This window comes from Corvus cornix, chromosome 6 (genome assembly GCF_000738735.6).
Source record: "Corvus cornix cornix isolate S_Up_H32 chromosome 6, ASM73873v5, whole genome shotgun sequence".
NCBI classification, from domain to species: Eukaryota; Metazoa; Chordata; class Aves; order Passeriformes; family Corvidae; genus Corvus; species Corvus cornix.
The window spans coordinates 23,388,865-23,460,267 of record NC_046336.1 but is presented as its reverse complement, the minus strand read 5'-3'; the positions used below and the strand labels follow the sequence as shown (position 1 = coordinate 23,460,267).

The 71,403-nt window shown below is 38.8% G+C and overlaps 2 protein-coding genes across 8 annotated transcripts; one reads left to right on the top strand and one right to left on the bottom strand.

Annotated features, from left to right (window-relative positions):
* Positions 1 to 20,334: 20,334 nt before the first annotated feature.
* Positions 20,335 to 27,159, bottom strand: RPS24 (ribosomal protein S24). 4 transcript variants are annotated; one of them, XR_005602228.1, is made up of 8 exons: positions 27,112 to 27,159; positions 25,669 to 25,734; positions 24,888 to 25,097; positions 24,358 to 24,468; positions 24,234 to 24,236; positions 23,498 to 23,514; positions 21,389 to 21,429; positions 20,335 to 20,534 (listed from the first exon to the last, which is right to left on the bottom strand). XR_005602228.1 is itself a non-coding variant. In XM_039554417.1 (7 exons), the coding sequence occupies exons 1-6, from the start codon at positions 27,112 to 27,114 to the stop codon at positions 21,427 to 21,429; spliced, it is 396 nt and encodes a 131-aa protein (XP_039410351.1). In that variant the 5' UTR covers positions 27,115 to 27,159; the 3' UTR covers positions 20,335 to 20,534; positions 21,389 to 21,426. The 4 variants fall into 4 exon arrangements, 2 of the variants coding, with proteins under 2 accessions (XP_039410351.1, XP_039410352.1); XR_005602229.1 differs by lacking the exon at positions 24,234 to 24,236; XM_039554417.1 differs by lacking the exon at positions 23,498 to 23,514.
* A 665-nt stretch (positions 27,160 to 27,824) lies between these two features.
* Positions 27,825 to 70,187, top strand: POLR3A (RNA polymerase III subunit A). 4 transcript variants are annotated; one of them, XM_039554414.1, is made up of 32 exons: positions 27,825 to 27,928; positions 28,835 to 28,970; positions 29,494 to 29,631; positions 30,161 to 30,332; positions 31,557 to 31,711; positions 32,648 to 32,887; positions 33,807 to 33,969; positions 34,169 to 34,305; positions 34,793 to 34,896; positions 35,621 to 35,762; positions 36,264 to 36,404; positions 37,596 to 37,665; positions 38,349 to 38,476; positions 38,958 to 39,096; positions 40,294 to 40,458; positions 40,730 to 40,902; positions 41,522 to 41,633; positions 42,879 to 42,997; positions 44,320 to 44,457; positions 45,966 to 46,136; positions 46,929 to 47,042; positions 50,843 to 50,929; positions 51,015 to 51,097; positions 52,502 to 52,672; positions 53,249 to 53,342; positions 53,426 to 53,518; positions 53,956 to 54,120; positions 54,796 to 54,960; positions 55,301 to 55,432; positions 56,665 to 56,797; positions 59,531 to 59,716; positions 65,907 to 70,187. In XM_039554414.1, the coding sequence occupies exons 1-31, from the start codon at positions 27,885 to 27,887 to the stop codon at positions 59,677 to 59,679; spliced, it is 4,173 nt and encodes a 1,390-aa protein (XP_039410348.1). In that variant the 5' UTR covers positions 27,825 to 27,884; the 3' UTR covers positions 59,680 to 59,716; positions 65,907 to 70,187. The 4 variants fall into 4 exon arrangements, with proteins under 4 accessions (XP_039410348.1, XP_039410349.1, XP_039410347.1 ...); XM_039554415.1 differs by lacking the exon at positions 65,907 to 70,187 and adding an exon at positions 60,264 to 61,131; XM_039554413.1 differs by lacking the exon at positions 65,907 to 70,187 and having other exon boundaries at positions 59,531 to 61,131.
* The last annotated feature ends 1,216 nt before the right edge of the window (positions 70,188 to 71,403 follow it).

Genomic DNA, 71,403 nt, shown 5'->3' with positions numbered 1-71,403 from the left:
TCACAGCAAACCTGTGAGCAGCAGCTGAGCAAGGCAGAGCCAAGGGACAGGAGAGGAGCCCCAAACAGCTGGTTAATGCACCATCTTCTCCATCCCAGGAGAGCAAAGGACACAGCAGCAAAAGCATCATGATGATAATTTACTGCCACAGCTTCAGGCACTGGTGTGTTCTGCTCCCACTACTTCAACACCAGCCTGCAGCTGGGAGGTACGAGCCAGCTGGAATGGGGCCTGGGGCAAGGTGAAGGGGCCCCACACGATCTATAGCATCTCTCTCATCAAAAAGAAAGCATGCATGAAATTTCTAAGTTATGGCCTTTCTTCTGCAACCCAGACAGGGTTGTAGAAGGAAGTCTGGGATATCAGCTCCCACTGAACAATGGCTCATGGGCAAACTCCACTATCTCAGAGTCTTGCACATGTGAAGTGAGCACATGGCTCACACTATGGGCACCAGTTGTTCCAACTCCCTCAGCACAGGGGCACACACACACACAGATCAACACCTGCAACAAATGCCTCCTTACACAAATCTAAGTACAGACTTGGTGCTGGGGCACAAACAGGAATCACAACCTTAAAAAAAGGAAGAAATACGGCCTGATAACTCAGTTCTTTGACACGCAAAAGACCCCGTGAAGGTCTGCTAACACATAGCAAAGCTCATGGGGAACGAAGGTAAAGACAAAACAAATGAGCATCAAACATCAGCAGACAAAAAGCAGTAACCAATCTTCAACACTTGCTTCCAAAAAGGTAAGGCTTGATTAATCAGGCTCTTCTAAGAAGCGAGGCTGGCTGGTCTGAATCTTTCATTTGTATTATTAACAAGGATTAAAACTCATTATTCCATGTGTTCCCCATCCTGGCAACTAGAGCAATGTTTGCCAAGAGTGATATCAGCCAGCTCATCGTGCATCTTAATCCACAGATAATACCTTCAAGGCCAGCCAAGGCTTGCAGAGTCATGGTCCCTTACCCCGCTACACCTGAGTGGAAATGTAAACCAAATAAAAATGAAGTTATTCACAAATGAAGAATCCAACCAATCACTCGGGCTCTACTTAGAAGTCCAAGAATCTTCATTTCATATTTTGCTTCCTAGTAAAAGTATTGGAAAGTCCTTGGTAAGAGAATATTTCAGTTCAGCTCACCAAGAAAAAAAATATGATTCATTCAAATACAAAGTGACTGTAGTAAATAATTGTAAGAGTAAATTAAGTCCACAGTATTCACAATTGCATTTGTATACAATTTCCTTCCATTTTTATTTCCAGCAGGTAAGGATCCTTTTTTGATACTCAATATAAAATCTATAAAAATGACTCAATTTGAGTAACAAAAAAGAAAACCAACAACAATTACAAAGACATTACCAAGAACTGTGAGAACAAACATCAGTGTTTATGATGGGGACCTTTAGAGAAGACAGCTCTTACCAGACTCTCCCATGAACGTAATGCCATGGAACAGAGCTACACTGATCAAATCCTCTGCTCCTGAATGCTACTGTTGGAATGGACGTAGACATCTAAAAAGCTAAAACAAAAAGAAATTCACTGTTCCCCCACATTCAAACATTCATTAGATGGTTTTAAAATGCATTTTATGAATCTCTACCAACTTCTGTTATTCTCTGTAGGAATATGTAGTGGTTTGGTCCAAAATACTCATTACTGTTTATCTGCTGTGAGATAAGAATTAGGAGAAATGCAAAGCAGGCACCAAACTTGAAAGAATATAAAGAAGTTTATTAACAGACCTAAAAGAAGAAAAAAAAAAAATTATACCACCTTCAGAACTCTCCTCCTCCTCCCACCTTCCTCCCTTCTCCCACTGACAATGTACAAAGACAACCCTTAAGATGTTCAGTCTGTTTACCACTTCCATAATAACCTTGTTCAGTCCATTTAGAAAGAGAAGTCTCTTCTTGCTCATGCTATGAAAACATTATCACAACAAGACAGCCGCCCACTTCCAAATATTGTTCAGTCCGTTTAGGAAGAGGAGTCTCTCTGCCTGCGTGTGAGTCCTTTCCCCCGACTTGCAGCTTTTCCTGCAACTGCTTTCAAGGGTCCACTCTTGAAGTTTTTTGGGGTACAATTTTAGGGTTGAGCCATTCAGAAACAATGGGAGCAAAGGGTCTTCCTCATCTTCATCTTTAGGACTATCTCTGGGAGCATCTCTAGGAACTGAGGTTTCTCCTTTCCCATTTGGAGCAAAAGTCCTCATCTGGTTCATCTCTCCCTGTCCAAACTTCTCATGAAATTACAGCTGCGTCAGCATCTGCCTATCTCCACGCAGGTGCTTTTGCTTACGAGTTGAACACTCCACCCCCCATATCTCCATGAAATTACAACAGGATACTCTGATATATCATAGCTTCACAACAGAATTTCAGCTTTAAGCATCTCCTCTCTCTCTTCCCTCAGGTTTACAGCTCTTCACAGCAATAAAAGAGTTAATCTCACCTCGGCCTTGCAGCTTTGCAGCTGGAATGTTGAATGTTTCTTATCGCAGTGGAGAGGGGGGAGAGCCGAGCCGCTCCGGCTGCCCACGGCAAGGCAGTGGGGGGGTTCCACGGCTGGAACAGGTCCATGGCTTCAGGATGGCCGTGGCCCGGCCCGGCCTGGCCCAAGCAGGGCCTGGCCGGGCCCGCTGGCCCCCACACGGGGCCCGCAGCCACCTGTGCCAGCGCCGGAAACGAGAGAGAGCTTGGAGGGGGAGTTTGCCTATTCTTAAATGTGGATAACAGAGGTGATCACAACTTTAAGTGGCTTAGAGAATTGTCCATATTCAAACTGGCCAGCTGATAGGTTCTGTCAGTTCCCAGAGGAAACTGTAAGCACCCCTTAGCAAGGGGACTATGCTTGCTAACCTATGACAGAATATAACAGAAATACCTCATATCAGATAATTAGAAAACAGTGCACACAAAAATACGGTATGTGCAAGCTTCAGTAATTGGAGAGAAAGAAGGTGGGAGAAGGAATTACTATTAACAATTTAGAAATAGCATGGTATGAAACAAGGTACCTTCCCCCCCCAAATTACTTGAAAATGTACAACATTACTGTGTTTGTGTGGTGAGGCTTTGGTGACACAGGGACTCCAGAGGTGGCTTCTGTGAGAAGCTGAGAGAAGGTTCCTGTGTCTGACAGAGCCAAGGCCAGCCAGCTCCAAGACAGCACCTGGTAGCACCTCTGAGGTAACATATCCAAAAAGGGGGAAAGGAGAAGGGAAATGGACAATGCAGCTGGAAAGGGGAGTGAGAATATGTGAGAAAAACAATTCACTTTAGATGCAGAGAAAAATCAGGAGTAATGCTGGGTCCAGGAAGATGACACAGGTAAGGGAAGGCATTTGAATATTTTGTTGTTATTTTCTCATTACCCTACTGTGGTTTGACTAGCAATAAATCAGTTTTCCCCTAGCTGGGGAAAACTCGTTTCCTCCATGGCAGTAATCCGTGAGTGATTACCTCAACCCATGAACTTTTTTATATTTTCTCTTCTGTCCAGCTGAGTATGGGGAGAGAAAGCAGCTTTGGAGGGCACCTGGCATTCAGCCAGGGTCAACCCACTACAGTACAAAACAAAGTACTGTTAGAAACCAGAACCTGGTTGGCACAGAAGTAATTCTACCATATATATGACACCCAAAAGGTAGTTTCCATTCCTAACAGCAGATTCTTTGGTACACCTTTTCAAGCTGCTAGTTTTTCCCCAAAAAGCACCTCTGTTATATATGAGCCTATTTTCATAATTCTTAAATCTTTTTAGAGTTGGACAGCATTAATAAGGGTTTTTCAGTGAGTGCACAGTGGCATGATTTTCAGTTAAAAAAACCACCAATTTTAAATCCTACACCTTTACTCTGGGCTCTGTTCAAGTGCTGGTCCTGAAAAGAAGTCAAACCAACAAGTTCCTGCCCACTTTCTTGATATGCATCACTAACAAGACTTTTTCACCTGACAGTGAGGGACTGGTAAGCCCAGTAGCCAGACTAATTTCTTTCTCCTTTGAGATTCAAACTGTTGAAGGGACAGAGTTCCCCAAGGCCCTGACATTTGGGGGCTGGGAAGGAGGTTCAGAAGGAGGCACAGCTTCGGAAACAGGGCAGGGCTCACCAAGAACTTGTGATCTGCTCTCAGCTGACATGGAGCTACCTGCAGAAAGCCATTTTACCTCTTTTTACACCTGTATTTCTGCTCCACATGTACTGACAAACACAAGAATCAGAACTATGAGCTTGGACAAGGATAATTCACGTGTCATCCAGATAAAGGCAATTCAGCAGGTTTTGGTCTTTCAGCATCATTCCTGTCAGAGAGAATATGGCAGATAACCCAATAAAGTGAGACAACAGGGATGCTGGCTATCCAAATCACAGCCAGAAGCAGCTATCAAGACAGGGCTGAACACCAGGCTTATCCTCTTTTCTGAGGGGAACTTTTACTGCAACTCAATCCTGGAACCTCAGTGCTCCCACGATACAAGTTCCTACAGCATATTTATTTATTCATTTGCTTTCACTGACTGGGTCTTTCCAGAAGAAAAAAAAAAATTATCTTTCCAGACTCCCTTGTCACAATTTTTTTCCAGCTTCTATTTTTTTAAACACACATGAGTTCCAGTGGGTTTACCATTGCAAGCTCACAGTCAATAACTCAGGAAGAAGGCAGAAGTTGATGAAAGGAAGCACATCTTGAAGCAGAAAGAACAGGATCTAAATGAAAACACTGGATCAGGCACTAGCTTTTCCTGTGGGCCTTCATAAGCCACAATCTCTTTCTGTCTCTGCTCCCTATCAGCAAGACCATTAGCTGAATAAATGATAGTTAAAAACCCATTAACAAAAGTCAGATTTGCTAGGCTTGATCAATTAGGTTTCCAAGTGTAAAAGGATCCTAACTCACAAGCCTTATGGAGGAAGTTACCTCTGCCAAACATATTATGCATTTTCTGATCACTGCTGCCCTTTGCCAATCCCTTCTCCATCACTTCTTTAAAAGCAGAGGTTTAGGGCAGGTAAAGAGAATAGGTTATACTTCCTGATAGTCACATCAAAGATTCTCTTTGTTTTCAAGTTTAATTAATTTAATCTTTTTTCTTTCCTCATCTCCAAGTCTGAGCAGGGAATGAAATCAAGATGGATGCTGCTAGATAAACACATCTTGGTTCTCATTCCCAGGGTTCATACCAAGACTGCAGTGGTACTGCTGGCTGTAACCATTCAAGCTCAACAGCCCAGAGGGACCAATTACTGCATTTACAGTAAAACATGCAAGGAAATCTATCTCCCTATCTCAATATAACCAGGTTTACTGAAGGATAACCTACTACCTTACACAGATTAATACTTCAGTGAGTAAATTAATCCTTAGAATTTCACTCACTACTTGTGGTTTATAAATTTTAATTGGTTCTAAACTGCCACATAAATTTATGTGAATGTATAATGATGAAGTAGAAGGAATCAGAAATTACTCTATTAACACACAGAGACAACAGGAAATGTTGGGGCCAATTTATAAACATCCATAAATGTTTACAAAGCAGGATTCAAACGTGGTTTAGAAGTGTATCATCATAGCTGACATAGAACTCCAGGAGGAAAGCAGAAGCAGCATTAACTGAGAATGAAAGGCAGTTAAAGTGAAAATTTCAGAAAGGGAAATGTTCCCATTTTGCCAAAGTCAGATGCAAAGCTGAAGGGTAAGCAGTGCTTGTACTGTATTTGATTGTACTATTATTGATCCCAGTCAGTCAATACTACCAGTACAGCAATCAGAACAGCTTCCCAACACATTGACATCCTGGCACACCATACAAACAAATCATTCTACAAGAATGAAACACAGCACCAGAATTTCAAGTATATCAAAAGTGCCTAACAATGTAGACTGTCCTCTTTAGGACATCATACAACTTCACAAAGTTTTATCATCAAAATAAAACTTTCCCTCATATCCATTTATTTACAAAGATTCTGTTCACTGGTTGAACTTTCCACCTGTGAATCATGATAGAATTAGTTCCCTGCCATACAAAAAGAAAAGTTTAAGGAGTGGTTTATTGGTTTTTTTAACCACTTACTATGATACATTAATCCTGAAACAGCAATGGTTATTTGAACACCAGTAACAGTATCATACTACTACTCCTAACGACAGAAGCATTCACCACATATTATCCATTTTTGTGAAATACAAGAGCAGTTAACAAGTTAGAGAATCAGAGAGCTATCTTATAGTTCATGTCAAGACTTCTCAGACTCGGTAATATGAAAGGCCAGGTCTATCTCCAGTCTCCTGCCCAAATATAAATAGCTTCCCAAAAGCCAGGAGGCAAAACTGTTACCCAAGGACTATCTCCCATCTTTACATTTCAGTTATGCATTTTTTCATTTAATGAATGTGGCACAAACAAGTAATTATGACACCACACTAATCAATTTTCTATACTATGAATGTAAATAATACATGAAACAGTAAGAGTCTGCCTTTTTTGTCATATGTATTTCCCCATCTACCCAAGGCTTCCACTAACATTTCTGAGAAACTACAAATTGCTTTACCTTCCAGTAGCTAGTTATTTGGGATGGCCCATTCAGTGTCAGCAGTGCTACTGTAGAGAAGAACAAGGCCCAAGGCTAAAAGAGCCCATTGTGCCCATTTCCTTTTATGGGTGGATCACTGAATTGCTCCAGCAAATATTTCAACAGGAAAATACGCAGTGCATCCCTTGCTCAGAGCACCTTTCAGACTACGCTTTCAAGCTCTGTGAGCAATATCTTGTACTTGTTATAGGGCCTAACCATAACTTTGGCCCCTATGACAACAATATCACACTAACAAGAGTATGCAATGTCTATCTTCAGGAGGCTTGATATCTTTTATTGTTTCAGTAAACAGGGACAAGAAGGCAACATAAATTTTCTCCAAAGCAAACTCATTAAACCATAAGCACTGGTATCTCATAGTAAACCCTGAGATTTTCTTGGGATTCACAACACTCCTTGTAACAGTAAGGAAAAAAAAAGGGAAGCAACCAGTAATTTCACAGTCACATGTGCAGTAAACTATCAATTCTTACATGCCTTTAATGTGCACCCTACAGCTGTGCAGGGCACCACAAGTAAAACAACTTGAAAGAAGAAAAGCTACACAGCCTCCAAATTATGAGATATGCTATACTAAGTAAATAAAAGCTGACTAAAGAGATTTTTCTAGCTCCAATTTTAGTTTTCAATACTGACTGAACTAGAGAACACCTTTCTGTAACACCACCTTTTGGGTCAAAAACTAAGGGGTGAATAACTGAAAACAATGGCAAAAAGCAACCTTACTTATAAGTATTTCTTTCTTATGTATTTATTTCAGCCATTTAACATCATGCCCTTTTTACTTTACTCCCTTCTCTTTTGCTTTCTTTTGATATTGCAAAGGACAGCTTCAAGTTTAGAGGCAAGGCAAACTACCTTTTTTGACTTAAAAAGACAGACACTATTACATTCATACATTTAACTTCTTGCTCTTTCTTTTAAGTATTTTCAACTTCTGAATAAAAGCAACAAAGCTCCTGCAGTCTTAAACAGAAATCCCAGAATTTTCCTACCTTTATCTGCACTCAGGACTTCTTAGGGCTGCTCTGCTTGAATTTCAGGATAAGTGAACAATCTCTAGAGCATTCAGAAACATCTTAGTTAAGCAACCACTCTTCCAACTGCTTATCCAGAAGAAGTGAGCCAGTGAACATTCAGCCACCCACTCTTCCCTTCTCTGGGCCTGCAGGCTCTGAGCAGCCTTCAGGGTAGGAAAGCCAGAGCCTCCCACTGGCACCAAGAAAAGCTCCCTGCCTCACCTGGCTCTGACGAAAAGCAGCTGAGCTGCATCACCACCCTGCTAACACTGGGACAACAGGGAATTGGCATCAGCTGGGCCTGGTGCAGAATCAGCACCTGCCTGGAGTTCTCTCTCTTCTTGTCAGGGCTAATGCTGGCCGACCTGGGAGGCTCTTCAGCCTGCTGGGAGGAGGAGGCTTTTGATAAAATATCTTTTTTTTCCATAGAACAAATAGGGAGGAAACAAAAAGGTGTGATTGAATTTGTTGTTCTTCTTGCTAAGAAATGGTATGAGGTCCTGCAGTTTCATATCACACTTTTTCTAATTGTTTCCATACACAGTTCATGTGTCTCGATATGAGCTCCTCTTGGTAAGATCTCAGCACTTTCAAGTAGATTAATAAGTAATACAAGCAACATCTGTTAAACATTTATTCTTTTATTCTATTTGGAGAGAGAAGAGCATATAGTAAAGCATTTTATGATCTTTGGTATATATTCTACAGTGTTGTTGTCCATTTCTGTTGTTGCATGCTACATATCAGCTGGAAGTTAAAAGATGGCTCTTGAGTTTAGTGTCTCTCTCAAGTGTTATCCAATACATGCAGATTGCCCCACATGGAAGGGTTTTGGAGTTGTCTGGTTGAGAGTTTAGAAGGGCAAGGAGTATCATCTTTTCTAGGGGAATTTATTGCTTGGACAACCTTTAGGAAAATAGATACAGAATGTAGCCCATTCTTTATTTTCCAAAAACTGCTGAGCCAAAATAGAAAAGTTCATCAGAAGAGACTTGGCTAGACACATTGCACAGATAGACTAGCATGTTACATCTAGGCCAATAAACTAATTAGACAGTAAATATTAGAAGACCTACTTGTTCATTAGACTAATTGAGCTAATACTGTCCAGACATTAAAATATGAGGAATGAAAGCTATATGCAAACAAAACAGCTGTAATGACTTTCTGATAAATACTGCTTGGCTGCATAAGGCTGGAGGATATTACTCAAGGGCAGTAAAAAGGTTCCCTTTGCACAGCAGCAATAATCTGTATATCCAGAGAGAATTTAAACACATGATTGAGATCTACAGCACACTATGTTCACTGCAGAGGTAGAAGTAATGTTGCAGCTAAGCTTGTATTAGAAACCAGCATCCCTGAATTTAAATCTCCTCTTCAGGAAGACATTTTATACTAAAGTTTTTGAGAACTAGACAAAGGATGTTTGGACTAAAGGGTTGGCAAGAATAAGAGAAAGAAGCAGTCATTGGAATTGTCTAATTTAACTGTTACTGCCTCAACAAAACAATCAAAAGAAATGAGAGAAAATTGAGCTTCTAGGTCTGATATATTTAGGAGATTAGTGTAACACTTCATTTTAAAGTTCAGATTTTAGAATCATCATAGACTATTTTGGGTTGGAAGGAACCTTAAACATCATCTTGTTCCAGCATGGGCAAGGACAGACACCTTCCACTAGACCAGGTTGCTTAAACCCCCACCCAGCCTGGCCTTGAACACTTCTGTGATGGGGCATCCACAGCTCCTCCAAGCAACTTGTTCCAGTGAGATTATGTGACTGCCACATAAAAATTTGGTTCGGCTCTCTCAAATTAATATTAAGAATCCATGTCCTGCCTGAAATAACTCAAATGCAATCCATATATCACAGTGCTTCTTCTTTTGGATAGTTAGAGAAAACAGTATTTATATAAATGCCTTCAAACACCTCAATGGCAGTAACAGCTTTGGGCTGAAAGGAAACAGGAAACTATTCCAAGGATCATTTTCAAATGGACTGTCCTGAAGCTGAGGGTTTCTTACGGCGCTGGTTGTTTGTACTCCTTCACCTGTATCCAAGTGACAGAAATTCAATCACCTGTTTATGAGATACCCTCTAATTTGATATGAAACTGTAAAAATGTTTTGAGAAATAGATCTCAGCAGAACTTACTGCAGATGTCCTACAAGTCTCTTAGAGCAAAATCATTTATCAAATAAGTGAGAACCTGTCAGGACTGAGGATTTCGGAACCTTGTCCTAGATTGCTTTTTATATATGGATTAATGAATGAATAAATCAAGAAAGAATGCTGTGCTCTGATTATTCTCAGTTCCTTGTATACAGCTTCTTTTAATGTCCTACCTGCAAGGCAATAGGGAGAAAGAGCACAGAGAAAGACAGGACTGAAGAGAATCAGCTTTTCTTTTCGTAGTGGTTCTGCCTAGTGCTGCTTACCCTTTTTTGATTGTATTTGCACTGTGACGCCTGAAAGCTGGGTGGGAAACAGAATTCTTCCCTCTGTAAAAACACCCCTGTGATCTGAGGGAAGGGGTTTCTTCATGCATAGAATAATTAGTGACAGCATTTCAGAAAACAGTATAGGTTCTACAGCATATTTGTTCTTGTCTACAGTAAAGCATGGAAATACATGTAACAAATTTAGGCATTCTTACATCTTTTAGTCCTCCAAAGCAGTCAACTGCAGCCTTACTGCTAATGTCAGTTATAGTCCTAAAGGTCACAGTTACTACAGAAAACAATGTTGATTTAACCATCTAACCTAGCTAAGATAAGTTGTTAGAAGTTGAACTGAAAGCAATTGAGAGCAACTACATGAAGCTGTTACACCCCTCTACCAATTTATTAATTTTTTTTATTGTGTGAATTTGCCATGTATACAAACCCAAAATGCCTTGGAAATTCATAAACTTTCATAGCCTACATCAGACAGTTCCTGGCAGGTAGCACACAACAGGGTCCAAGAGTATTTTCTAAAATTTTTAAAAGCAAATCTTCCTTCTGTAGCTTGTGGAATCTGTCTAGATTTATTTTCTTTCGGGCATTAGAAAGTCTTTGGGAAGGAGTGTAAATGGGGAAGAGACATTTCTGGCTCCCAACAGTGGAGGGCTATATGACTTGTAATCACAAGTGCTCTGACAGTGTCTGCTATTCTGTGGCTGGAAAATCCCCCTTGCCTATCCCGAAGCTTTTATTTTCTTCTTATCCCTCATTTGCATTCTCTCTTTCATCCAAACAACACCACAAGTTCAGCATTTTGACAGGTTGTCATCAGTATCATTCCTATCCTGAGGGCTAGATCCACGATGTACAATTGTTCTCCACGGCCTGTTTCATCTTTCCTACGGAGTGCGAAGGAGGATGCAGAAATATTTCAATGTTTTAACATGCAGACTCCTGTAGAAAAGGGGGATGACACATTTTAGCATTCAAAAGGGTGGGTGCCAGATTAATATGACAAACCTGGGAGAAGCTGGATAGATAGCCAGGAAGAGATGACATAAGGTGCAGGAGAATGGGTTTTAAATTGATGCTGAAACAAGCCATGTTAGTACTGATGTCATGAAGTCATGGAGTGTTTGCATACCACAGCAAGTGTTTGTTTTCTCCTTAGGGACAGTTTGTGTTTGCTATAGCTGACAAAAAGAAAGGTGAGGAAGAAAGCTAGTGTGTTTTAAAGCATGATAAAAGAAGAAAAAAAAGCAAGTCTTTCATATTTTCGTGGTGTTTGGAGATTATTTTGCTCTGCAATTTAAACAGATTGTAACTGGTGAAGGACAGGAGTCCTTCAAAAGAAGGAACATAGGAAAACAAAATGGGAATTGCCAGTTAAATCCTGAATCTGAACTCACCAGGGTGCCATAGGATAGAGGGGTCTAGAAACTTGAAGTCAAACAGACACAGGCAACTTGGAAAGCCATTTACTTGTGATTTCAGGCCATGTGTACTTCATGATCCTATCAATATAATAAAAAATGGCCCAGACTGTGTTTATCTTACAGCCAAAAGGAGCTGATTATCTGAAATTTCAGCATACAAACATATACTCACCTGCAGTGCAGTTTGACTCAAAAAATGTCCCAACATTTTAGGGATTTTTGGCTACCCCTTTGCACATGGAGGGTTTAGAAAATAGTAGCCGATGGCAACCACAGAACAGTCCCAGTGATGACAAACTCAGGACAGTTCACTTCCCTCTGTGGTCCTGGGTTAGCTCCAAAGACATAACAACTGCTAAAATCAAAAAGAACTGTTTCACTACAGTGACTCGATATACTCACTGAATATACATGGAAAGACTGTATAAGAAATAAATTTTACATAGAGATACATTTTAAAAATAAGTACATATCCTACTAAGTCTTTCCCTACCATATCAAGTTTTTAAAAGGAAAATATATTTTCCTATGTATTTCAAGCTTTAGGAGTTCAGAATTGAGATGCAAAATAAAATCAGTATTTCAAGGTAGAACTGTCTCACTGCTTACCGTGCAGTAGCCAGAACAGAGAAATTTCCTGTTGAAATTAGAAATTAAATAGAAATTAAAGTATGGTTCATCTCAGGAATTCACATTGCAGACAAGTGATGGTATTGTTAACTCCATTTTTCTTAATCTATGTAGAGATTTCTTTTTCTAATTGGAGATCCCTAAGAAATACTCTAAAAGAGACAGGTAAATGGTGAATTTTTGTATACAGACATGCCCAGAACAGGTTAACTATCTTCAGGTGACACCTCCTTGGGCACGCAATTTCTTGTTCTGTTTTGCACTAATGGATGCTTAACAACCCAGCTCAGAAGAGAGGTGGAATTCCTTAGGCCAGGGAAGCTGTAGCAAATAACAGAATTTTAAAGAATTTGAGAGTTTGCATATTTGTTTTTCTCACGTAACAGTCTCAGCCTTCATTTAGATTTACAGCATTAGGGAATGTTTTTAAGTATTTTATCCATGTATCAATTATTCTCTGAAGAGGGCTCCACTGTATATCTACAATATTGCACTTGTGAAGTAAAAACAAGCGTCTGAAGAACCCTCATGAAAATACATAAAAGCCAATTATTGTGATTTGTGTTTACATTCCAGCTGTCTTCTAATGGGATTTTTTCCATGCCATTAAAAAAAGAGGATAGTGCTGTCAATTTCTGGAGTCAGAGATAAAGTTCATGAAAACATTTAAGCATCTATTTCAGGTTTTGTCTTATTGAGAGATTTTCCTGAAAAGACATGAATTTAAACATATGTAGGAGTGCCTTCATGAATTAAAAAATTGATTAAATAGAAGGAAGTAAATGCACAATGAGAGTGAATTCAGCCACCCATTTGTAGCCGTCATTCCTTCCCAACTCAAAGTAACTGCTCACCTTTGATGATGAATGCCCAGGGTATTTCAGGGCAGTCAAAATGACAGAACTCGTTTCAAGAGGAATTCTTCCAGACTACTATTATTTCTACTCGACTTTGAGCAGGGGACAGATGATAAAAGGCAAGACCTTGTTATTGCCAGTATGGGAACTCCAGCTTTTATGGAGTAGCTCTAGTCAATCTGCCCACCCCAGGTGCAGAGATCTAGAGCCCTAAAGCCCCACACAGACACAAACGTCCCTGGAAAGCAGTTTGCTGAGGCATCCCAGCACAGCTCAGGCATCTGCCCACACACACAGGAAAAGTTGAATGAACTCCTGTAGGAAGTGGGAGTGAATATGCCACTATAACATACCCAAACTGCAGCTGCTGTAATAGCACAGTGAATGTTCTCGTTTCTTAGAGGTTGCCATGCATATCAAACTTTTCCCAGTCTTAATTACAAAACAAAAAATAATATGATCCTCTTACTTTATGTCTTTCTTTACCCTCTCATCTGCTCTGGTGTTTTTAATATCCAAGTTTTAGTTCGAAACAGATGCCTCAGCTTTAGCACCCTCTTGTAATGGCTTAATACTCTAGGTAAGACCAAAGACAGAGGAAAAAGATGCTACACTGAGCACAGCTTCTGAGCAAATGGACTTGAATATTCATTAAACAACATTTAATTTAAACACCCAAACCCTAAAAGCAGCAACATATGGGCCTGTTTTATTTTACATAAGCTGAATGGGAGGTTGTGCCATTAGTTTCTGCAGACATAATGTTCATTACAAATGAAGTATGTTTTCCTTTAGGGAATGCACCACCATTTCTGTAGTGTTGTCATTCCCCCAAAAGGTTCAGTATACTTACCATATGAAGTACTATTCTTGGCAATGTGCTTCAAAATGTAAACAAAATTCCCATAGATTTTCATCGACAAGGGGAACCTGAGGCAAACTAAATTCCTTAATGAGAAGCAAACAATGCAAAGAGCCCTCCCTTCTCAGTATTTTACCGTATTTAAGAGACTATCTCGACTTCACAGTTTGGTACGTGAGTTTTTCCCCTACTCTTTGTGATGGAACATTTTTGCATAACTGCGTGATATGTGGTTCTACAGTCCTCTGCTGGCTGAAGGATTACTTTGCACCACCTCTTACAGAATCTGTTTTCTTGTATGTGCCTTTACTGAAAAGCAAGATATTTGCTCTTGAAGTTTGTGCAGATTAAAAATGGCTAGAAAAAACATTTTGATTACTCAGCAAGCCCCATGAAAACAACTTTAGACATGCTCCTGCACTTGATATCCCAAGATAGCTACTTAAGTGATAAAACAATTGAAAAAAAGGAAAAGAAAAAAAGTCTGAGAGAACTAAGCTGAACTAAGCAAGAAAAGCTTCACCTCATCAGAACTCATCTTGTATCTTTACTAAATAGTACAGCTAATGTAGGACTGAAGAAGCATAGTATCCTGATACACCTGGGAAGTCTATCTCCTTTCATCCACACAACAGCAATACAAAATGCTTTACAAACTTCCCTCGACCCTGCAGACAGCAACCTCAGGTTTCTGCCAGGCTTTTTGGCACTTCTACCCACAAAGGTTCCAGTGGAGCACTGATGAACCACTAGGAAAGAGACTGATAAATAAATTGCTTTATATGAGCTTTGTGATTATTACCATTCTTATCTGGTCTATGGGAACGTAAAGATAGAAAAAGCATCTGCAAGCAGAACAAATAAAAGAAACAAAAAGCCATTAGGATGAAAAGGGAGAGGATGCAAAGTAGAAACACAAGATGTAGGGAGATACATCACTAAGGATACATGCCTTGAGACATGCATCAGTACAACAGCCATACACAGAGAGCATTTCCCAAAATGAGTGGAAAGCACTGACACAGGGTTCAGAAAGAAGCATGGTCCATATGCAACAGGCAACTTGAACAAAGACAAGATATTCTCTCGGCTAAGCAGGCTTGTGGGTTAAAGAAACCTCAAGAGTCTTTAAGGGGACAGCAAAAGATCAAAGATGAATTACCTACCTTCCCCCACTTCTAAAACATTAAAATCAGTAGTGATCACACAAAGTACTTACTTTAAAGGACAAGATGTTTATGGTATGGGCCAATGAACTTTGCTAATGAACATGGGGATACAAGTTATAAACCTCAAAGAATGCTCCTAGTTAGGCAGCCTGTTACGGAAACAGCTGAGTTGTGAGACTAAAAGGGTACAAAATTATGTGGATCTAGCATCACTGACAAAAGGTGTTCCTCAGTCTGGAATGTTCCAGTGCTACCACTTCACCCACAAAGCACAGAAGAATAAAGTATGAGGATATTTTTCTAAGTACCTCAGTATTTTAAAGGCATAAGTACAAATATACTTCTGTACAAATACATAGAATAGGCTATTTCAGGTGGAAGGGAATTACAACGATCATCTTGTCCAATGACCTGACTGAGTCAGGGCTGACCAGGTTAAAGCGGGTATTAAGGGCATTGTCCTGGGAATTGTAAGGTTGTCTGATGACATCCTGCCAGGACCACAGTCTTCAGCAGCATAGGTTTTTCTAAGGAGGCTCCCCAAGGTCTATCTGTGCAGCACACCACGTGAAAACTTCTGTAAAAGTATTTTTTAGTCCTACACTGAGGCTTTCACCCAGGTCATCAGACACTTCATACCAACAAAGTATTGCCAGGAGACAAAACACTGTTGAACCAAAATCAAGTGTTTAAAAGCAATCATTTACCACGTTGAGAGATTTATTGTTTTCAAAAGCACAAGTTGGAGTCACAAAAGGCAACTAACAGACATTAAGACACATGAAGATTTTCATGCTTAATAAAAATGAAAAAAAAAAGCATATTGCGCTTAGGATTTAATGACAGATGTTTACTTTTCAGCATTTCTTTGACTCTGGATAACTCAAATTCACCCTGTTTTCTGTGGTTTATGCATGAGTAAAATCCTTCGGTACCTGTTTTTACAAGCACTATGCAGTTCAGTGCTAGGAATAATATATTTGCAATTTAATTAACTCCTCGAAAAACATACAAGTTTAATATTAGTGTGGGAATAGGAAGCAGTTTCTCCCAATCCTAGGTGCTTACATTATTCTTTCCTTTTGTAAAGCCCTAAAGTAGGGCCTAAATCAACCTCTCTAGAATAACCAGAATTGATCAATTAAAATAAATACTTAAAACATGAAATCTCTCAGTTCTCATGTTTTCTAATACCCTTCTGCTTGTCTTAAAAAAAAAAAAACCAACACCAAAAAAATAAAACAGCTTAATTTGACCTCTTAGACCTCTTGTCTGTAGCAGGATCCATCCCACTACAAAGAAAACAGGGAAACAAACTAACAGGAACTATTGATCAACATTTTAGAATTCAACTTTTTTCACTCTTTTAATTTAAAATTATTAAGCTGGTTTTTTATTGTTGTTATTATTACATTAGCTGTTAAATCAGACAGAAAGCATTGAAAAAGCAAAGTGTCAGTCCCAATTTTCTACTTGCGGCCAACACTGTACAGGAGATATGGATCTGAGGTCATCTGTCACAGAAAAGTTTTATTATCAGTGATTGAAACCTGTTATCAAATCAACACAAATGATGCCTGGCTTAACAAACAGGCTAGCAAAAATTGACAGAAAATGATAGCAGGGTAGCAGCTCCAGTACAATCAAATCAGATCATCATGAAAGGCAGTGAAGCATGTTTCTCCTAATGGGGGTCACTGTGCAGCCTGGCCAGCTTCATTAAATAACAGCTGTATTTTAACCCAATGAACACAAGTACAAACTCTTATCATCCACCCCAGTGAAGCATTGCACTCATCATTTTTGCTGGTTGTGCAACATCTACTATGTTAAGAGAAGGCACAGGTGCTCTGAATCCTCTGCCCCAGCACACTACTTGACCTTATCTAAGATCTCTGTGCACAAACAGCAGCTACAGAAAGAAGATGGAGCTTTGTCAGAAGTACTGGCTGCCAATGGCCAGCTCCTGGAAAACACCTTCTAGCACACAGGATGTCTTTTAGCTACTTCTGCATCAGTTTCATTAGCCACAGCCTTTACAGAGAGGAATAAATTTAGAGGAAACGTATGGAATTTGAGATGTGGACAAAATTCCACAGAGAATAAAGACGCAACTAGAGTTCAAAAACGTTAGCAACAAACCCAAGTTTCCATTTAATCCCTTTATAATGACGGTGTCCAAAGACATGAATGTACTTGGGTGTGCCTGCTCCTGACACTTGATTTGTAAAAGTTTACTTAAACTTCTCCCTTTTACATCTTAGATGCATTACAACAAATACGTTCATAGAAATAGTATAATCTCATTGCTATTCTGTCAGGGACATTGATGAACAAAAGAAATTTCTGCCACCTATATTGGAAAATTCACCTGCTCAGATGTCATAGGAAAAATAATGAACTACTCTCATCTTGTCTCTTGCAGTATCAAAATACCCATCCAAAAAAAGGCTCACTAGATCTTGTTTTGCTCAAATAGAAGCACATGACCAGGAAGCATTCACAACGGGAATTTCAAACTTACTGTGTGAATCTAGTATCATCAACAGCTGCTACTGGTTCTATTTCCTCTGTGTAAGAAACCAGTGCCATTAAAATTCATTTTTTATAGGAACTGACCAGAATAATATGGACAAGTTAATTTCTCTGGCTGTTGCAAACAGATTTGATAGTGACCTACATACTTTAGTCCTTAAACGACACACTTTCTATCATTAGAAAGAAACCACATTGCCCATTCAGCTGACTGTTGGCACTGCAGTCTTCTCAAAGCATACTCTGCCTCATTTATTTCAAGCCACTGCTGGTATCAGCTTCATTTCTTCCCCTTAACACTTGTTCTCAAACTTGTTACAAGCTGGCCCCTAGACAAAACCACCTCATTGTCCCCAGCTGCTGCCAAATTTTACCATCTTTCATCCTCATCAACATTCTCTTTTTCTGTGCAGCCAGGACACTAATCCCTGCTCTTACTAGGCCTGCTATACAACTTTGAGTCCTTCCTACAGAAAAATACCAACATTTTCTGTGCATGCAACTCCAATAAGCCCTAGCCATTGTAAACAACAACTAAGAAAATTCTTTCCACATAAATAAATTTGAGATTGTTCACCACCAGATTAATTTAGAAGTTGTTCTCCAAAATTCCTTCATCTTCTAATCTAGATTCCAGACGGTCATTAAATAGATAAAATTCTTGAGATATTGAAATACGAGAGCCAGGCCAAGCAGGCAACAGGGACAAAACTACTACCTCTAAATGATGGCATGTGCAAGATCAGCATGAAATAAAAGGGTTCCTTCAGCACACAGTAAAGAAAAAAGTGAAGATTCCTGTTCCACTTAATTGTTTTATCTCCCACAGGAAAGGGGATTAGCCTATAGTGTTCACAGCGTGACGTGTACATTAAACCTCTGAATTACAGAACACCTGCTATACCTTGCTTAAACTGGAGTGCAGAGACAAAACACTGGCAGAACAAACTTCATATGAAGACCTGCATAAAACTCCCAACTGCTGAAGTGCAAAGATCCCAGTGACAGCTCTTCAGTTGTTTGCCATTTTCCAGGTAGAATGACAGGAGAAAAGGACAGATATACCAACACAGAATGTTGCAGAATAGTGGGAAAACTCCAACAGCCTGATCTGATTTGATCAGTTAATTCTAGGTTGATGTCATTTTCACCCCTTCCCTATTTTTTGTGCTTATTCCCTCCCATTGCTAGACCAGAGTATATCCTATGGATATGAAGTTGTAACTTAACCCTGCAAGGAATTGTTCTATGGATTCACTACATGTTTTTTGCTGTCACTCTTCAATCAAGATGGGGCATGAAATACCAAATTATAGCACCAAGATGTAACTATTTCAATCCATCTGCTTTGCAGAATTACTGTACTACCCACATAAACAAATCTGAAATGAATAAAATGTACGACATTATAAAACTGAGAAGGAAACCTTCAGTACTCCAATTCCAGAACTAATTTCTGCTTCTAGAGGCAGACTGCCCAGAACAGTACTGTTTACTATGTAAAGTCAAAACATCAATCCTACACAAGGCATGCACCTTACCGCCAGCACTTATTTATAGATCCTTCCTTGATTGCATAAAACTAAGGTAAGGAGGCTTCTGAAAAGAGCAACTAGAATTTGTGCCAGCACTCTACAGCTTTCAAGCAGTAAACACTTGGAAAACACAAACTCCTATGGTCTTCACTGAAACAGATGGTTTCCATCAAATTCAAACCAAGAGTGAAACAAGCATATCACTTCAAGTCTCAGTTCTTTAACACAACTATTTTTAACGCATGTTTTCAAAGAAATTGACCTCTTTGGCCAGGAACAATTTGGCTTCCTTCCAACCTATTCTATGAAGAATTGCTGCACGCCTTCCTTGCATTTGTAGTGCTCTGTTCACAGCACCCCCTAGTGATTGTTCAATTACACTAAATAGCCTACCTCCTCTAATGTTCATGCTGAACATTATATATGGGAAGGGCTCACTGCAGCACCACAGCTATGAGCTGTACAGCCAACAGTGTGATGCTGCTGAACACAAACAGCAACCCCACTAGTTCAAGACTGGGGCGGAAGGTACTACAAGAGGCATTAAGTGCCTTATCTATACTTAGCAGAGCTTGTACAACATCCCCTTTCGACCCCTTTAACAACTCTTAGCTGCGGTAGTGCTGGTTTTCTCCCTCAAACACTAAAAGCACTTTACCCGTCTTAAAATGTGCTGCCCAGTACAAAGGTGGATCAATTAAAAAATACTGCATTTAGGTAACAAAGAGCCTTAATCAGCACAGTTGCTAGAGCTGCCCAGTCTGTTTCACTCCTATTTGAAACACAGAACTTCTGCTTTCCTTGCTCCTCAAAAAACCTGCACCAGACTACCCACGCTTCTCTTAAATGGCTCCTTTAACACTATTAGATGAAAAATTAGGGATGTACCACACAGTTTGCAGGTCAGAGACAGATCCCAGAGCCTGTCCTGACAACCCAGGAACAAAAGACAAATCATTCCTAACATCTTCACTAGCAAAATCTTTAACTGGAGAAGTAAGCAGCTCTGAGTGTCTCTGTTTGCATGTTCTGTTCTCCTTTCCACTGTGTTCTACAGGTCTATATAAAACAGGCAGCCAAACAAAAAGACTTTCCAAACCACAGTTTGAACAAAAGCATGTCTACCTCCGTGAACTAACAGTCCCTGCTTGGAATTAGCTCCAATACTACCTGCAGGAAGCTCTGGTTCACTTTAAGCTGATACTCAAGACAAGACTTGTTTAATTATGAAAAGATTTTAATCCAGTGTGAACAGTACACCCATACCGAATTTCTCAAACATTACAAAATGGTAGCTTTCAAATCAAATTAAAGGGCAAACCAGTATTTTATTGACAGAGTTTATTTGATGTTAGTCAGATGAGCAGCTTCTGCTTTCCAGAGTAATTAATTCTATAGTTCTTCATGGAATGATGCTGCCTGTAAAGGAAAAAATAGATCACTGACTCACAATTAGAACAATTTTTACACTCATACCTCTATAAAGCCTGAAAAACTGTTTCCCAAACAAGTCAGGTGAACCACATTGCTCTTCTTAGAAGAGCATAAGGTTCAAAATTTTCCAGCACCGTCATGGCAATAAATGAGCCTAGATTATAGCATTTCTGGAGAAGAGATCAACAAGCTACAACTGCTTTGACAGCTTTCTGTTTAAGACATTATACCCACAATATCAGCTCCCAGACAGACTGTTTAAGTTGCTTTCAACTGAGTCACTCAGACCATTTGTAATAAAAGCAGAGTTTTTTCTGGAGCAGATCTTGACCACAGCTCTTATGTTTCTGCAGCAAAGACATAAAAATGTAGTCTGACTTGTATGTAAGAGTATCGTGTTTGTTTGTATTTTACTTGAAATGAGTACCTGTAGGAAAACAATATCCATCTCTTCCAAAAATAGATATCATGCTACTATCGTCTATTTAAGACAATAAAACCCAGAAGTCTACTATCCTCTCTTTAACATACCTACAAATGAAAAATATAAGCGTTGTTTACAGTAAGACTAAACAATCAGCAGCTTTAGCAACAGTAAATCTGAAGTGCCTGATGTATTATTTCAGTCTTTATACTAATCAGGTATTTCATCAAAGTCCAAGTCACATAAGCTACCAACTCAGTAATAAGTGCAAAAGTGATTTGTAAATATTCTTAAACTCTTGCACTGGGTTCTACGTCTGCACAAGTATCACAGTCTTTGCATAAATCAACCTCAGACTTGTTATAATGACTGCACTACTGAATGTCTGCCCTTACAAAGCATTCTGAAGTCGTACCTGTTATCCGTTTTCCACCCAAAGAATGTTCTGGTCATTTACTGAAAAAGAGAAAGCATCAATTAATAATAATTTTATCTAAATTCGACTACTGTAAAAAATTAAGCTTTGAGGGCTCTTACTGACACTCACAATGTGCTTTTTTTCAATAACCACGCTGAAATGTGATAGGAAACCGTCAAAGTTTTGACTACTGTAGGCACTGAAGACTTAGATTTTACTATTCCCTTAAGTACTCAAAATAGTTCTTAACAATAGCTACTTAAAAGTTAACTAATACTCAGAATGCCTGTTCACTATACCTACAGGCTACAATGGCTTAGAAGTGCTTATCCATCCACACTTCTATTTGACAGCCTTACATGTCAAAGGCTGTCACAGCTACAATTATGACATTAAAAACACTTAAAAATGTTGTTTTGCATATCAATGTTTTGAATGCAAAGACCAGGTGAGGCATATCCACATACACTTGTTGCAAATATTAGCAAGCTCAGCAAACTCTAGAGCCACACAATACACTAAAAATACTTTAAAACACTTCTCTTGAAACTGCAGGGGAAACAGAACGGGAATTCTACAGGAGTGCGAAATGAAAGGAAGCACCAAAGAAAACTTAGCAAGACATCAGCATAGTTATGTCTGAGTTTTTCACGACTGTATCTGCTACTTAACTTTTACAACAATATGCACTTGCCTGCACATTTCTCAGAATCAAGTACCTACACATTTCTGAGATAAACAGTTCTCACCGATTCTGTAGGTGGACTCAAAATCATATTCCAGGGCTCCTATTAAAAATTCCTCCACATAGCTGAGATAAGGATGATGAACCATGCCATGCCATGATCTTTGAACATGCATTTTTCAAGACAGAGCTTAAAGACCTAAGTGTATTTCACAAACGTTTTTCTGTAATGCATCACAGAACTCTTCTCAAGCAACTTTTTCAGGAAGCGCACAAAATAATTTATCCTTAGTTTAAGTGACAACACAAAGATTAACAAATCTGGTAAACAAGTCACATCTAACCCATGCATACTTATCAACTGAAAGATCATTTTAAAAGACATCAAAATAACTCTAATAAAAAACACAGTTCACCTACTACTAAGACTGCATATTAGTTTGACAAGCACTTGATACAGAAGTCACATCTCCTATGCATGATCCTTGCCTTTAATTTCTGAAGTGCTGATATGCTTTAAGAGAGTTTCTATGAACTAGACAGCATCAATAATTCAAGTGAATCATTTAATCACTTTTCATTAACACTCAACAACAGCTACCTTCAGGTGCAAAAATCTTTAAGGGACAAAGTTCCTCCATACTAGTGGGATTGGTGCAACATGAAATGACTCCTTGGCCATTGACAGAAGTGTACACATTAGGTGTCACTAGTATACCAAATGCTCATTTTGTGCCATAAACAATTTTAGGACTTAATGGTTAAAACACCATTAAAGCAGAAAGAAGAAGGCTCCTAATGTTTTCTAGTAGAGTAGTTCCCTGATCTAACAACTGTCAGTAGCACTGGTTCCTTTCCATCCAGGGATAATAAGACCTTCACTTCCACACTAACTACTACAAAACCTAATTTCACTGACATTTCCAATTCCACTGTAATTTATTTCTTAACTAGGAATACTGCAGGGCAATAGTTAAATACAGTTTAATGCTGACAACTGTGCCATTTCCAAGCACCATCTCAAATGCACCAAGTGTGATGTGACTTAGCTTTCATGTACACAACTCCTTTCACACAATGGTCAAGTTACACATGCAGTTGCACTGTACTACTTTGAATCAGATCCTGCAGTGTCTGAACCAATGTCTCAAGTCAACAACACTGAGTTTCTTGGATTTTTTTCTCACTGGGAATTATTTTAAAGTTGATGCACTAGCTTCAAAAAATCTGGTTTGCTACTAGCCAAATTTTACTTCCAAGTCACACAAATAAAATTCATTATGGAATTAACTGAACCTTCACAGGACAGATCTAAATTTAAATCAAACATGCATACAAGGCAGTACAGTGCTTCAATTAAAGGATGGACACATTTCAGTGATGTATAATGCAGGCACCACATCCATGCTCATTTCCAGTACCTGTAGATACTTCACTTCTGATGGAGAGTTCCAAGAAAGTAGGAAAAAAGCAAAAGTGAAGATTACTGAAGTTCAAGATGTCAAGGCATTTTCCCAGCTACAGAACATTACCCTCTCTCCCCTTGTTAAAACACTTGAAAAAAACCAACCCACTTGACTGTACAGCTTAATCAGTTTATTAGAGGACAGAACACTGTGAAGGAAAGTGACTGGCTTCCCACCCAACGTATTCCTCAGCTTTGGTTTTGTTTTATGATGGAGGAAATCTGCCTCCCCCCAAGCTGTTTGTATCAGATCGTAGATATAGCCCAAGAAGGCTGTATCAGTCCAGCCACACCAGAGGAAGACTCCACTACCTGGGGAATCAGTCTCTCAAACCCAGATGCATTCTACCTTATTTCTATTCACACACTGTTCTCACTGTCTATACCACACATCCTTAAACTTACCTCTACAGATAACACCATACCAACAGTAACTTGGTGGAGAAGCATTAGGTGTTTAGGCAGCCTGAGTAACAAGTGTTAAGATTCTCTAACGTGTGTATTGCGAGACGGAGTTACGTGATTAGAGCAATACTGTTAGATTTATGGAAGTTTAATTTTAGTTCAAATGACACATAGGAAACAGTAATTTAGGAAGCATTGTTTCATGTCACATCAGCTAGGCTTGCAGCAGTGAGGAGCAAAACTAAGCTACTGAGCTGATGACAAGCTATACAACACACAGTTTTTACCTTCTGTTATCCAGTAGAACAGGTGAAAAAATGGAAGAAAAACAATGTTATTCTGTTGAAGAGCTTCTAATCAACATTTCAAAGTCATATGCTCACTCTATCTTAAAAGATATTCTCATCCTACCTTCTTGCCAGCACCAACATTTGCCTTGGCTGTGCCCCTGACTTTCTTCATTCTGTTCTTACGCTCTTTTCGCTGCTTCCTGGAAGTCTTTTTCTTTTCATACAAGCCATGCTATTAAAAACAGTTAAAAGTTGTATTTAACATTGTTTGTCTACTAACAACTCTTGAACTTAAGTTTAAACTTGAAATATTAAATAGCAGTATCATTAACTAATGAATGATTCAATACAGAACATAAACACTGAAGTAGGACATCTCTTATGCTTCTTCCAGACCTTTATTAGTGTTTTGTTAAAAATTACTGCAAAACACCTCTGGTAATATCAGTTTTGCCTTCCCAACTCCCTTGTAATATAGCGTAAAAATATACTTAGCCTATTTTGCAAATGCAGAAGTTAACCTGTGCTATTTTAAGAACTCTCACACAACTGTACTTTCACAAAACTTGAGTTTTTAGACACACAAATCATGGGTAACTAAACACGTCCAACCTATGCCAACTGCTTTCAAGACACCAGAAGACAACATACCCTGGCAAGCCTGTGCTTTGGTTCGTTTTTCTTTGCATAGTCCAGGGAATCATAGATCATGCCAAAACCGGTTGTCTTGCCACCACCAAAGTGAGTTCTGAAGCCAAAGACGAAAATTACATCAGGGGTTGTCTTGTACATTTTTGCCAGCTTTTCCCTGATTTCTGTTTTGGGGACTGTGGCCTTCCCAGGATGAAGAACATCAATCACCTAAGAAAGAATTTTTACAAGTTGATAAGAAGTCAATGTCCAGTACAAAAATCAGGTGCTACAGTCCCACCATGAGCTTAACATTTAAACTAACCAACTTTAGCAGCATAAACTATTACTCATTTGATACAAAAGCATTCAAAAGCTTCTTGCTTCACACAGTCATTGAGACTGAAAAATACCTTTAAAATCATTGAATACAATAGTAAATCCAGTCCTGTCAAGTCTCACACTGGCACTAAGCCATGTCCTTAAGTGCTACACCTACACGTCTTCAATACCTCCAAGGATGATGACTTAACCACTTCCCAGGGCAGCCTATCCCAATGCTATTTAATAACCCTTTTGGTGCAGAAATTTTCCCCAACATCCAATCTCAAGCTCCCCTGGTACAACTTCACTATCAAGATTTACCTTAAGCATACATCAACACATCTAAACCCGTAAGCTCTTACAATTCTTAATTTAAGAACTCTATAGAGATTTTAAGGCCCCATACTTATAGTGGCTAAACCTTCTTCCAGCCCAGAACAACCAGAACAAATAAAGGCAATTTTCTGTAGTATTTTACCATCTGCTTGCGCTGCAGAAGTCTGTTGGTCATGAACTTCCTGGTTCTGATGGTCACTGTGTCATTCTGCAAGAGAAAACATTAAATAAACCACAACAATAGCTACAAATGCAACAGAAACTTAATACATACATAAATAATGCACGGTACCACAACAGCCAGGAGCCTCTGATACTGCCAGTGAATTCATAACCTAAGTGGACTGGTCCTGGGCTACAGAAAATACTTTTTGATAGTACAGTGAGGAACTGACAAACTCATCCCCAGATTCCAAACACCACAGCAACACACACACCTTCACTACCGTGAAAAGCTGAAGCAGCTTTTAGTAAAAGACATGGTTCTCAATCCCAAGTACTATAACAATATAACAGAAGTTTCCTTCTAAGCCCAAATGTTACCAACTCTGTGGCTTCCCAGCCCTAAGGACAAGGGAGCACCCGAGATACCTGGATGCTCCTGGTTGAAAGGAAAAACAGAGATGAGTGGGTCCACAGAAGCTTACCATGATTTTTCAGTAAATTACACACTTGGCATAGTACTTGGTATGTTAGCACCTGACCTCAGCCTAAGGACACGGCAGTGCGCTGAGGGTAAAGGGCAGGATGAAAAGGAAGCGAGGGAACAGAAAAGAGTGAGTGACCACACACTGGAGGAGTAAAGAAGTTCTTCCTGATGTTCAGGCAGAACTTCTTGTGCATCAGTTTCTGCCCTTGCCCCGGGTACGACTGCCTAGCACCACTAAGCAGAGCCTGGCTCCATCCTCTGACACCTCCCTTCAAATACTGGTAGGCACTGGTAATGTCCCCCTTTTTCATCTTTTCTTGAGCTCAATACGTTCATCTCTCTCAGCCTTTCTTGTAAGAGCAATGCTCCAGTACCCCAGGTTATCCTCACTGCCCTCCACTGGAGCCACTCCAGGAACTCGATGTCTATCTAGTACTGAGAAGCCCAGAACTGGAACACTCCAGGTACAATCTCACCAGAGCTGACTAAAAGGGCAGATCAGCGCCCTCGACCTGCTGGCCATGCTCTTCCCAACGCAGTGCCTAAGTTTCTTTGAAAACCCTGCACACCACTATTTCCATAAGGCTTTCAGACAGGAGCAGCCGTGATAAACGCGGCTGTGACCCACGGCAGCCCCTAAACACCCCCAGAGCAGCAGAACACTGGTGCCGCACTATCAGTGCCCGGGGCTGCTCTGACCGAGCACGGACACGGCGCAGCCGAGCACACGGCGCGGCCCTCACCCCGCAGCTCGCTGCTACCAGCGGGCACGGACGCGCGGCGGCTCGGCCGCAGGAGCCCAGGCTCGGTGACCGCCATACCGCCGCGGGCGGGTGCGGGCAGGCCGGGCCGGCGGGGCGCGGCGGTGCGGGGGCGCGGCGGGGCCCGGATGGCGGCGGCGCAGGGCGGATGGCGGGACGCGGCCCGGGCACTCACCATGGCGGCGGCAGCGGCTCCCGCGACCCGACGAGAAAAGGGCCAGCGCCGCCCCTCGGCCAATCATAAGGCGGTGCGGGGGCCCTTCCTGTGGGGGTGGGGTTCTGTGTAAGGCTGTCTATTCCAGAGCCGGACCTGGCAGGACATAGCGGCAGGGGTGGCTTCTGTGCGCCTGAGGGGAGTCGGGCTGGAGGCAGCTCCGTGTCCCACCGGGGGAAGGCTCAGCTCCGTGAGCGCCTTGCGGCGAGCTCAGTTTAGCAGGGCCGAGCTCAGCCCCGCCGTGTACTGGCACTGCCGCTGGTGACCGGGGCCAGGCCCAAAGCTGTTCTGGGGACACGCAGAGCCACGGACTGAACGTGGCGGCTCAGCAGTGGCTGAGGAGTTGTTTCAGCCTCAGGGAGTTGGGCCTCTTCAGCCTCAAGAAGAGACGACCGAGGGGGGACCTCATTTATGTGCACAGATAGGGAGGGGTGTCAGAGAGCGGAGCCGGCCTCTGCTTCGTGGTGCCGGGCAGTAACAAAAGGCGATGGGCAGGCGGTGCTCAGGAAGTTCCACCCGAAAATAAGAAGCGATTTCTTTGGTGCGCACTGACCGCGCACGAGAGTGGGGTGCCAGGGAGGCTGAGGAGTTTCCCTCGGTGGCGATCGCCCCGAAGCGGCGGTGCCGGCTGGGGGCGCTGCGGGCGGAGGCCGCGCTGACCGCCCCGCCCCGGCCCGGCCCGGCCCGGCCCAGGCCCCGCGTGCAGCCGCGCGGGTCCCGCCGCCGCCGCCGCGATGGTGAAGGAGCAGTTCAGGGAGACGGATGTGGCCAAGAAAATGTGAGTGAGGGCCGTGCGGTGCCCGCGGGCTGAGGCGGGGAGCAGCAGAATTCCGGGGGGCGGCCGGGGGGGGGGGGTGGGTAACCGGTGTAGCCGTAGTTAGGAGAGTGTTGGCTTGGAGGGCCGCGGGGGGCGGCTCCTGGCTCGGCTGCTCCGCTTCTTGGAGCGCTGGCACAGGCTGGGTTCTCCCACACGGGTGGCTGTGCCTGTGTCGGGCTGTGGGGATGCTCAGGAAGGTCGATAAACGCCTCAGATAAAAACCACCAACTCATCGCAAAGCAGCTTTATTTTTTATAGTTGTCCGAAAAGAACCTGTGTCAGCAATGTTGTGAATCAACTTAGCCACCTGTGCATTGCTTTCGAGTATTTTGGGGTCCTGAGAAGGGCAGCGGAGCTGGCGAGGGGTCTAGAACACGAGCCCTATGGGGAGCAGCTGAGGGAACTGGAGTGTTTAGCTTGGGGGAAAGGAGGCTCAGGGGAGAGCTTATCACTCTCTAAAACCACCTCAAAGGAGGTTGTAGCCAGCTAGGAATTGGTCTCTTCTCCCAGGCAATCAGTGACAGCACAACTGAACACAGTTTTAAGTTGCGGTAGGGAAGGTTTAGGTTGGACATCAGGAAGAATTTCTTCACAGAGAGAGTGATTAGACATTGGAATGGGCTGTGCAGAGAGGTGGTGGAGGAAAGGCTGGATGTGGCACTCAGTGCCATAATCTAATTGACAAGGTGGCGTTTGGTCATAGGTTGGGTTCCGTGATCTCCGAGGTTTTTTTCAACCTCATTGGTTCTGTAGTTTAGTGATGCTTATGTGTATGTATGCTTGTTGCTGTTAGTTTTTTTGCATATATGTATATATATGTGTGTGTGTGTGTGTGCCCATGCATACATCTGAAATTTCCTGTCCTAGAAGCCACATCTGTTTTGGCATGAAATCTCCAGAAGAGATGCGTCAGCAAGCTCATATTCAAGTGGTTAGCAAAAATTTGTATAGTCAGGACAACCATCACTCTCCACTGCAGTATGGAGTGCTGGACCATCGCATGGTGAGAACCTTTTTTTTGTTTTCCAGACTCTTTCTGAGGAGTTGGTGGAGTGGTTAAAAAAAAAGTTGGGCTAACTGAAATGTACTGTTTGTCCAAAATAAGTTCAATTGAGCCTTTACTTGAATTTCATAGACTATTAGCTGTGCTGCCAGCTATTTTCTTCATGCTTTGGGAGGGCAGGAATGCATTCTTTTGAGGCAGGAGGTAAGTTTCTTTCTGCCAAACTGCTGGGACACCCAGAAACATGTGTCACCAAAATGCTACAATGTAGATTAACAGGCTGTAGATCAGCTGCAAGAGCTGCTTGAGTCCGGGTCATTGGTGTCAGCAGGTTCTGTGTGTAAAACCATTTTTCTTAAGGGTCAGAGTGACTATAATGCTATTGACGTGCTTCTGATGCTGGGGAGGAGTGGCCCTGCTATTAGGATTCCTGACTAGCTTATAAACTGTTGTATTTTGTATCTATCCCATAAATTACAGCTAACTTTTTTTCCTCTGCATGTGTGTTTGCTTTCTCCCAAAGGGAACCAGTGAAAAAGACCGTCCCTGTGAAACCTGTGGAAAAAGTCTGGCTGATTGTTTAGGGCACTATGGGTACATTGACTTAGAACTACCATGTTTTCATGTTGGATACTTCAAAGCTGTGATAGGCATCTTACAGGTAGACATGATTATGATTTGTTGTCAGTTTTTAGTCTAGAAAAAGGAAATTTTCAGGAGAGATGATGCTTGAAAGTAATTGAGAAGGCCAAAATAAGGTTGCATTATTAAGTTATCTTTATGTACATTTTCTTTTGTAAAATATGTGTATTTAAAGACCAGTCTTAGTGATATTCTATGTAATTTCAGACTGATAAATCTAATCCATTATTTTTCTGCAGTTTGAATTGATTGTATGCAGGATGATTTGCCTTTTAGAACATCCCAGTAAACCAAAGCTCTGCTTGCTTTACAGGGATTTTTAAGGCCCTGCAGATCTTAGCTAAGGATTTGCCTCATTGGCTGTATTTTTCCTTTTCTTTTGTGCTTTTTATTGTGTATTGCAATATGTGAATTGGTCCTTCAATCAAGGCAGTAGTATCTAATTCAAAAAAAATGCACTGTGTTGAAGAACTTAAGCTATAGTTCAAGACGTTACATCTCTGAATGTGTCTCTTAGACAACTGGATTTATATGTGTTTACATTTAAGATGATCTGCAAAACCTGTTGCCGTATCATGCTGTCGGTGGAAGAAAGAAAGCAGTTTTTGGATTACCTAAAACGACCTGGCCTCGCATATCTTCAGAAGAGAGGGCTAAAAAAGAAAGTGTCTGAGAAGTGCCGAAAGAAAAACACTTGTCCTTACTGTGGGGCCTTTAATGGTGAGTATTGACATCAACAATTTGTGAAGTTGTCTGCTCTGATGGTTTTTACCTTGATGGCTGTGATAGGATCCAAATCTTGAATATGCTTGTTCATTGCACAGCTAATGGGTGTTCTCTCCGGCCTTCATTAAGAAACATAATTGCATTTTTAGGGCCAGGCACATGCTTGTTCACATCTCATTGGTGTGGATATGGACAGTTTCCTTGTTGCTTGTATTATTTCATGTTTCGTGGCAGTAACCAATATTTGATACTTGAATAATGGCAAAAAAACCCCCTTTTAACATGTTTTTAAAAATACTGGGAGCTATTGGCAACAATTGATAACGTTCACATAAAAGCATTGGTAGCCTTTGTAATTTTGAGTGAGCATCATTTTTCATCATTGTATTAAATTATCTTTCTTAAGATTATTCTTTCTTCAGGGCAGAGTATTTTTGTAAGAGTTCACATCTAGTTTTCAAAATATGTCTTGGTTTTTTTTCATCTACACTGATCACTTTTTACTGCTGCTTAAGGTCTTGGAGGATTACAGATTGATAGTTGATGGTTAATCCATAACTTAAAACTTCTAACTCATGAAAATTGTGGGTTGTTTGTTGTAATGTTCAACAACCTCAATAAAAGGAGAGCTGCTTCATCATGAATGCCCTATGTATGCATAGCAGGCATAAACAGTAGGCATTTAGAAAAGTTACATGATGGCTCAGAATACTTTAGTAAAAAAAATTGAGCATCTGGACTAGTCTCTGTAAGTTTTATGAATAAAGATAGCTGCAGTACATGAAGATATTTATCAGATTTTTCTGATAATTCACTTGCAAAATTACTTTAGAATATAGTGTTATGATACATAAATGGCACTTCTTAGTCCTGGTTTTAGTGTGGGGACTTCTACTTTAGAAATATCTGCTGTGAATGAGGTGAAGCTGAGTTAACGTGTGGGCTAAACCACCTACTTTCAGCTTCAGAGGCTGCATCATGATGTAGATAGACCAAGCCATCCATATAAGAAGGTTTGACTTGCTTGTCCTTTTGTTGCTCTGGGAGTTTAGGAAACTAGTTAGTAAAGCTGATAAAGTTTTATTTTATTCTTGTATTTACTGAAGGTTTAGCTTGTTTTGGAACTGTAACTTACTTAAGTTTTTGGTGGTGTTTTGTTTGGTGTTTTTGTTATTTTGAAATAAAATCCCAAGAGAATCCATATTTAATTCCTTGCAGGAACTGTGAAGAAGTGTGGTTTGTTGAAAATAATACATGAAAAGTACAAGACAAATAAGAAAGTCGTAGATCCAATAGTATCTACTTTTCTCCAGTCCTTTGAAACTGCCATTGAATATAACAAAGAAGTAGAACCCTTACTGGGAAGAGCTCAGGTGAATTTTATTATAACCTGAATTTCTTGCTAGTTTTTGTGCATGAAATAAAACTCCTCAAAGGTTTGCAATGTATCAACTGAAGTCTTGTGGCGATCCAAAAGTTTTGTATCTCAAAAGACACATGAAGAATGTTTGTATCTAGTGCCATAATGCTAACTTTGCTAAAATAAAAAATTTAGTGTATTAGCATGTTCTGATATACCATTACCTGCCTGTAAAGAAAGGGATGTTCCTGGTGTGTTATGCCTCTATAAACTAGACAAGGAAGAAGAGACACGGGTCCATATAAAGTTTGCATGTATATATACATTCACGGTAACTCCAATATTGCTCCAATACACACTTTTGTTTTCCTTCAGAAGTTCTAATGTTGAGAAGAGAGGAGGCTTAATTTAGTAACTTTTTGTTTCCTTTAGCTTTTCATTGTTTGCAGTTTTGTTTCTTTCTGCTCTTTGCAAGCTGGAAAGATCTCCAGGTACATACTTGGATGGAAAAAGTAGTGAATACAGCTGTAGCTGTACTAAGAAGAGAGAAATTAAGCTCTGAAAAATACCTAGAAAGTACTGTAATCATGTGATTTACTAATAAAATGAATACAATGTACTGTAAGTTTGTTGTAGGTAATTGAGTTGCTTCATCTATTAACGATGAAATACTCTCCATTGACTCTTGAGACAAGAGAGCAATACGATAAGAAGTAAACACTCATGTATAGGGAAAAAATGGAAGGAGAGAATATAGCCAGTTAACATCTGAGATGCTAAAACCAGTTGTTCAGAATAAATAAACCAAAACAGTTTTGTTTGCATGAATAGTTCTCTATTTGCCTTTGAAAAAGACTATTTCTGAACATCAGTAAAATAAGGGGAGGAGGGAAACATTGAAACGTGACATGATGGCTTCTTCTCCCCATTTTCCCAATGGATTTTGTAGGAAAACTTGAATCCTTTGGTAGTATTGAACCTCTTTAAAAGAATCCCAGCAGAAGACATCCCTCTACTTCTAATGAACCCACAAGCAGGTAAACCTTCAGATTTGATCCTCACACGACTCCTCGTGCCTCCACTGTGTATCAGACCCTCTGTCGTGAGCGACTTGAAGTCTGGCACCAATGAAGATGATTTGACAATGAAACTGACAGAGATCATTTTCCTCAATGATGTAATAAAAAAAGTGAGTCAGCCTTCATGCTCTGAGACTGTTGCCTTCAAAAAGATTTGTTTAGAATTGAATATAGCACGTGAGTTTACTGCTTACAGTCTGGTGCTGCATTTCTATGTTGTTGGGCATTTTATTGAAAGATAGGAGAAACTTGCTTCGGATGGAGCTGGCTGACTTGCTGCTTGCAATGTAGGATCTGCTGGGATGCTTATGGGAAGTGGTTTTCCATTTCAGCTCTGGTCTGTTAACTGTTTTTCTTAATTTTTCTTTTTTTTTCCTTTCCCATGACTGTCACACTTTTTGAGTGGTCACTTACAGTGAAAATATTACACCTGTTGATTTGTGTTGGTTTTTTGTTTTTTTTTTTTCTTCCTGTAGACCTTTCTCTTTTTTACATCTTTGTGCTTTATTTATTCTACCATCTATTCTGAAGAAATCATTTAGCATAGTCATCAAATTGAGACTAAAAGAGAATTTGACAATTTATCATTTGTTTAGAAGAGCACTTCTACCAGACTAATACTTTTCACATTTTTCAAAACTGGTCTTTTTTCAGGCAAACAAAATTAATTTAGTAGTAAATCTTCCATGATTTGAAAAATTAACTACTTATTTTCTTGTCTGTTAAGTTATATTAGCTTAACTTAAGTGGATTGGGAAGATTATAATTTAAGCCAATATCTAATTTTGTGAGCATTTGTTCAAAGCCCATATTAATCAAAAGAAATTTTTCACTCGGTTGTCTTGTGGCTGTCCATATATTATAGTGGTATATCCTGTTATAAAGTTATTTTCTTTTTTTCATTCCAATCAATGGAAGTTTCATGATATTATTTGCAAAGGAAGAGTTGTACTCTAACAGAGAAATTCTTGGCTAGTTTAATATGTGTTGTTATATTTATTTTCTGAATTGGATAACTATTTTGTTTAGCATAGGATATCAGGAGCCAAAACACAGATGATTATGGAAGACTGGGATTTTCTTCAGTTGCAGTGTGCCCTGTACATTAATAGCGAGCTCTCTGGAATACCCCTCAACATGGCACCTAAAAAATGGACCAGAGGTTTTGTTCAGAGACTTAAGGGAAAGCAAGGTTTGTCTAGAAAGTTGCTTTTCATTATTTTTTATAATTGAATCACAAATTTTGCTATTGCCAAGTGTCTCTCTGCTACTATTGTGTTGCACTTCAGTGCTGTACCTTAAAAGATGTTCTAATGTGCTGTCTTAACAGATAACATTTTGAAAACTATTTTTATTTGAAGAGTTTTAACTGTTTTGTTTTGTTTTGTTAGGTCGGTTTAGAGGTAATCTGTCTGGAAAGAGAGTGGATTTTTCTGGCAGAACAGTCATTTCACCTGATCCTAACTTAAGAATCGATGAAGTAGCGGTGCCTATTCATGTTGCTAAAATACTGACCTTTCCTGAAAAGGTAGGTAGTGTAGGACTCAAAAACTCTTTCTATTCCCTTTTTTTTTTTCCCAAGCCAGCCCTCAGTGTTGTTTCTTTACTCACTCAAGAAGGGAGTGAATGTGTTGCATTGTGTTTGAAATGCCATTCAGAGATGCTTTGCCAGTTCTCTTGCTGCTGGCAAATAAAGATTTTTAGTATTGGATATAGGCAAGTGCTGACGAGATGTGGTGTAAGGAGTGACATCTGTAGAAGGAAGAGTTTTGCTTCATATTTTTTCAGCTAAGTTTACCTCCCAGATTTTTAATTTAATTTCCCTCTGATAGTCTGCTCAAAGATTGGTTGACGTTTTCCTCCTCTCTTCCCTCCTGAGAGTTCCACTCAGCAGGTGGAGACTGTGTAGGGGGATTGTCAGTTGAGCCTAAAATTTGAGAATGCAAAAGCCAACAGTAAAAACATGATCCTGAAACATGTTTTGTTTGTTTCTGATTGAAGTTTTTATGCAACAGGTGAACAAAGCAAATATTAATTTTATGAGGAAACTTGTCTGTAATGGTCCTGATGTTCATCCTGGAGCAAACTTCATACAGCAAAGACACACCCAAATGAAAAGGTATCGTGCTTATTTGTAATGATTCACTTTTTATTTGTCCCCATCAACTTGTTCTTTTTGCTATGTGAAGGCAGTTACATCTTCAGGGATTAAAATCTATTTTTAGGATCTTTCGTAAAGCGCAGTAGAAAAAGAATTGTCGTTATCTTCCCAGGTTTAGTGTACAATTCTTTTTTAAATACTCTCATGCATGTAAACTGAATTGCACATGCTAATGATGTTGAACTGCAATTAGATTTATATGACTGAGTCTATCTTAGTTGAAATAGAGGGTGTACTGTGGGCATAAGTGAAAACGGGGTTTTGGGCAAGTTGTACTGGCTGTTCTCATGTGGGAGCTAATCTGCAGTCAGTTTATGGGTAGGAAGAAGGGATAATATATGAATGGAACTTCCTATACTTTCTATATACAAATATATAGACAATTATATATAAACTTTCCTATACAATTGAAACAAATTCTGTGGTTTTACAAATGGACTTTTTTCTTTCTTACTGTTCCAATCACTGTTGCTTTGTTGACTAATGTCAAAATACATTTATGGCTTAAAATAGCAGCAACTGATGTTCAGTCCACGCCAGTTTTGTCTTCTGGTTATTGTAATACAAATACTCCAGCATTTAATGGAAAAGATGGCATTATAAGCACAGAATTAATTTTCAGTTGTCTTTCTATCTACTGTCTGTGTATCTTCTGACTGCATTATTATATCTTCCTATAAAGATTTTTGAAATACGGGAACCGAGAGAAGATGGCCCAGGAGCTGAAGTTTGGTGATATTGTGGAGCGACATCTTATAGATGGTGACATCGTCTTGTTCAACCGGCAGCCCTCTCTGCACAAGCTGAGCATCATGGCTCACATTGTGAGTGCACACAGGCTAGCACAGAGATGGTGCAGCCCACAATATTAGGCACTTGACCTTTATGGTGTTTCTGTCTTACACGAGCAAAAATAAACAGCTCCTGCTGAAACAGTTGGTGGAGCAAGGAGGAATGCAGTGCACTTGTACCTGTGCATGGGAATTGATGTGTACCTGGGCAGGATGCTGTGTGCACACTTCTGCTAAGAGCTGTAATTGACCTAGATATCTATACTTCTTGTGTGAGCATTTCATTTTGTGGAGTTGATGTGATCTCTACAAAGTACATTGCCTTTTACGCTTTTTATAAATGAAAATTATTAGCTACATTTCTATAATATAATGTGAGTACGATTTCTGTCAGGTCCTGGTTGAGTTAAATCCTATAATCAGGAATTTTGGCTCATGTCTGTATTATAAAGATAATGTCTGCAAGGAAGCACTGACTTCTTTAGCCATGCCCAACTGTGTGTGCATCTTTTGTGGCTTTTTTTCCTTTTCCAGGCTAGAGTAAAACCTCACAGGACATTCAGGTTCAATGAATGTGTCTGTACACCCTACAATGCAGACTTTGATGGAGATGAGATGAACCTTCACCTTCCTCAGACAGAAGAAGCAAAAGCAGAAGCACTTGTTTTAATGGGGGTAGGTAGATAAAATGCTCACGTTGGGACTTTGCTGGTGACGGATGGCTTCAGCCCTTTAGTTCTTAACTTGCGTGTGAAATCTGAAATACTATCTAGGTTACTGGGTGGGGATAATTTACAACTTTGGAGCTGCCTGAAAATTCTGCAAAGGGACTTCAGAATTAGGACTGTTGCACACTGGTAGTCTAATAGCCTTAGGTTTAACATCTGTGGAAAATCCAGTGGTTTTAAGATGTCATCGTTATGTTTCTGCCTGACTGTCCTTAGTGATTGCTACCAGGCTAGGGTGGCTCTGTTACGAGCAGATAACTCATTTGCTTCTGGTCAGACAGCCTGGGAATTGCAGACAGACAGACCAGCTGGAAATGAGGCGGTGATACTGGGCTTGTACTGGAGAAGGCAGGAGACAGTAGGCTCATAGGGCAGGGTCAAAAAGGGAGAAGGGAGGATAGATAAATAGGGATCTGATGGTTGCAAGCTTTGATCAGTGGTGTGACAGTAGAGTCAGTAGCACCAAGCTGAGGGTTTACCAATCCATTGCTCCTTTAGGCATTACCAAATGCCACTGCTGTTTCAGATGTCCCCATACAATTGTTGGCTGCAGTATTTAGGGGCTCACTGAACTGATTTGTGAGGTTAAAAAACACCCCCAGCGATTCAGGTCTGTGTGGGCTTGTGTTCAACTTCTCCATAGGTGGGGATGATTAACTGGAGCAGTAGTTTGAGTAAAACATGAGAACATGGGGCTAGAGGTGGCTTGATTGTTACCCATCAGAAGGGACCACACAGCTTGGAATATTCCAGTAGACCCCTGTAGCGAATGTAACATCTCTTGTTCTTCCCCTGTTCTCAAAGCTAGCTTGTCTTCCCTTCCCTGTCCCTACCAAAACATATCAAGTTGTTTGCCACTTCTGCTTTGGAAACAGAATATGTTTCCAAATATATATTCTAATAATTTGCAGTAACTTTCCTCAGACTATTCCTTAACTGTCAGTAGATGTTCATGGACTGAAGTGAACTGAAACTTCTGGTTTATTTCGTCTGTTGTTTTGAAGAAAGCTGTAGTTTGATTTAGAATAAGCTTTGACCATTTCACCATAAAATAAATGTCTTCAATGATAAGTTCCCTTTTGAATAGTAAATGGAGTATCAGTGTCTTCAAATGCATAATTTTTTTTGTGTCATGCAGACTAAAGCAAACTTGGTAACACCAAGAAATGGAGAACCTCTTATTGCTGCTATTCAAGATTTCCTCACAGGTGTGTATGAGCTTATTTCAGAACTGTGTGATCTCACAATTGTTCCTTCAGAATCACTTCCATTTTTTCAGGATTTTTCTATATTAATTAAAAGCTTTCTCCTTTCACAAGTCAAAGTGACATTATGAAATAAGGCCATTGTTTACCTGAAATAAAAGTATGTTCTCAGGGTAGCTTCTGATGCTGTCTGCCTTTGTAGCTGCAGTTATTACTACCTTTGAGTGTATTATGCTGTGCTTTTCTGCAAGTGACTATCTGGGATCTTTGTCTGTTTTAGGTAGATGATGTAAACTGCTTATGATTATGGTAGAGGAGTTGATTTCACTCAATAAAAATTAATTTTAACCTACAGTGTGTACCTTCAATTTCTTTTTAGGAAATGTTCAATGAACGTGAGGAAGAAAGGGTATAAAAATAAATGGCAAGGCTTTGTTTCACTGGTGGAATAGAGTCTGAGAGCAAGAGAGTAGGTTGTAGAAATAAACTATTTCTAATTTTTCGATGTTTAATGTAGAGCAATTAAAAAAATTATGGAAAGGACTTACAACGGAAGCTGTCTAAACTATTGTCGTTTAGCTTAGTAAGTACCTGACTAGTATGAGAATAAAATAATTGACACTGAATATGCAATAGCTTTTAAATTGAATCTAAGTTTAGTCTGTCATAATACTTTTTTGTTCCAGGTGCCTATCTTCTTACATTAAAAGATACCTTTTTTGATCGAGCCAAAGCTTGTCAAATTATTGCTTCTATCCTGGTTGGCAAGGATGAAAAGATCAAAGTTCGTCTTCCACCCCCAGCAATTCTAAAGGTGTGTCAACTATTTTTTTCGTGTTACTAAGACTTTCTCTATTGTGTGTTCTTGACCCATGGTGATGTTATATGACTCTTCAAACTCCTATAATTTTAAACCAAAGGTACTTTATAAAGAAGTAATTATAAATGTTGCAACCTCTTTGGGAAATGAAATAACAGCAGCAGCATCTTTGGGTTTTTTCCCTTTTCTAATCAGAAAGGGGAACATGACAGTAAGAGGGAGCAATGAGCACATTTTTCAGAATGCATGCACATACATACCCTGTTGTAAAGGATAACCATTCAGCACTCAGGGGTTTAAATGTATAAAAGTGCATAATATTTTTCAAAGGAATGCTGCTATGCACTTCTGCAAGTGCAGTTCTCTATAGACAGGGTCTGTATATAAAACAATTTTACAATTAAATTATTGCTTGTTCTTTTTCTGTAGTTGTAGCATAAACTTGTAATCTTAATTCTTCTCCTCTTTCTCTCAGCCTGTAACACTCTGGACAGGAAAACAGGTTTTCAGCCTCATTCTCAAACCCAGTGATGATTGTCCTGTAAAAGCCAACCTACGAACAAAGGGCAAACAGTATTGTGGCAAAGGGGAGGACCTGTGTTACAATGATTCTTGTGAGTGACGCTTCTAAAGCCTTGTTTTCGAAGTCTTCAAAGAAGTAGAAATTGTTGAGCTCACTGTAGGTGTTGAAGCAGTATTTCACATAAGTGTTCTTGAAATGAAACCTAAAATGTTGCAGTTTTTCTCAAGAGTTGAAGTCATGCTAAACGTGTTTTCTTAAACTAAAATGTCTTTTGTATGATGCTCAGCTTGTCATGATGCTAACTTAGTGTTTGAAGGTGAGAGAGAGGAAACCAAAGCTTAGGGAGTGGTTGTACAGAGGTCAAATGGAAAAACTTAGTCTCTTAAGTGGGGGTAGTAATACAGGGATTAGAAGTCAAACACCGAAAGGAATTAGAATATGCAGGGAAGATAGAAATCCCTAGGATATCAAGCCATGTATGTCCTTCCAATTAGGGAAGTCAGTGGCAGATGGAATGCAAAGCACCATGGTTTAAAAGGCTGTAGGAGATGAGCAAGACTTAGCTTATAATTAATTTAACATTCGTGGGGTGACTTGGACAGGAACTTGAGCAGGCAGGGTTAGGCTGGTTCTTTGCTGCTCAGAAGTGTAAGTTGAGGAACAATGGATTTATATTAATTCTGTCATGCAAAGTTGCCTCAAGAAAGAATTTCCCAGTTAGCACTCAAGTCCCCTCTACAGCAGACTGAGTGATTTCTGTAGATGAAAGAACCACTCTGTGCTGTGAAGTTGGTTGTAAACATGGTGGAAAAATTTTTTTCAGCTTCTAAATATTGTAGGACAAAAGGCCACAAAGCAATCCTGCTCACACTCCTGTGAACAGGAGACATCTTTATTTCCCAGTCTATTCATTTTAGAAAATGTGGGAAGATTTTCAGCTTCCTGAGTTTGACAGGAGCACGTGAATGTGGAAAACTTTTAGATTTCATTGTTGACTGTGTTCAGTTCTCTGAAAAAAAAAAAAAGATTTCTGATGGTGTAGTAATTATCTTTAGAAAGTTCTCTGCAAATTCTCAAAAGTCTCAAGAAAACCTGGTATCGTGTTTTGATTTGATATAATAAGTGATAGCGCAGTTACTTGTGCTTCAAGAAGATGATACCTAAATTCACGTTGAAAATATTGAGCATGGACAGAGCTTTTATTTAAAAATTCTCTCCATAAGTGATTACCAGTGGTTAGTGAATGTTTTAGAAAACTGGTGAATTCTTTTTGCCTTTTCATTTCTAGATGTCACAATTCAAAACAGTGAGTTAATGAGTGGCAGTATGGACAAAGGAACATTGGGGTCAGGATCCAAGAACAACATCTTCTACATCTTGCTGAGAGACTGGGGCCAGGTGGAAGCTGCAGATGCCATGTCACGTCTGGCCAGACTTGCTCCAGTCTATCTTTGTAAGTACATTTCTTTGGAAAGTAGTACTTTAATGCAGAAATAGAAAGCAAGCAAGATTTTTGCTTCAAATATGACATGTTGTGCTTTAAAAAAAATAACCTAGTTTTGAAGCTGGCAGACAGTGAAAAAACTTACTGTTTATGCAGTGCTTGTGATGGTCACATGATGGGAGGTGAAATTGCCAGTTCCCAATAACAGTTCCTGGTTTTAATTTGTTTTCTCTATATGAGATTGAGCTATCAAAATAATTTATTTTCTTTTTAATAATAGCTAATCGTGGCTTTTCAATTGGAATTGGTGATGTAACCCCTGGGCAGGGCCTGCTAAAAGCTAAGTATGAGCTCCTGAATGCTGGCTATAAGAAATGTGATGAGTATATTGAAGCTCTCAACACTGGCAAACTACAACAGCAGCCTGGTTGTACTGCAGAAGAGACACTAGAGGTAAACTTTTTTATTTAGATCATTTTATTTAGATCATCCATTTTGAGTAGAGACTTCACAAATACATTCATGTACATTGTGATGTCTAAAGTTCTCTTCTGAAACCTAAAAATACAAGCAAATACAGTTCCTAGGTGTGCAACTTGAGCCAAGTCTATATAGACTTTAAGGTGTTTATATGCATCTAAAAATGTTAGCTAAACACATAACAGCTGAGATCCTCCAGGGTGTGTTGGGGCGATACAAGAGAATAGAATTATGCAAGTAATTGGAACGGAGTTGATTACATTGGTCAAGATTTTTGTGGTTATCTTTCATGTAGCACAGTGTGACTTAGAACTTAGTGCAGCGCTCAATTTGGCTGAAGTTTTTGCTGCTGCTAAGACATTGTCATGTTCCTGGATACCCTGGTCTTATCCCAACAAAGACATATTCTGCAGCAAACTGGAAGTTAGGCAAGCTAAAATTTAAAACTGTTCTACCTGAAGCAACAAGTGGGTTTCTTTGTCTTTACTGTATTTTGAATTCCCTTTGACTAGTGAAGGTGTTGCTGGGAGTGATAGAGTTCTGTTTAAGTGTTTTTTGGCAAATTCTGAACCTCTGAAATACTGTATTTCAGGCTTTAATCCTTAAAGAACTGTCTGTTATCAGAGATCACGCTGGCAGTGCCTGTCTCAGAGAACTGGACAAGAGCAACAGTCCCCTGATCATGGCTCTCTGTGGTTCTAAAGGTAGGGATAGCTGAACTTGGCATGTAGGTTGCTCACTCAATCACTTCTGTGAAAATGACTTGTTCCATCTTTATAGCTTGTATTATTCTGTCAGTTGTGCAAGTTCATGTCATAGCTGTTTTAAGTAGCTCAGTAAGTACAGGTTGGGTATACTTAGTTAAAACTAAGTTGATGCTCTGATATTTTTGCGTCTTAAATTTTAGTACCAGTTGGAAAACGTCTTTTGGAACTTTGGATGTTCTTAGGACTTGAACGAATTAATCAGTAAAAAGTTTTCAGTTGTGTTTCTACTTCAAGTATTTATATCACATAGAAAAATCAACTGCAAATGACACATTCAGAATTAGAGCTAACATTTCCTAGAATTGTGGAGTTATTTGGAAGGGAGCTTAAAGTTCCTACTGCCATGGGTTGGGACACCTTCCACCAGACCAGGATGGGGCATCCACAGCTCTCTGAGCAGTTTGTTCCAGTGCCTCATCATCCTCATAATAAAGAGTTTCTTCCTGATGTCTGATCTCAACCTGCCCTCTGTCAGTAATTCCCCTGTTCTACACTACATGCCCTTGTGTAAAGTCCCTGTCTTGTCTTTCTTTTAGTCTCTCTTTAGGTACTGGAAGGTGCTATAAGGTCTCTCAAATTCTTGTCTGAGCTTTCATTTGTTTCCTATAAGAATTTGAAGAAAGCGCTTAACCTTTTGCCTTTTTTAGCTGTCTAATAAATTGTGGAATGCCTCATAGTGACATGGTGTGTTCTAAAGAAATACTAAAATCTAAGAAGAGTAATATCTTAACTGTATAATTTTTGTGGAGGTGATGGAGAAGCATTGTTTGCAAACATATTCAGCAAATAAAACTTCTGAGTTAGTGACTTAATTCTCTGGGACTTAATTTGTTCTAGGAGTCCTGGTAGGTACTGAACCCTTTATGAAAAATATTGTAAAACAAACCAGGATAATATAAGGACTGGAATCAAATAATGGTGGCATGAATGTCTATGACCCAAAGGAAAAAAAAAATGAAAAGTTGGCTGTATCATAGACTTAATTGTCAGCCTTTGCACAAATGCTGAAATGAACAGGACGAGTAACAGAAAAGCTTCTCTAACTCTCTTGCAGCTCTGTTTTGTTGAGCAATTACGAGGCTGAATAATAGATCTTCATGGAAGTGAAAGTAGCTCATCAGGGAAGCAGTGTATTCCTCATTTGTGAGTGAGGGGCTTTCTTTTTCCTTTCTGTCTTTTCAGGCTCCTTCATTAACATATCCCAGATGATTGCTTGTGTAGGTCAGCAGGCTATCAGTGGGTCCCGCGTTCCTGACGGGTTTGAGAACAGATCCTTGCCTCACTTTGAGAAGCATTCTAAGGTAATTCTGTACATTTACAGCAAACTGTGAAGGAAAGTGAAACAAGTTTCCTTAAGGCATTTTGAGAAGGATGCATGATAAAATCTGTTGTCATGATATGCTGAAGGAAAAGGATCGGATATGGTCATTGTAAAATGTTTTGTGTGATTTGGGAGTTAACAACAGTGTTCTGAATTGCTATAGGATGTCTAGTTAGCTTGACTATTTACAGCTAAGCCTTCCTTTAGCCTTTCTAATTTAGAAAATTAAAGTGAGGTGATGATACATTTTTTGTTCTCTTGAGAGTCCTAAAAATAATATGTCAAAGTTTCTCTTTGGTGTAAAGTTTGACTGCACTAATACTTTTCAGGAAAACTGCTGAATGTATGTTGGTATTTTTAAACAGGTGAGATATGCCAGATAAACCATTTGGGAGTCTGGCTTTTCTCTTTTTCCACCAGGATAGGTGTCACAGGTTACTCTCAGTGTTTCACATTTCAGTTCTGTCCTACATGAAGCAATAATGGGTCTCATGCATTTGTTCTTATAATTCAGTGACTTCAATTTTTTTTAAAGTGCTATTTGAAATCTAAGGAACAGTAAAGAAGGTTCTAGGTATAAGCCCATAGTCTAATTAGTGTGTTAGCTAAGTCTCAGATGTTATCTATGGCACTTGTGTTTGTCACTGAATTCCAAATTTCAACTTCTGAGTTCTGTAACATACTGAATAAATAGAAAAAGAAGCAATACTATATGGTTTAGATGAGAAGATAAAATTTAGCTCTAGCTTTTTTTCTAATTTAGAAAGCATTACCTGTTAAATAACAACAAAAAGGGATTTTTGACTTGAAGGCTTCAAGTCAAAATTGCTGCGTAAATTTCATTGGCAAGAACTTTCCTCAGGGGTGAGGGCAAATCATTCCAAAAATTAATTTTATACATATCTCCAGTAATATTTTTTCTGGATTCCTTAGTCTTCAGCAAATAGCTTTGCACTACTATAATAAAATGAACATTCTTAATTGCCTTTTCAATTTTTGCAAGTTTAAGGGAGTCTGAAGTGTTGGTGTAGTGTTTGAGAGGAATAGCTTGAAGTGTGACAGGGTTTGTAGAAGGAAGGAGAAAGTGTTAAATTAGTTTGGAAGAGCTAGCCAAGGGTTTCTGAAATCTTTATTTGCATCTAAAATTATAAACATGGAACTTGAGAGCTAAGCAGAGCTGAGATCAGTGTTAGTGAGGGTGTTGGCTAATTTTCAGAATTTAGATGACATGCATCATGCTTTTCTGTAACATACAGAACATACATTGCATTTTAACTGTGTTTTTCCCGCTCTTCCCTGCAGCTCCCTGCAGCAAAAGGCTTTGTTGCTAACAGCTTCTATTCTGGGTTGACTCCCACTGAATTTTTTTTCCATACAATGGCTGGTCGGGAAGGTTTGGTTGATACAGCTGTAAAAACAGCTGAAACTGGATATATGCAGGTAACTGTCAGCAGAGCGAGGGTTCATCAATCTTGAAAAATGTGGATATTTCTCATGTGTATGCTGAGGTGACGGATCAGGGGGAAGTGCAAACACTGTGTGTGTGTGTTTTCAATGTAACAGAGTAATTTATACTGTAAAATGCATGGCTTGGTCTGATCTCCAGGAGGTGTGGAGTTTGCAAATGAGACCTCAGCCACTGATACGGTAACATGCTTGTATTAAGCTGTTTCCTCTCGAATATGGGTTGTAAAAGTCCTTGTTCTGTGCAGTTGTTGAGGACTACCTTCTGTGTAGCGTGTTTGCAAAAGTCATGTGAGTGATGACAGAAATGCAGCTACAGCTCCCTTTCAGTGTCTGGTCTCTCTAGGTAAGAGGCACCTTGGCCATATAGACTTAGACTGGTTCTGTAAGATTTTAGTGTCTTTGGCTGTACCTCCTGTGCAAAGAAATGTCCCTCCAACAAAGCTTCTTGCTACTATGTGCAGTCTTAAGACTTCCGTTCTAACATTTAAGTACTGTTCAAAGTATAGCCCTCCTCCCAGTGTAACAGGCAGTGGAAAAGCCAAGATAATTTGGGGCTGGGAACACATTCCAAGATACACAAGTAACTGTACAAAGACAGAACAAACTCTCCTTTTGGAGTGGGTGATTAATTGAACCATTTGTCTCCAAAACTAATGGAATAATCTTGGCATGTGTGCAAGTATTTACAAATGTATATAAATACAATAAGCAACCTGCAAAATATTTTTCATCTTCAACTTTCTTCCTATATGAATGAAATGTAACTCTTGGACTTTGGAATTAAAAAAAAAAAAATCCTAGCATTTATCTTATCTTACCTTTTTTTCTTGCCAGTGAGAAAACAATACCAATTTATAAGCTAGTTTAGGTGATCTAATTTGCTTTTGTGGAACAATGAAGTCCATCTTTCAAGTAAAAATGTTTTTCACCTAAAATGTTTCATAGCATGCTTTCTTTTTGGGATGCAAAGAAAGATGGTAGTTAAGGGATTTCCCAATATAAGGAGTTAATGTAAGAAAAGCAGATAACCCAGACTGAAAAATGGCTTTGGCAGATGACCTTTATGGTTTTTGTCAGTGAAAACAATCGTTGAGTGGTTCTGCTTCCATACACAAGAAGTATTGTATCCCTTGAGGAATAAACCTGCTTGGAAGAATATGAGTATTATGTCCCAAAAAACCCACATAAATCCCTCAAACTACAGTAGGTTCTTGCAGCTATTTAGGTCATTAGCTTTCATGGAATTCTAAATGTGGAGTATTGTGTTGTTGCTTAAAATTTTGTTGACTTCTACGTTCTGTGAAATCTACAGTAAAGCCTTAGGGGTAATGTATGATTTTAAATAGGTTTTCATGCCTGCTCATCACTGTGTCAGATTTATTTCCAGAGTCCAGTTTCTGTACTTCTTGTAATGCAAATCAACAGCTGTTTTTAAAAAGATCCGTTTTACTTTCCTTGTACTTTTGTTTTTTTCCCTTCAGAGACGTCTGGTAAAATCCCTTGAAGATCTTTGCTCACAGTATGATTTAACAGTCAGAAGTTCTACAGGTGACATTATACAGTTTATTTATGGAGGAGATGGCTTGGATCCTGCAGCTATGGAAGGGAAGGATGAACCACTGGAATTCAAGCGAGTTCTAGACAATATCAGGGTAAGGATTGCTGAAATCCTTTTTGGAAATGTGAAAATACTATTAAGCATGGAGGAGAAAGTAGTAAATGATGGGGGAAATTGTTTCACTTGAAGTATTTATTTTCAAATTGCCTTTTTTGAATGGTCCTGGTCAGTGTTTCAGCATGTGTGTTCTAAGAGTAACAGATATTTTTTGCAGTGGAACAGACCAATTTGTGTACAGAGACCAAACTGTGTGTAAGCTGTGAAAAGTTCTTTCTGTGCTTGAACATAGTTTTAGGGCCTAATATCCAACTCACTAGATAAATTACTACTGGCTTATTTGGGTACCAGTTTGGTACATTGCACAAAATAATTCTCTATTAAATCAAGACATGGATGTTCTTTGAGTTGAACTTGGCTGATGGTTGTTCAATAATACTTTGATGTTTGAAGACCTGTATTGTTTAGTTTTGGTTTTGTGGTTGGTTGGTTGGTGTATCATGGCCCCCTTCCCTCAGAGAAAATCCTTTTGCTGAAATAACTGTTCAGCTTTCTGTAATGTGAGTGTAATAAATGGATAGAACTAGAAATGTCTGGGTGTATACCTTCAGGTTTGCAGAAATAAGTAGAAGTGGATGTGGCCCTTCTTTTCACAGTAGTCTGATATAGTAAACCGAAACCAACCCAACAGAAAACCCCATTAAACAAACTACACAACCAAAACTAAAGAATGCTGTTAATCAGTTCTACATGTCTGTATTCTGTGTCTTTGCAATGGAGTTTTTGTGCATGTGCTGTCTGTGAAGAAGTCATGTTTTTTCCTGTTAAGGCTGTCTATCCATGCAGAAGTGAACCAGCCCTTAGCAAAAATGAATTGGTGTTAACATCCGAGTCCATCATGAAGAAGAATGAATTTCTTTGCTGCCAAGACAGTTTTCTGCAGGTAATTATCTCACTTCCTTATCACACTGTGATTAACTTTTCCTTATAAATGAAGAACAGGACTTCAGCCTGTCTGGAGACTACTTACACATCTTTTAAGGATGAGTGAAGGTTCATGTGATTGCTTTCACTTTGAGTTATAAAATTCAATTTGTTTGAAAGAGCATTGGGCAATTTTAATGTTTATGAGAGCAGCCATTCTCAAGACTTCCTTGAGAATCACTGGTCAAAACTGTGGAATTAACCTGCCTGTAGAATTAACCTTGCCTTCATATAAAGCTGTTACCTTGATGAACCTTCTGATTCTGATTACTGGCAGTGATGAGAACAAGATGAATTTAATGACCTATAGATGAATTTAATGACCTTTTAATAGATCAGAGTGTTTCAGAGAACAAGGTAAACCTGAATTGCACTTCCATTCATAGAGTGGAGTTGAAAAAATAGCTATATCCATATTTGAAATATGCTCTAAATCTTAACTGCAAGTCTGAAGGAAAAGAAATGAAATAGTTTAATATCAGGGTTTGGGGATAAAGTTGTTATTTGAAGTATACATCTTTTAAATCATATCATGAAAATCTAAATAATGGTTACTAATTTCAGAAGCACAGATATGGCTACATCACCTTAGTGATAATTAGCTTGACTTAAGATTTTTAAGTTTTAGATAGTTACGTTTTCTTCTTTCCTTTTTTTTTCTGTTCATCCTTGAAGACATTAACTGAGACAGGTTATGAAAAATATAATGAGGTAATCGTAGCATGTGTGTGCACTGCGTGAGCATTAATATTAGTTAGTGCTTTTTAGCTAAAGATGTGTGTATAGTGCTAAAGTAATTGGTTAGCATATATACATTACTGCTTGTTAAACTATGACATAGGTGTTCATCACAATTATTTAACTTTTTTAATGTGGAAACGGTGACACATTAATTAATACCCATTACTAAATTCAAGGATTTTGAGGAAGCTTTCTTTCAGTGCTTGACTCTTCTTTCTCAAATTCATTCTTTCAGTCTCTAGGGATATTAGCATGTTTTTCTGGTGTTTTCCTATCCATTCCTCCACTTTTCCATTCCAGAACAGAGATGCTTCTTAGTGCTGTTATTTTAGCAGGAGGTTCCTGTAATGAGCTTACCCACTCTAGTCTGGAACAGAGTGTGTCTAAATAGTCTCTTCCAAACAGACAGCATTCATTCTTCCTGCACTCTGCCCTCGCTGGACGGAATCCAGCTGATGAAAAAGCAGATTGTTGGCTGGCAGAGTTTCAATTGTGTAAATGTTTTAACATATTTGAGTATATTAAGGTACAGGTGAAGGGAAATTTATTTTTCTTCTGGTTGTAAATGGGGGAAGTCCTTAAAAACCCTCACAGTTTAAAAAAAAGCCAGTAATTTTTATGTGGGGTTTTTTGAGACATTAGGAGTTTTGGCATGTGGTGCAAACACAGAAAAAGCTCAGCACACAACCTGTCAGTGCTGCCATATGCAGAATTGACCTACTGGGTCTGCTGGAACTGGAGCAGATTTTGGCTGAATCTCGTGACACTGTCTGTGCCACTGTGCATTTCAGTGGCTTCTTCACTGCAAGGATTGCAATGGGAGCAGTGCTTCAGGTGTATAAATGATCCCACTCACTTGGGTGCTGGGGCAAGCCCTGGGTGAGCATGGCCTATACCCTGAACTGCCCTTGACTAAACAGCAGCTCTGTAGGAGCTGACAAGGCCCATATGAGACAGACCTTACTGAACCCATTTGGTGCCCTTTTGTTAATCTGGTCCAAAATAAGACTATGGATTTAGAAGGTGTGAAAAAAATCAATGTTTTTTTGAGTCCACTCTGGAAGTTACATAGCTGTGCTTATAGAGTAGAGTGTTGTACTAAAGATTTTAAGTCCTGAGAGAGAGAGACTCAGCAAAGAGTGAGCTACATTTTCATTCCATTTGTAGCATGAATTAATGCATAGTTTGGATAAACTGCCAACAGATACTTGAAAGTTGAGAAGAATAAGTAATTCCCTCTTTTAGGTCTTCTGCATGAGTAAAAATTTGACAATGAAAAATAAGTCTTCAGAGATTTATCTTTTATCTTTCACCTTTTCTGACTCTGGTGTATGGAAATAATGTATCATTTGAGTACCTTATTCAGAATTATGTATAATAATTGATTTATTGTGTTGGAGTTGTTTGGATTTTTTTAAAGTACTTTGGAACTCAGGCACTGTCAAAGGGGAAAAGTCTTCTGCAAGTCCTGCAGTGTTCCTTTTTTATGTACCTGTAGTAAAAAACATTAACTTCTCTAATACCATATTATTGCTTAAACACTTATTTTAGGAAATAAACCACATTATCAATTTTATGCAATTATTTTGGGGTCAAAAGCCTTTAAAATGTCCAGATATGTTATTTGTCAATAATGCTACTTACTGCAGGGCAAAAAAAAAGGGGCAAAAATGTAAGAATGCATCCTGTCATCCAAGTGAAGAAGCAACTTTGAAGCATCCATTTCAGTAGCACTTCTGTTGTCTGTGCTTCCATTTGAACTTGCTTCTGGTATTCACAGAAAGTAATGTACTCTCTGGAAACACCTTGAATACCAGTAAGAATGCTGTTATTTTGAGAGCCTGAGAATTCTGTTAGGTTGTAATAGAAGTGCTTTCATAATGATTCTATGAACTCAGTTAAAAAAAAAAAAAGCCAGTCAGATACTTACTCAATTTTGCAAGTAATTGTCAGTGCTCGGCTGCTGTGGTGGTTGCAAGGAGTCCAGTACCTAGTGCAGAAGAGGTGATATCGTGTAACCATCACTCAGTCTGTCAGGTAGGACTAATGGGGTAGAAGGGGTTTAAAAGGACTCTAAAAAAATCAAACTGCTTCTCTGTGGAGCTTTGCTAAATCATTGTTGAAATAAATGGAAAGGATTTCCTCTTGCTTTTTGTTTGTATTTTGGTTTTGATAACCCTGTGTTATAACAATGACTTGCACTGAGTCCACATCTGTGGAAGGGTTTAAGCATGGACCTCATATTTCATAACTTCTAGTGTACATGTCTATATCCAAAGTGTTATGACCAAATGATCTTTTATAGAACACATGTTGGATATTTTTTTAACAGTATTGTTTCAGTTTATGTTCCAGTAAAGACTATGAGAACTTCTTTTGGGTAAGCCTGATAAGAGAGTGAAAGGTTTATGTACTATGGTATGTTAAATGCAATTATCTGCAAGACCTCTCCACAGCATAGAGAAGTTATTCGAATTATATTAGGTAGACACTGACATGTGTATAATAGTTTTGAGGTTTTTTTCTCACAAATAAAGTGCATCTGAAGTCTATACAGCAGATACACTTTATATACTTTTTCTCTTGCCAGTCTTCCATTTTGACTATTTTGAATACTGAGAAATGAGTGAGAATGTGTTCGTGTCAGTATCATCAAAAAATAAGGATTTTGAGTTGTGGGGTTTTTGAGTTTTTAAGTCAGTTTCAGTAAGTGGTGGGTAGGAAGGTAGGATCAACCCAAGCTGGGTATCTTCACCTGTCAGTGTGTGCTCAGGAAGGATGCTCTTATTCAGCATGGACAATATTCCTCATGTACTGCTACTGATTTGCGACTACACGAGAGTGGATCTGGTTTGCTAAACTCAAGTGTATGTGTTTGTCTAAATTTTGATGTTCTTCTCTCCATATTGTGCATTATTAATTTATTGCAAATATTTGGAGCTTTAAGTAAGTAACTTAGTGTTGAAGACTTCAATATGGAGACCATGTCTGCTTACTGTGGCTTTAATGTGATTTCAGGAAATTAAAAAATTCATCAAAGGTGTTTCTGAGAAGATAAAAAAAACTAGGGACAAGTATGGAATTAATGACAATGGCACAACAGAGGTAAATAGTTTCAATGGGGTAATGATGTAGTTCTTTACAATCTTCTTAAGTTGTTGCTTTTCCAACTATTCCTTTCTCTTTTCAGCCAAGAGTTTTATATCAGTTGGACAGGATTACTCCAACACAATTAGAGAAATTTCTAGAGACTTGTAGAGACAAATACATGAGGTGAGTGTTTACCCTGCTGTGTTCTCAATGCTGTTTTGTTGGTAACATAGGGGTGTATTTTGCTGTTTTTACTGTATGACTGTTGGTTCTGTTGGGAATGTAGTACAAGGAATTAGAAACAATTGCTCCAATGACATAAACATTGCAAGACAAAGGTAGGATGCCATAAAAAAAAAAGCATCCCTGTCTACAGGTGGGCTTGTTAAAGCAGAAATGAGTCTTGTACTAAAAGTTCTAGAGGTCTGACAGGTGGGGTTTTTACATTTGTCTTGAGTCAAAATCAGATTCTTTCATAAACAGACTTTGTTTGGTATCCTTTTACATTGTAGAAAAAATGCTTTATGTTTCATTTTATGTTTCTTGAATATGCAGAGTTATCTGCTTGTGTTTAAGCACATTCCTTCTGAAATAATAGTAATCATACCAAGAGGCACAGTTTTAGGCTTTTGCTACTCACTACTTAAATCCACAGACTCTGTTTTGGCAGCAGATTCTGGTAAAAGCCAAAAGTGATAGGATTCAGAGTAAGGGAGGATATTGTTTAAACACTTAACATTTTTACACCCACTGCCAGACGTTTTCTTCCTCCCCCTCTTGCAGGAGGCTTTTGAAAACCTTCAATAAGTCCATGCAGAACAAACTGTAAATAGATGAGTTGCAAATTCATGTGTATCTTGATAGCTATTCTTGATCTACACAGTCTGAGGAGTTATATCACACTTTGTTCTAAAATGTTCTTTGATCTGTTACGCACACATAGGATCCTTTTGTTTGTTGTTCTTAGTTTCTACCAAGATAGTGCTAGTGTGGATGTTTTAATCTCTTTATCCATTGAGATTTATTTCATTTATTTAGACTCCTTGGATTTGGACATCCACCTGCAGCCATGGGTGTTCTCTCCTTTGTGGCCTATCTGCATCGATTGTTTCCTAATGTTTTATTCTTCTAGAAAATTCATGTATATGTTAAGTTCTTAACTATTTTAAAACAGTTACCAGTTTTTTGCTTTCCCTTATTAGAATTACTTGTTTACATTTGTCTTAAGTGTTTTTAAATGTTAATTATCATTTTTCCATGTAATAAGTAAATGTTAGCATATGGGATTTCCCTGAAGGGAGAATCCTGGATCTACTGCTTGATGCTTAGGAGGAAGAGGACAAGCATTTTGTTATCTGTTATGGAAGTTATACTGCACCTGTGGAATGCTTATATGACGGGCATCTTCTTGCTTTGCATGAAATCAGTCTTAAAGTATTGGTGACCTTTCAGCCTCTCTCTTGTTTGTTTACTATAATAATATATTAATAAACTTCTCGTATATCTACCAGAATAGTTTCTCTTGCTGTTTGCTTAGGATCTTTTACCTTATTCAGTTCGATATCTCTTTCTATATTTTTTTATCAGGGCGCAGATGGAGCCTGGTTCTGCAGTAGGAGCTCTTTGTGCACAGAGTATTGGTGAGCCTGGCACACAGATGACTCTGAAGACTTTCCATTTTGCTGGTGTTGCTTCAATGAACATCACTTTGGGTGTGCCAAGGATCAAAGAAATCATTAATGCTTCAAAGGCTATTAGGTACTGACATTGTTTTGTTTTGTTTGGCATTTTATTTCCTTTGCCCACGTGAAACCTGATGGATAAACTTGCAATACATGATAGCATTTTCCTGTCCTCAGCAATATACTAGACATCATTCAATGCAAATACCCAAACAAGAAAAATCTAATGTCTGCACAACTGTAAGTGATACTTAAGCCCAGAGAGAAAATCAAATAAAGGAAAGGATTATTTGTTCAGTATAGTATTTCCTTAGATGTCTCATTTATTGTGAAGTGCTCTGGTGTTTAGCAGTACTTGAAGCATACCTATTTGTAGGTATGCATGAAGCCATGCTTAAATACTAGGATAACATATACCATGAAAACAGTCACTAGTACTTGAGTGTTCGCTTGTTTTTACCAGCCTGAAGTACATGAAGAGTAATTTTTCTTAAATACACCTGAGGAACCTGAAGATCTCTTTATCTTACTAAATACTGCTCTAGATAAGAGATAAATTCCATAAGGAAGCTGTAATTCAAGTTGCCATCTATACTCTGAGCAATTTCCTAGCTGGTTTTTTTTTTGTGTGTGTGTGTGTTTATTCTTTTAGCACCCCTATTATAACAGCACAGTTGGACAAAGATGATGATCCTGATTTTGCCCGTCTGGTTAAAGGAAGAATTGAAAAAACTTTGTTAGGAGAGGTAAGAAAAAGTGTATTCTTGCTAATGCTTTAATGGCATTTTAGCCATTTTTGCATGCTAACTTTTGTTCTTATTGTTTAAAGATTTCTGAATATATTGAAGAAGTGTTTCTTCCAGATGACTGCTTCATCCTAGTGAAGCTGTCTTTAGAGCGCATTAGACTACTGAGATTAGAGGTGAGTTGTTCAGTTCTTATGCAGAATACACCTTGGATACGTCCCAAAGGGTCTTTTAATGCTGTGTCAGAAATCACACCAGTGGAAGTTAAAAAAAAAGGAAGTGAGTAATGGATGTTGTGTGGCTACATTACATCTTTTTTTTCCCTTGCAAAGTGGGTAATTTCCCCTTTATTTGGAAATGAGAGAACATGCATTTGTGTCTTGCTACACCCAGGGATGCAGTTTCTGTCCATTGATTAATGTATGGGCTGGTACCCTCAGTATAAGGTAGTATTTCATGCAATTTGTAAGACTAATTTAGAAGAGAATATTTGGGGATTTTTTTCCTACGTTCTTCCTTTTTATAATCTGTTGAAAGACTTTTCTACTTATTTGAGCATGTTGATATATGCTGAGAGATAACCCTGGTGTTTGCTGGCTGACTTTTGCCACAGGTGAATGCAGAGACTGTGCGCTACTCAATTTGCATCTCTAAGCTCAGAGTGAAGCCTGGGGATGTTGCTGTCCATGGAGAAGCAGTTGTATGTGTGACCCCTCGTGAAAATAGCAAGAGTTCCATGTATTATGTATTGCAGTCCCTCAAGGAAGAACTGCCAAAGGTAAAAGCAAAGGCTTTCTCATGCTTTTGTGGGAGGTAATCAGTAGTAATAATTCGGGGTTCCATGGTGGCAAGACAAAATAATTCTTGTCGGTATTGACAGTGAAGATAGGCTAGGTCAGTAACTCTTAGATTGCGGTGGTACTGCCTTGCTGTTGAAACTAAGCCATCCTTTACTAGTATTTGTAAATAAAATGGAAGCTTTGATATTTCCCTCACAGTTTACTGAAGCTTTCCAAGTGCAGCAGTTTTATTAAATAGTTGCATCTGTTTCCAGCTGCATCTAGAATTGAACCACATGACAGTATCTGGCATTTTTTCAGCTTTCTGTGAGGAGACTGTCTACTCTGGATTCTAAAAATAGGGATAAATGAACCTTTATTGTTAGCAGCTTGCCCTTTTATTTGTATGGGTCTGCTGCTATTCAGACACCCAAACCTGAGTATGAGAATATCTGACATAAAATATAAAATGTAGATAGTGAGCAAGGTTTATAGTACAGTGTCAGTGTCAGTTTGTGTATTTAAGAATAAGAAATCTTATTCATATGTGTTTTGAGTGAGCCTTTACTCCACTTACTAGACCTTCTCAGTAGGTTTGAATGCTGTAAGTGTTACCCTTTTATACTGTGTTACTGTATACATCAAAGTTACCAGGGGTTTTTTGTTTTATGAAGGTTGTAGTGCAAGGCATACCAGAGGTTTCCCGAGCTGTCATTCATGTTGACGAACAAAGTGGAAAGGAAAAATACAAACTTCTGGTTGAAGGTGATAATCTGCGAGCTGTTATGGCTACTCATGGAGTGAAAGGAACAAAAACATCCTCTAACAACACTTACGAGGTAATGTCTAAATGGGTGCTGTGGGGTTTTCCCCATAACATCTTTATTACAAGTGCTTGTTTGTGCTCAGATGCAGGAGTTGATATGGAATCAAGCCTGATTTCACTAATAGGTGTCAGAATGCATTAACACAAGAGAATAATTCCACTGGCGGCACTGTTCACTTCAAAGAAGCTGTTTCTATAAATATTTTTCAAATGGAGAAGTTTAAAAGGGTAGTCATAGAAATGGAATATCAATATGCTATCAGATGGTATTTATACCAGGAGTATACTTGCTCCAAGCAATTGGTTCTTCTTTCATCTAACACATAACAATCATGTAACAATATCTTGTGTAGGTAGAGAAAACTCTGGGAATTGAAGCTGCTCGGACGACCATTATCAATGAGATTCAGTATACGATGGTGAACCATGGCATGAGCATTGACAGGAGACATGTTATGTTATTGTCTGATCTAATGACTTACAAGGTTTGTACTATGTCTTATCTAAATGTTACTATTGGCCTGTTTATACAAATTAATTTTACCAGCTAGGGAGCTAGGGAGATGGAAATTCATTCTAGGCTTAAAGAATTCAAAGTTGTACTGACCTAATACTGTTACTTGTATTTTACACAAAATGCTTAATTACCCCGGTTCTTGGGGGAGGAGGGATCTATTTTGACTGAAAACAAATGGATAAAATGAGAAGGGAACAATAATTTCATATTGAAAATAGGAATCCTGAAAATGATGGTGTGAAAATCAGCTGTTTGGGTAGCCATGCATGCAGTTTAAGGCTTGCTGTGCAGAAAACCCCACGGGGTGTGGTTCATAACAGCTGCACCATATGTGAGAGTCAAAGGATACAGACACTACACATAGAATCATCTGATGTGAACAGTCTTACAGAACGTGTTAGTGCAAAATCATATCTGCTCTTTATTGATTATTTTCTTTCTTTCACATCCAATGTGGTTTTTAGAGTTGAGTACGCTTAGTGAAGTAAGATTTTCCAATTTGCCTGCCAGAATGCAAGGGTTTAATTTGGGTGAAATGGATGAAGTTCTGATTTGTTCCAAAACTGCAGAGCTTTGTTGTATTGAGCTGCAGCAGTCCCCAGGGCTGACCCTGTGGAGCTGCAGCACAACAGTAGAAAAGGGCATCAGAGTGCCATGTTTTAAACTTGGTGGGCTCCTACCATGCATTCTTTTCCCTGTACTTGTGACTTAGGCTTCTTTGTGCAATCTGTTATAATCAGGACTTTTCTAACAAACATAGGCAGAAATAAGTTAGTTTAAAAAGCTAATTACCTTTTTTTCTGGAGAATGAAAAAATGAAGATTTAGCATCTTCTGTCAACTCCTGGCAGCTGAGGTCAGATTTATCTGTAGATAATAGGCAGTAGATTCAGCATATTGCTCTCAGACCCCACTGAAGTTTGTAGCTCAGAAGCCAGTTTATAATTGTGGGGGGTTTTCTCATGGCCATGTTTCTTTCAATCTTTTCAATACTCTTGCTTAAAAAAATGATCTATTAACTGTTTGTAGCAGCTTATGTTGTATATGAAGAATGATTTTTGTTTTATATAAATATTGATTACTATCAAACTATTAACCTTCAGGATGTTCAACTGTAAAGCAATGTCTTATGACAATTCTCTATTATAGATAGTATATTTATTTACTTGGGCTTACTCTTTGGGTTTTTCCATCAATCAAGGGTGAAGTGCTAGGCATTACCAGGTTTGGACTGGCAAAAATGAAGGAAAGTGTGTTGATGCTGGCTTCTTTTGAGAAGACTGCTGACCATCTCTTTGATGCTGCTTACTTTGGGCAGAAGGATTCTGTTTGTGGTAGGTATTGCAAAGTCTGCAGTTTGTGGTCCTTACCCAACATCTGTAAACTTCTTCAAAGCATTGGAGTTTTGCTTTGTTAAGCTTCCTGTTCTGGTGGTATGTCAAAAACTTCAGGTCTGAGCCTCATCCATCTTCTAGGACCCCCTCGGTCCTAGAAGTTTGGTGTATGTTTCTCTACTTCTAATCTCTGACTGAGATCTTCAAGTCAGTTGGATATTTGCTGGATGTTTCTTAAAGTACACTTTGGGTAATTTGGTTTTACTTCTCATGCTAGATCTCAGTGAAATACTAGGATATTTGTCCCACTATAACTAGTTCTGTTTTTTTCTATTGTGAAATGTTTGTGTATCTTCAACACCTAGAGCTGATGAATAAATTTAGTACCTCACTCAGTATTTAGGTTTCATTTTCATTCCTGCTAAGAAGTAGGAAGACAGGTACATCTCAGCCTAGCTGAAGATTACACTGTTACCGATTGCTTAGGTGATTTGGCACTGATACCTAGAAATAAGCAGAAAGGCTAGGTTCTTGACTTCTTCATTTAGTTCTAATCTAAATAGATGAAAATTATGGGTCTTTGTTTTTTTAATTAGAAGTCTTGTTTATCATTTAACAGAACAGTTTCTGTTGTCAGAAATTTCTTTTTAAAGGTATCTGTTCTTCAGTTTTAAATTTAAGTTCATTAGCATCCACTGAATCATCTTACTGAATTCATGAATGAATCTGTAAATTTTGAAAATATATGGCTACATATCCACAAGTGTATGCATGCCCACATACATTCAGCAAACAGAATATTCATTTAAAAGAGTTCTGGTATTCTGTTTGTCTCTTTATTTTGTATTTTTGCCATGTGCTCTAATATTTGGAATTAGTTGGGGTTTTTTAATGCCTTTGCCCCCATTAGCCCTCAATCAGATTTTTTTCTCCTTTAAGCTATATGCATTTTGGGACTGAATTGTTAAAAAGTCTGTCTAATAGGTTAAACAGAGAAAAGAAGTCAAGCAGGTTTCACCCTTTTCAAGATCTGTGTATGCAATACCTACCCTCCTGGAGCTGGAATTGCTCATTGGAAGTTTCTGGGTGCTAATGAAATACAGAAATATGCATGTGTTATGTTAAAATTTACTGGGTTTTGTGTATGTCTAGGTAGTCTTAGTGTAGCCAGTTTCAAACAGTGCTTTGTGCACAGTATTTTCTGAATCACTGGAATCTGTGTATTACTAGCTTGTATTTTGAGAACTCTGCTACTTCTGGCTCTCCAGCATTCCACGAGTAGGATTTCATTTCCTTTTTTTTTTTTTTTTATATTTTTTAATAATTTGCCCATGATTAAAGCAAAGATCCTTTCTGAGAATGATTCAGTCCTAGACAGTAAGGAAAAGAAAATGTGTTCTTTAAGTCCCCTCTGAGCTGGTAAAATCCTGTTTTGAATAATGTGAAAAGCAAAGGTGTTTTGATGTCGCCTCCTATATAATATTTTAGTTTGAATAAGGAAATGCAGGAGAAAACAGCAATTGTTGTCTGCTTACCAAAACTGAAGAGATGATACTGGCTTGCTTGTGTGAAAAATTTCTGTGCAGCTGCCTGACTTACTACTTGGTCCGTGAGGCAAAAAGGAGGTGGGGAGGAAGGCTTCTTGTTGTGTATGTGGAAGTATTGCAAGTGAATAGGGATGTACAAAATCTAAATTCAGTTTTCATGATTCAGTGGTAGACTCAGGTTGAAAGATTATTGTGCAAAAGCAGGGAAGGTTTTTTTGCTAGATGTAAAAAAGGTATTTCCTTTATCTGTTGTAACGTGCGTGCTGTAGGGGCCTAAATCTACAGTACCTCTTGAAAGTTATCTTTTGCACAAGATTTTTAAGAGCATATTATTGGCAAATAATGTAGAAATGCAGCACTGGTCTAAGAGCAAAAATACAGACTCTTCATTCCTATACATTCAAATTACAAATCATGCCTTGCCAGAATTTTGAGTAAATGTATTTCACCCTTTGTGCATTCAAAGGTACAGCTATTTATTGTTACCTTCTTAAACATTTATGTGAAGGACTATCTAGGACATGAGAACATGCAGAAATGTCATTTGGATCATAACAGTATGCTGAGAGAGAAACACTGATATCTGAGAGCTTGCTTTGAGTGTGGAACGTTCTTTGGAAAAGTTGTGCACATTGGTAGATCTGGAATATAAATGTGTCAGCACATTGCGATGAAAATGTTACAACCATCAAAAATCATTGGGATAGACTCAATCTTCAGTTCAAAATGAGCACTTTTTGAGTGGTGAAAATGCCAGAAGTGTTAAAGCTCAAGTACTTCTGTGCCTTTCTCACTGGGAACTTGGGGAGGTTTCAAAGGAACCCTGCCAGATTTGACTGAAGCCTTAGCACTGAGTCAGAGAATTAACATGAAGTAAGTTTGCCTTGCATCTTCTGCTACAGGCACTGCATGGAATATGTCTTCTCCAAAAGGAAACCTTCTGAAGGGCTTTCATTACTGGAGATGTCTAGGTTAGGTTGAGGTTTTCCTGTAGAATTTAATGCTGTTTAAGTAACATACTGGTCTGATGACCATGACATTTAACTTTGTCAAGTGAAGGGGCCTCGGTCCTTACCTGTGAAGTTCAAGATTTTGTAGGCAACACATAACGGAATGGGCAAATGAAAATAGTTTTGTAAATCCTTACTGTTCAAATGTTCACTGTGTTTGTTTGGCTTTTTCCTAGGTGTTTCTGAGTGCATCATCATGGGAATTCCAATGAATATTGGAACAGGACTCTTTAAACTGTTACACAAAGCGGACAAAGAATCAACCCCTCCCAGGCGGCCTCTGATATTTGATCATAATGAATTTCACATTCCCATTGTTACGTAGCACTTGGACATAAAACAAGATAGTAAACCAAGAAATAGTAAGCAAACATAATTTAAATTAAGAAAAGTGTATTATCAGTTCTATGTGTCTCAATAGCAGTGAATTGGTAAGTTAAATACTATGAAAAGAATTGCCCAGTTGTTCACCACCTGTTTTTAGTACACACCCTGAAAGGAAAGAGTGCACCAAAGCGTGGAAATAAATTTGAAGTAGATTTCACCTGAAACATTTTCATGTGATAGTGTTTGCTTTTTCTATTACTGTTAATGGGTGGAAGCTGTTATTAACTCAGTATTTATTACATGTGTATTCAGATTTTTTTTACTAAAAAAAAATTGCAAGAGAGTTCTGTGAGCTTGCCCAGAGCACTTTTGGAAATGTCCTTTCAACAGGAGCTGCAGAGGTCAGTCTACAGCTGTTAAGAGCAGGAACTTCAGAAAGCTGGAACTGAGTCTGTGATTAATTCATAGTGAGTTCAGGAGTGCTGTTCAAAGTGTTTGAAATACTTGCTCTTTGCTTTTGGTAGTTTTAATTGGTTTTTCTTTATCCTGAGTTATTATCCATTAAATTCTTTTCCTCCCCAGGATTTTGTTTTGGGACCATATCTACAAGAAGCTGCACATTGTGGATGCTACTAAGTTCTGAGAAGACTGTTGTAAGAATATTGCAAATTATAGATAGCTTTTCATATGACAGCAACTGTCTAACTGCTGGAATCAGTAACTTACAGTAGTCTTAGTTTAGGGAAAGTTTCATAATTGAGCAGGATCATCTGAACAACCTAGTTTTATTTTACTATATAAAGTAGAAATTGAAGCGGATGCTGTTTCTATGCATTGCCGTGAAATAATTTGGAAGTATTTTTAGATTTAGTCCACTAAAGCAGTTTTCAGAATGAATATAGATCTCAAATCATTTCAGTGTAGTATGTTTAAATTTACTGTGGTGCTAAGGAGGGAAAGTACCTTCTTGTTTTGTCAGCAGTGTTTGGATACTCAGTGTGCTCATGACATGGGTCAAGGAAGTAGAGAAAAAAGCAGAAATTGTGCCCTCATGAAGTAAAAGCAGACTGCTGAGTATTCTAGCATTTGAAAGTGAACACATTTGTGCTGCATTTTGGCTTTATGTCCAAGAAAAGTGTAAGGCTACATTCAGAGACTGTAAATCTACTGGTTTAAGTCTTAAAGTGCCACTGTGTCTGTTTTTTAATTCATGCTCCATGCAGACAAGATCTCATGTGAAATTCAACATAGCTGTTCTCAAATTATTTTGTATTTTCAGAATGATGCTAAGATCTACATCTGCCTAGATTTTGGCAGGGTGAAGATGGAGAATGTAGTGCATTTATTATCTGCTCTAAAAACTACATATATTTTGCTATCTCTGTTTTAGTAATAGAAATTTCAGAATAAATCAAAGTTTTCTTTGTGATCTCAGTGAGATTGCCACTTACTCATTTGTCTATTTCTTTTTCAAGTTGTAAATTTAACATGAGTAGGGGCTTCATGGAGAGAAAGCCCATAAACCTTTCCTGTGGTTCAGTACTTTGTTTTATCATGGGAAATTCTACTGATAGTGCTTGGCATTTTTCTGAATAAAGATTCTTCCCAAGGTCAAATGGGTAGAGTTTGTATTGGAACAAATAACCACATCTTTCTTTCTTCCATTTTTGGGGGGTTTTTTTGTTCTCTTTTTTTTGGTTTTGGGTTTTTCTTTTTGTTTGGTTAGTTTTTTTTGTTTGGTTGGTTTGGGGTTTTTGTTTTTTTTGTTTTGTTTTGTGTGGTTTTGGTGTTTTGTAAATATAGAGAAATGAGCTATTTAAATGGTGGGTTCACTCTCTTGTATGTTTTAAAAGTAAAAATTAAATTACATCTTTTATCATTGTCTTAAATATGACAATAAAAAGAGGCAGAGGTAAAGAATATGGAAACCTTGTGTTTATTTATTGGTGTATTATATTTCTGCATAATTAATTTATGGATGAGATAACCTCCATTTCCTTTATTTGCTTAGTTAGTAAGACAATTGAGAATTATTTAAACTTAAATCTCAGGTATTTACAATGTAAATTAATAAGTAATATAAAATCTATCTTGCTTAAAGTCACTCTGTCTTGTCCTCAGATCATGCTCTGAGCCTCATGAGTGTTTCAAGCAAAAATAGATTGTTTACAAGAGCACTCTGAATTAGTAATTATTGTTTGAGCTTTCTGTGCAGTCAGTAAACAAATTAGCTGTTGGATTTCACTCGTAAGCAGCTTTTTCTTAAGGGTTAGTTTTAACAGTAAAGAAATGGAACTTTGGAATAATAAAATTTACATTTTTAGTAAATTCTTTAGCTTATTTTGGGTTTAATTTTTTAAAAATAAACACTATTTTTCACATTTTCCTCTATTTTGTAATTAATGTGCTAATTGAAATTAGTTAAGTGTAAATTTTCAAGAAATCAATTTGTTTTCAAATATTCATATGCTGCTTTCTCATCTTCATTTTTTCCATCTGTTTTAAAACAAATTTAAACTCATAAAATGAAGTACTTTCTTGGTGTGTTTATCAGGAAACTACTTCACACACGTCTCTTATCTGCAGAGAGAGAAGAAAGCAGCTGCACATGCTATATAGGTTTCCTGTTTGACTATGGAAAGTTGGAAGTAAATCCAGAATTGTGCTGCTTTGGTCCATAACTTGAATAAATTTAGTATAGAAGGCTATTTCCATTTTTGATTATCTATGCTTAAAGATAAAAACGAAAATGAAAGCATATGAATGCTGTGTTCTATAAGTTAACTGCAAGTAGGAAAAAATTTGGCTGTTGCAGGACAAATATTCCTTGACCTCTGACCAATTGTCACTCTTTCAGTATAAGTTGAAGGAACCACTGCAACAGGAATTCCTCAATTTTGTATCACTGTGCTTGCAGACAGAAATGTCTTTAGAAACCCATAACAAACAGGATACAGATTTTCTTAGTATTTGCATATTTGCCTGAATTATTCTGTGCATGTAACTAATAAATCTATCTTTGAAGTGGTTGGCTAAGCTTTGTATTCAGACCTAGGAAAGTCTGTTGGTAATTAAATATGTTGGGAAAAAACATAAGAAAATAAGCAAAATTGGCCTATTATTTTTATATTGTCTAAGAACAGAAAAACTAAAAGGGACCAAATTATAAGATATGTTAATATTTTAATGCATCAGTACTTGGCAGGTTATTTACATGTGATTATGGTACTGATACAAATGCATAGCCAGTTTATCTTGAAGAATGAATACCAGAATCTCTCAGGCTGATCTGAAAGACTCACAGAAAACAAACCAGCCCTGCTACTTTGGTGTTTCAGTGCTTGTGAAAATGAATCAAAGTTTCCTGTAACTGATAAAATGAAAATTTTAGAACATTCCTTCTTAATGAAACCAGATCATATATCATCATCTTCCACTAGAGAGCAGCATTTTCTTTTGAGAAAAGAAGTATTTGGGTAGCTTCTTTATTTTTTTTCTATTAAAAATGGTTTTTTTGCAATATCAGGACTGAAATGTAACTATAAGAGGGAAAGTTACCTGTTACAATGATGTGCATGAGGAAGGAAATTAAGGGAATTTATTTTCTTAAGAAGGAGAAAGCAGAGTCCACATATGCTTTTTCATTAATTAGTAAAATTTTCACTTGCATATATTTTGTCTATCTGGCTTAAAAAATCAACAAGCAAAAAGCAGTACTTAAGTAAAGGCTATAGTCACTCCTAAAAGGATGCAGTGAGTTGCCCCTGGGAAGTGATAGAACAGCCAATCTGCAGTGAGTGGGGACATGTCTTTTGTGGCAGCATTTTCCATGCAGCCGTGATTGTTCCAATCTGCAGTCAGTCTTTCCAGCACTGAAATCCAGCTCTGAGAGCTGCTCTGAAGCATGAAGTTCTGGCAGCTGGCTGGGGAGTATCTCACATCCTTCAGCTGCTGCTCAACTCCAAGGCAAGGCTGCATTAAAAACACTTAAAGGTGATGCTGATCGATGCAAGAGACCAATGGTTAGGACTGGAAATAATAGGAAACAGGTGGTCTTCTCTGCGTATAGACAGCTGAAACCAGCAAGATTTATGACAGATGACCTCCACTTGAATGTCTGAAAGCTACAAGCGTGCCCGTAGTTTGTTAGTTCCTGTCTTATTGTGACTCAAATCACAGTGGTGAGAATCTGGTATTGGCTGGCTGTGCTCAGGGGTTCTGTGGGCCATGAGCTGCTCTGATGCTGCATTGCCTCAACCACCACAGTTACTTCTGAGTGAAGCCACTGTGTGTATCCAATGTAAAAAGGTGTTTCTTCATCTAAAGAGTCTGTCCTGTGAATCCAAGCCTGCAGGATCAGGAATAATTGCATGCTCCTTTTGGAAGCAATGACAGTAGATAGGACTGATGTTATATAGGAATATGGTGGTTTCTGCTGGTGTTGAGGATAAAGGGAAGAAAGCAGAAAAGACAGGAAATGCAAAAATAAGCAGGGGTATATGGAAGCAGTGTAGAAATTCAGATCTGCTTGGGGAAGAAACAGACATGGCAGCTGGGTAAAGTGACGCACAGATATTCATAATCTCTTTAAGGAGTCCTAGTGAAGTACTGGAAATAGCTGGGAAAAGGACAGGTATTCATTCCTGAGAACTAAGATTTTGTTATTTGTCCTGGGGATTGCTGTTAGTGGCTGTGACAAATTATAGTTAAATTATTATTCATTTTGTGGGTGACTTAATAATGAGCAATAACTCCGAATTAATTCCTCCAGGTATTGTATCTGTTTAGTTATAAAGCTCTATCAACCAACTGTGCATAATTACAGCTGCTGAACTACAGTGATTGCTACTGTTAAGTGTAAAAACTGCTGTTCCTGGTGGGTTCTGGTACAGCTGATGTGGAAGATCATAGCTATAATTAGCAGATGAATAGGAATCTTTTAAAACATGTTGATACCTGCAGTTAGATCAGAAATGTTCCTAGAAAATCCTTATCTGAGGAGTTTTTAGTAATATGTAAGTCCTGCTGCTGGGACAAGATACAGAAATTACATCAGTTACATGCCTTACGTTGTGTCTCTTCCTGGAAGAGAGGTGACAACATCTATGAGGAGCAGATGGGTAATTCACTGAAGTCTGTAAAGGAAAGCTATTCTATGTTGGTTTTTCTGTTGTTTCTGTTGATCGTAGCGCTGTGATGGCAGACATTCATTGCAAACTGTCTTAATTTTTATGTTGGTTTCAGAACCAGGTAGTGCAGAGGAATTTTAGTCCATGGGTAAAAGAGGACATGCAAGTGTCTCTCTGACTGGCTTTCAGAAAGCTGGGGTACCGTACCCTCAAGATTTCAGTCCAAGTTCTTCTCCATGATAGTGGTGTTTTGTCAGGTGGAGACAGTGTTGGCCAGCAATGAAACTGTTGTGAAAGCAGCAGGTGCCTGGATTATTAACCACAGGCATTTTATTCTCCTTTTTGTGAAAATGTAGGTTGGTTGCTTAATCTTTTGATACATTTGACAGTTTTCTCAGTGTGCATCCCTATTAAGTGTTAAATTGTGTGGATTTTTAAAAGCAAAATAAAGAAAATTAATTGCCAAGAAATGCAAAAGCAATAGTGAAATTGTGCTGGTAAACTTTAAGAGTCCCAGAAAATGTCAGAATTAGTTGTGAGACTTTGAAATTATTTTTCTTGATTTATTATTCCAGGGTTTGTTGGTTTCTGGGAATTGATTAATGTGGTGTGATTCATCCTGGTGTGTCACAGGCAGGGGATTCTTTGGCTCAGGTTGATTGACAGCATCCCCATGGTAAAATACTGTTTGTGTTTGGAGTGATGAGGATAGTTTGGCCATGTCATGGTGCAGGCTTGAAGCACTGACAGTGTGTGACTCATTTCTGAAGGGCACAGTGGGTAGGGGATCTCCTTCATGGGAAGGAAGGACACACCTCACCCCTTACTCTGCCCTGATCCCTGCACTTTTCCGATCCAGTGATACTAGAATGTCTGCTCTGTGTGTGGGTACCTTGACAAGCCCACACAATAACTTTCCCATATGCCATTGTTCCAGATTTTCTACTCATGCAGATATTTTCCAGTTACATCAAAGACTTTCTTTAAACTTTTATTTTTCAGAAGATGTATAGTTCTTCTGACTTACGCTATTGCTGTGCATTTTCCAGTTTCCTTTGCATTTATTTCTGTCTCCTTGTCCTCGTTTCTCCCACAGATTCCTCCCTTCTGGACCCGTAGTGACTGTCACTGCTGGTGACACTACTTCCCTGCAGCAGTGCTATGTCAACCATACTGTGCCACTGGCTGGATTCAGCTCAGCCATGCAAGGTTACCGTGAACATTTGCCTGGAGGATAATTAAACCACTCAAGGAAGAAACATCTCCTCAGCACATCTGGATGTGGAAATTTACTGCCATCAAAATTACAGCTATGGTCAAGTAACTTTTGAAAAAAAAGATGACCTTATTATGTGAGGGAATATATTTGTACTCCAAAATGAAAGGCATCCCTGCTTCTTGTGGCTCTTTGTCAGCACTAAAACTGTATTCTGCCCTTTAGATCTCCACTTACTTTTGTCTTTAGCCTGTTTCTGCTTTCTTCTTCAGCCTTCCTACTTAGCTGGCACAGATGTCTTTTCCCTTGCTTGTGGTTTTGTGTATTCTGTTGAAAATAAGTATGGGGAAAGATGAGCAGCACAGCAGTTTGGGAAGTAGTTGGTACATGTAGAATCAGTTAACTGTTGCTGCCACAGACATATAAGACCTGGGGAAATCTTTAGAATCTCTGTACTTTAGATTCAGTCTGTTAAAGACTATTAAGTTATAATAGTCTCTCCTGAGCAACATGGTTGTGATAAAGCCATCAAGGTGAGTGAAGGGGCTGTGCTTGTGAAAACATCCATGTTATATGGAGTACGTAGTAAATAGCATTGCCAGGATGTGTGGATTAAAGAATGTGATTAGCATCTGCTGTGTATAGTTCTTTTTATTCTTTCATCTTCCAAAGAAAGTCAAAAAAGGCTAGTTGGTGCTCTTGAAGTCAGCTGCAAGATAGACACTGACTTCAGCTGGAAAAGGAGAGGGCAAAGCAGTGAAGCTCTTGGCTTCCATTAATGTTCTTGGAAGGGGAGAGTGGCAGCTCTGAAGGTGAGTTAAGGGAAAAAAGTTCTAAAAATACAAATAGCCCATGGTAAAAAGGATAATATTTGGTTTGCCTTGCTGATGAAGTGTATTTATCCTTCATGGAATATCCCTAGCAGATTTGGAGACTTTTTATTTCGGTTATTCTTTTGCACAGTCTTTTTATTACCAAACTGGGGCTTAATCCAAGTCCCCTGGAAACCAATTAGAGAACTCAGCAGAACTGGATGAGCTTTGATATATGCATTATATTAAATATTTCTATCATCAAACTCCCACCAGTTAATGCATCTTTATAAGTTGCAAACAGTCGAACAACACTTCTCTAAATATCATTGCTGCAGACTTGATTTAAAAAGAACCATTTTAACCTAAATCCTTTTTAAGGCTTCCATGCCACTCAGGACTTTGTCTCAGATGTTTCTCCTTATTCTGGGCCATGCTGGATATGCTCTTTTCCATTTAATATCGAGGTGGGGATTTTCTATTTGTCTTGGGAGTTGTTTGTTTGTTGTTCAATTCTGACAAATCTTGGTATTTATAATAACTTAAGTTCTAAATTATTTTTGTAGCATTTTTCTTTAAAAAATACTGGTTAACTTGAACTGTTGAATGTTTAATTTTTACATTTGTGTTATGAGGGGAAAAAATACAGATAGGTTGAAGATCTGTAGTTCATTCTAAACTGTATGACCAAACCTTGTGGAAGCTGGTAATGCAGCTGCCACTGTGCCAAGCTGAGACATTATTTCATTCTGGAACTCTCTGATGGCTTTCCCATCCCTCCAAGGCATGTAGGCTGGAGCAGAGACTGTATTACTTTTGCCTTTTAAATGAGAGTGTAATTTAGGAGTTACTTCATTTCACGCTGTTTTCTGAACTGATTTTAGTTAAGTCCAGTATTTTTGTAATTTTAAACACTCCTCAGTCTTAAGCTGCATCTTGGCCCACGGTCTGCTTCGCCTGAGCAAATTGACTACAGCAAGTTGTACAAGGGTTTCTCTTTGGCTTTATTCTCGCTGTCATCCCAGTTTTGTGTTTACCTCCTACAAAAATCATTTCCCTCTCCTGCCCAAGGACTATCCTGCAATGTTAAAAGTAAAAATGCCTTCTCAAATTAGAAGCATATGGAATTTATGCAGTACTTATGTAAACAGAAATCCATGTATCACTGTCAAGTGGCAGTTCAAGTCTTAGCTATGGGTATGACACACAGGATCTGCTGCAAGTCGAGCATCTTTTTCAACGTCTTGACCATCTACCTTTGCCTGGTTTTCACAGGCACTTGTAAAACTGCACAATTAATGAAAGTACACTAGAAATGCTTCTCCTGTATCATAAACCAGATGAATTCAGAATGCTAGAGCATTCATTATGAAGCAATAATAATCCCCTCTAGCTCCCTACAATCCTGTTTATCTTCTTCCATGCATAACAAGCTTTTGCAGTCCAACCACTTCTGAGTATTGGTCCATTCTCAAATGTGGATCTGCTGGGTTCTGGGGATTTTTAGGAAACGGGCGGCCACCTCTGTTTTCTGTAGCAGTTTTCCCCTTAGCATAAGCATTACAAAATAGGTGAGCTGTGGGATGAGCTCTTCAGGCATGTGTGGAAAGACAGGTGTTGCATGGTATCTAGAGAAACAGAGAGAACCAGACTTGCATGCACACCTGTCTGCATTGTCTCAGGGAGCTCTTTGGGCTTGGACTAGAGATACTTGGACTACTCTGGAATTTTCAAGGAATATTGACTTTTCTTCAGCATCAGGAACCGTTTTCTTTCAGTTGTGCCACAATCAAAGCACTGCCCCTGGAGTCCCTGGAAAACTTACCTTGTAATCGACAAGGATTCAACTCTTAAACCCTTGTATGTCAGTGAGCAGGGGAACTACCTGCTGTTACAAGGAGATACGTAATTCTTAGCAGAGCTGAGAGATGGAACATAAGGAAATGCCTTTCCTTCTTCAAGAGCCTTTAGATTCAAATCCACTTTGAAAATACTCATTGCTGACAGAAAACCAATGACAATGGTGAAAATGTGCTGAGGCAGTCTCTGGAATCCTTACTATTACATTTTAATATCTTCAACTGCAGTTTGGGTTTTTTTCTTATGAGCTCCCAGTTTGTGCATGGCTTGTTTATAGAAGTTGCCCGTGGGTGTTTAGGGCACCCATTTGCTTTTATCTCCCCATTAGTGCTTAAAGAAGTAAAAGCAAATGATTGGTATAAATAATCTCTTGTCTTGACTTGAAAACTGACCTAGAAACTGAACCAATAACAAACTTCAAGAAACAGCTTTGAAAGAGCTGTTTAACATCTGCTTGCTTATAGAAGTTAACCACATCACAAGCCAACCCAGTCTCCCAAAGAAAATTAAATCACCCCCCTGGTCTGTCCTAAGCAGATGGGTACTTGGGATTTGCTTGCAGAGTGTCTTCCCTACAAAAGCTGAAACTTTCACCCCCCCCTGCAGGATCGACGCCAGTGTGCCTCCATAGTGTTTCTGGTTTTCTTTTGCTGCCTGTTTTTGGAAGCAGTTGAGAAACAGAAGTGATTGTGTGTATTCACAGCTCCAGGAGGAGATGATTTACCTACCCTTTTCTTCTCCCCTCCCTACCCCAAACAAACAAACACCCTTCCTGCCAGCTATTCTGCCCCTGAGGAAGGCCTTTTCTTTCTCTTTTAACAAGTTGATTAAGTAAAACAAGTTTTTTATTTGCTTTTTTAACAGCCCGGGGAGAATCTAAAACCTTCAACAAACGGAGTATTTTCTTTCTGTTGAAGCTTGTTGAAGCTGACTGAAATAACTGTCTCATCTTCTTCATTTTAATTTGCCCAGAGTGGGAAAAGACCACAATAATTTTTATCTGAAAACTGCCTAGTATAGTACAAGATGAAGTGACTGGTGAGTTTTACGGCTACAGAAAAAAAAAAGACAAAAAAAGGCAATATGATCCTCTGGTCTGCTTTCCCTCATACAGTCTGTCACAGAAGTTCAGTGAAGAAAGAGCTAAACCATTTCCTGGAGTTCACAGTTACACATTTTTGGGAAGATAAATGATCCTTGTGCTTCTGTGAGTGTCCAACAGCAGCTCCTTCAGTCTGCAGCTTCAGCAGGAGCTCTGAGGATCTCAGAATTTATGGCCATAGCCCATTCCTGGAGATGATACTGCCGGGTGAAATATTTTCCCTGCACACTGCCCAGACTGCTCACATTATGGTTTTGGGTTTTTTTTAATGGCTAAATGAGATCCTTTGATCTGCTGGCATATTAAACCAGCACCTTCCTGTCCTGCAAATGCTAGTTAATTGTCTATCAGTTACATTAATCTGAATAAATAAGCTTCTGTTGAGAACTGCTTAGCTGCTAGTGTTTTGTATTACACCCATGACAAAGTCTCTGTGCTGTTCACTTTGTACCTAAAGAGCTCTAATCTTAACTTGGTGATTACTTGTATTTTTCATATACCTGTCTTGGAGATTGCATAACTTTCCTTCCATTACCTTACAGTAAATCTCTCGATACTGTTCTCTAAACCCACAGTTGCTTGAATCATATGATTACATGAGAAGCGTAGCTTTTGTTACGAAGCCATTTCTAGCATACATCTGCCTGAAGATCTGTGTCCTAAGGGCTCCAATACCGAAAAGCAAATGAAATGTCTCCCGTATATTTAAAAATAATCTTAAAAATCTTCAAATCTTGAAGTAAATTCTCTACTTTTGGCCATTAGAATCTGTGATTGGTTCAAACTGATGATTTTGATGAGGGGATTTACCAGCCAACCTATTATTTTATCCCACAGCTGTAGGGAGGAGAGAAGATCCAGCAGGCAGGAATTGTGCAGCAAGATTGATTTATTTAATTATTTTACAAACTCTTTTCTAGACTTTTTTCTTCATAGTCTAATTGGACAAAGGATCAGCCACCCCCCCTGGGGTGATTGGCTGGAATCCTAAAACATCAAAATATTTTTCTACTGTATCATAAACATAGTTCTACAAGGTCACAAGTGTTCATAGTTTACAGAACTTCTGCAAATATCTTTATGAGAGAGAAAAGTATCTCACGGGCTTAAAAAGAAGCAGGAAAATTTCTTGCTAAGAGAATTTTTGTATCCACACAAACCTACAGCAACAGACCTGCTGCTGTGACTCGGGCAGCAGTATGCAGGCAGGTGCAGAAAAGGAGGAAATGTTTGAGGAGTGACAGCTAATTTTGCGCAGAAGACTATTGTCTGATGAAAAGTTCCATTAAAGTCAGTATAAGAAGCCTGCTTTAAAGCCTGGATGTGTCTAAAGGGTGTCTTATCAGGAAATATCAACACTCTGGGGTACTGTAGTGATCTGAATTTGGGTCACTGTATAAACTTCTGGCATAATAAATTTGCATCCATTTCATAATTTGAGTCTTCAAAGTATAACTAAGTCTTACGAAGACTTTCCCTTGCACTTGCTGGAGAAGGTCTACACTGAGTTAAAGTAAGCAAGGTAACAGCAAGGTCCCTCTTCTTAGGCAAGTGTCTGACAGCTGGACCCATGGAAGAGACATCTGAGCAAGGAGAAATTTAT

Bases quoted from the DNA above. Each gene is read 5' to 3' on its own strand.
- RPS24 (XM_039554417.1), bottom strand. The intron at 25,098-25,668 runs GTAAAATACTAC...ATTCTTTCTTAG, and splicing joins TTCTGCAGCGCAAGCAGATG to GTGATTGATGTTCTTCATCC. The intron at 24,469-24,887 runs GTATGTTGTCTT...TGTTTTTAATAG, and splicing joins CAAAGCACAGGCTTGCCAGG to CATGGCTTGTATGAAAAGAA.
- POLR3A (XM_039554414.1), top strand. From the start codon at position 27,885: ATGGTGAAGGAGCAGTTCAGGGAGACGGATGTGGCCAAGAAAAT. The intron at 35,763-36,263 runs GTGAGTGCACAC...TTCCTTTTCCAG, and splicing joins TGAGCATCATGGCTCACATT to GCTAGAGTAAAACCTCACAG. The intron at 53,519-53,955 runs GTGAGTTGTTCA...CTTTTGCCACAG, and splicing joins TTAGACTACTGAGATTAGAG to GTGAATGCAGAGACTGTGCG.